The following is a 71,551-nucleotide window of genomic DNA, read 5'->3' as shown; positions in this document are numbered from 1 at the left end:
GCTGCTTGGCACAAACACCTGTGTGCCTTCAGAGACTCAACTTCCATCAAATATTTGTTTTAATGAAGGCACAAGTGCACAGGCAGCAGTCTGTGTTCACAAAACCCAAACATTTGATTCAAATGTAGAACAAAAACACCACAGTGGGGAGGCAAACAGAGAAACTGGCTTCTTTTTTCCACTATAACTGTGTTTACAGGCCGTTCCAGTCTTTATCTGTCTCACACACTCCACCAGATAACAACTACAAAATAAAAAAAGAACATCTCACATAAATAAATACAGAAATAATCCAAAAGTAGCTTTTAGTAGTGAAACAAACAAGAAAAGCATTTAAAACCAAACGTGTAAATTGAAACGCAGCGCAAATCAGTCAGTGCGTGATTACATTGCTCCGCCCATCAAAAAGTGACCTGTGTGACTCTCACCATCTCATTTATAGGACTGATGAATGTTGGTTGTTGTAGTCCAATCATACTTCCCAGACATCTTTAATCCTTCACTGAGTCAGGCTGTTGTTCTCACAAGCCTCAAACTCTCCACCATCATTCCTGTACTGAAGTAGTCGTGTCCTCCTGCATGAAGGACTACTGTCCGCTCCCACTCACCTCCATCATTATGAAGAGCTGTGAACAGGTAGTCATGCATCAAATCAAAACTTCCTCCAACCTGGATCCATGTCAGTCACATACCGGTCAAACCGCTCGACCGATGATGCCATTTCAACTGGCCTCTTATTCAGCCCTCACACATCTGGACACTCATACGTTAGAATGATGTTCACAGACTTCAGCGTTCAACACCATCTTTCCCGAGCGACTCATTCACAAACTGGATCCGCTGGGCATCAGCACCTCGCTGTGTAACTGGCTGCTGGATGTCCTGAGAGGAAGACAGCAGACAGGTCGGCAGCAACACGTCCAGCACAAGAACACTGAACATAGGCTCCCCAAGGATGTGTGTCAAGCCCCGTCTCTTCACTCTGCCTCTCATTTCTTATCATTTTCAGTGTTTTAAAAGCTGAAGTGTTCAAAAGAACAACAGCACCTGATCTCTGCTGAGGTGTTAAAGAGCTCTTATTTTAGGATGTGATGATAAGACAGCATACACACTTACAATTACATGATAATAACACATTTGTAATACACAACATTTGGCTTGTAATTGGTGACGTCTGTAACACCACATGTTTTTCCATCAGGGGAGAAGAATGATGTGATTGAGACCTTTTGAGGTCAACATGGTGACTGAGGACAGCAGGTCCTGCAGAGTCAGTAGTTTCTATTCAGCTGTTTTGTTTTTCATGTCTTCTCCTCCATCATCAGTTATCAGGAGAGCAGACAGTCAAAGTACAAGAACTCAAACAAACACAGAGATTCTACTTACAGAGCAGACACAGCACAGATGTTTCCTTCATCGTCCTTCTCACTCATTTCAGCTTCTTTTCATTTCTGTCACTGACACCAAGTAAAGCCCGCCCTCTTCCTCTGAGCACCAGCTTTTCTATTAATACAAAGAAGAAGAAACCATTAAAACACTAAAGCACAAACACACTGTAGAGCCTTTTTGTTTTCTTAACACACTTTTACAGACACTGAAAGCACAAAGCTGCTCCACAAACACAGGATTAAGAAAAGAAGAAGATTTCTGTCAGGAAGGATATCTGGAAGAAATTCAGGCTCAATCAAAAACACAGATCATGATGATAAAAGTGGAGAATGATCAGAATCATTTCAAATCAATCAAGATTCAGTTTTGGCAGCAGAGCACAGGGATGCACATGAGACTGAAAAGCAAGTCTCCTGTATCTTTGTAAGTCCTGTGACTGTCTGGCAGTCGGTGACCTTCACCTCTGATGAAAAACTGAAATTAGATCTTTTCTCAGCTGATTTTAAAAAGAAACGTGAGTAATGATTATCCAATCAATCATTGTTATTGTTGGCCAATACTGTGAAGCCCAAACTAGGACTCACGTAAACACTGAGATTCAAAGTATAATTAAATGATTATTGTCATAAATGACAGATATAGTATTTTTCTATTTTGTATCGTATGTTATTCTCTTTATCTTATTCTATTGTTTCCCCTTGAAATCACCTCCAGTTTGCGGTGATCCAGGACGTCACAGGTCTTGGATTCAGTTGTGGAGACGATGGTCTGGTAGCGAACACAGATCTTCTCCGCGCCTCCACCTGAAACACACCTGAGCTCAGTTTGAATCCGTCTCATTTCTGTCACACTGAAATGGAAGAACTGGAAAATAGACTTTGACACAATTAATAAATAATAAAAGGAGGAAATACATTTATACAAAATCATTACAAATGTCCATTCATCACTGTAGCTTTGCATTTACTTTAATTCGACCATTTTTATATTATAAATGTCTTATTCTAATTATTATTGTGCATTGATGAATATTTGATGGAGTCCTTGTTTCTAATCTGACAATCATCCACCTTCATGCTCTGCAGAGCAGCCAGGCTCTCCAGCGTGGACGCCATGTCGGCCATCTTCTCCAGACGGCGGCAGAAAGAGTCAAACTTCCCGAAGATGTAGTTCTCACTGAAAACACGCACACACGTTTGTAAAGGTTAGCGTGACGCTGCTGACACGCTCTGACTCAGAGTCAGTTACTGATCACCTGAAGTCAAACTGTCTGTTCTCAGGGTTTCCTCTCAGTTTGTCTCTGACGCTGTGGAAGCTTCGCTGATACGCCGCATTCAGATTACAGCAGTCAGAGATTCACTGCAGCAGCACCGGCCTGACACACACACACACACACACACACACACACACACACACACACACACGTTGCTGAGTCCATTTGTTAGTCTGAGTCTAAACTCTATGACGATCTGAACAAAAGTTTAAGTCTAATGTAAGTTTCAGGTGTGCTGCGGTACCTGCTGTGCTCCCAGACACGCCTCACGCCCTGCAGCAGGTAGCTCCTGCAGGTGCTGATCATCTGGTTGGTGACCTTGAGCAGCAGTGAGCTCATCCTCTCTGAGGTGCTGTAGTACTGGGACACCACATGGATCATCTTGATGCCGTTCATCAGACTGGGAATGTGCTCCAGCATCCTGGTCTGTGGGGCCGGGAGAAAAGGAAGACGGAGGATGAGAGACGGTTTGTCCGGTGACTGATACGAGCTTCAGTGTGAGAAACAAAGCTGCTGACACAGCAGGAACAGACAGCAGCCTCATTACTGACATGTAGAGATCAAATAAATGCACATTCAGGCTGAGCTGGAGAATCCTGTATCCACCATATCTGATCCAGTAACAAGAAAATGGTTTGTCATCAGACCCGATGCAAAAGAAGAAATAATAAAAAAAACATTAAAAAAGAAGCTGGTGGAGGTGAAACGCCCGACTCATCAGCACAAACTGACAAATTCACCATCACAGAAAATACAAACTAATAAAAAACATCGATCAGAGAAATCCTGCTGATAAATCAGAGCTGAAACATCTCAGACTGAGCTGTGATCTCTGTCCTGATGAAACCTGTTTGTCTCTTTGATCTTTTTAAACATTTTTAAAAGTCTGAAACTGAGAAAAGAAAAGAAATCTTTAGTTTTTAAACAGTCACTTTAATTCCTCCTTCTTTTTCTTAAGTTACAGACAGGCCTTTGTCTCAGCTGTGATTTGTGACTACAGCCTCTCTGTGAATGATGTGTGACGATGTCTTCACTGTTTTCTGTTCCTCACAATCATGAAGGACTCAAACAGCTGCAGACGGTTTGATACAGAAAGACATGAAGACTGTTTTTCTCACAGGAGTGGATTTTTCCACAGATGCAAAGAACTTGTTGAGGGTGTAAAGATACTTGACGTTGTCCTTTGCCTCGTTGGCCACCACAGTGATGTCTCTGTCCTGATAAATCAATAAATCGATCAGTGATGACGTCAGCATCGTCGAGACGACAGTTGTGAACTGAACAGGAAATAAACTGCTGACCAGATCTCTCCAGGCACGCAGGCACCGAGACTCAGTGGCGTGTCTAGAAAATCTTTGTTGGGGGGGCCACTTAGGGGCACAGATTTGGAGAAGGGTGGCAGATGTAATTGGCAGATAATGTTAAAAAAAAAATCTACCAACCGTTAACCATAATTCAATAACCCTATAAACCTAATAACCGAATGCGCTTTTAAATCTTATTAGAATGAGGTTTTAACCACTACAGTGCAAAGTTTTTAGATACTGCGTTGATGAAGTACAAGAGATACAATCAGTGCTTTGTCAGTGTTTATTCAGCATTCAAGGACAGCAATATTTGCATAGTATTTTTACTGACATATAGTGCACAACATCTCCCACCCCATGCAAGAGACTCTGACAGCACTGAGCAGCTCCTTCAGTGGCTGTGGCACCCACGGTGTGGGACGGAGAGATTTCGCAGGTCTTTCCTCCCCACTGCTGTCAGACTCCACAACAAAGACTTTTGCTATGGCGTTATGTTTGTGCCACTATTCTGAGCGCACGTAAAAAAAAGTTTGCAGGTGCAAGTGTTGCATTTTGAGGAGAAATTCATTTTGAGTGAAGAAAAGCTAAATTTGAGTGAACAAAATTCATTGCTGCGTGCAAAAAAATTTATTTCAGTGTTTGTTATTATCCACACACACACACACAATAGCAGCCCCTCTCGCTCAGTTTTTGCATTTGCACTCGCTCGCAATGTGTTGCTTGCACTCTCAATATTTCTGCCTGTGCGCGCTCAACTCTTTCTGTACACCGTTATATTTGTGCCACAAAACCAGCCAATCACAGACTTGGATGCAAAAAAAATCTGATTGGCTGTTTTGGTCTCCAATCAGCTCGAAATGAAGAAATGCAATATCCCAGAATCCATTTCGTCCAAAGCTCAAACGAGGCAGTGGCGGAGAAACACAGAGTGGCGGAGTTTGAAATATTAGTCTTTCTGGGTCTCAGAGTGATGCTGAAAAACTAGTTCATGCATTTATTACTTCCAGGCTGGACGACTGTAATTCATTATTATCAGGAAGTCCTAAAAACTCCCTGAAAAGCCTTCAGCTGATCCAAAATGCTGCAGCAAGAGTACTGACAGGGACTAGAAACAGCAGATTTCTCCTACACTGGCTTCTCTTCACAGGATTGACCCCTCATGGCTGCCCCTCCCTGCCCCTTTCTTTGCTTTCCGTCTCTTCCTGTTTAAAGAGCGTTCTTCCTTCCCACCATCAACAAAGTCTTCATATATGGCGTCATGTGATCACTGGAAGCTTAAAAGATCTCCCTTTTTATGCTCAGTGAAAGCCTGAATGGATGGAGGTGTTTTACCTGCTGCGACCTGAGAGCAGGTAACATGATGTGAGTCAGCAGAGTTTCCAGACTGTTCAGGACACCGCCGCTGCAGTCCAACACGCCAAAGTTCACTTCCTGGAAACATCAGGTTGCACGAGAAGATCAGAATGATTGGCTGCATCCATGTCACAGTCAACCAATGAGGTCTGTGCAGTTTGTTAAATTTGCAGGTGAGGAGGTGACCCAGACCAGTTACTGACCTGCTGCACGTTAGCGGTGGTTATGGCCTTCTCAGTGGTTCTCAGGAAGAACAGACATTTCCCCAGTAAAGGCTGAAAATACAGAACGTGATGGAGTTCAGATTCCTTTAACGTGACGCAGACAGAGCACTTCCTCTGCACTCTGTCACCAAAGTTCACCATGGAAAGGAAAACCTTTCATGGACTTTAAAGACGGGGCGGTTGGAGAGCTCTGCTGGCTGGTCATTACCAGTGATGGGAGTAACGGCGCTACTTTTTCAGTAACGAGTAATCTAATTACTATTCCTATCGTTACAACGCCATTACAGTTACTAACAAGAAAATGCGGGTCGGTCGTGTTACTATGTTTCAACAAACAGACGGTTGAAACTGTGTTCAGCTTACAGCATCTTATATCAGCTGCAGGAAGTAGCTGTAAGTCACAGGTGTCGAACTCCAGGCCTCGAGGGCCGGTGTCCTGCAGGTTTTAGATGTGTCCTTGATCCAACACAGCTGATTCAAATGGCTAAATGACCTCCTCAGCATGTCTTGAAGTTCTCCAGAGGCCTGGTAACGAACTAATCATTTGATTAAGGTGTGTTGACCCAGGGTGAGATCTAAACCCTGCAGGACACCGGCCCTCGAGGCCTGGAGTTCAACAACCCTGCTGTAAATAATCTGATTACTTAAAATGAAAACATAACCGTAAATTCAGACACGTGAGGTTGTGCTGAAAACAATGATACCAAACAAGGCAAATAAATAGTTTTTAAAGGTGAAATGTAGAGGAAACATCAAAAGGAGTTCACAATGGCCAATTATACCCTGGAGCCCAGAGGGTATTTTTAAAGTAACACAATAGTTACTTTTCAAGTAATTAATTACATTTAGAATCTTGTAACTCAGTTACTAAGTTACTTTTTTGAAGAAGTAATTAGTAACTATAATTAATGACTATTTGAAAGTAACTTGCCCAACACTGGATATGACAGAGTTTCCCAGCTGATGCAAAGTGGAAAACTTCTCCTGTTTGAAGTGGATCTATTCAGCTTTTATTTCCTGATCATTTTGAGCATCAACAAAGTTTCTAAAAACAAGACAAACAGTTTGTCATCATTCATAAACTCTGATGTCACAGGCATGTTTTTATTCCTGTCCCATGTTTGAAAGTTCCTGCATATCAGAGCTGCCAACACGGCACCGACTCAGGCTGGAACTGACTTTAAATACTTCATCATTCATGTTCCTGTTAAAATCACATCCAGGGGAAATGTTATTACCATGTAGCCTTTAGCTCATGTTCGGATTGCTGCTCCTCCATTTTTGTAGTCCTTTTTTTCTGTGAATAAGTGTTTGTGGAGCTTTGAGCTCCTCAGACTTCGGCCTCTCTGCTGTGGACTTCCTCATGCACTGTTCAGCCTGCAGCTGTCAGTCATCCAGTGTTTGCTCAAAGACCTTTAATCACCTCGTTAACCAAACAAAGCAGCACAGTTTGATCCATGGAAACACAAACACGCTCAGGCTCATCATCTCTGAACAGGACAATGATGAATCGTAGGCTCGGTATTGTTTGGAGCTTAAAGAGAAATCAGAGACATCAGAACACAAAAACCCCGAGAGGTGGATGAATGTGACGTCACACACCTGAGCTCTGAGTCCTCAAGTCTGATCCAGGCTCGTGCTTTAAGACATGTTTCTGTTTAACACTCAGCTCAGGTGTATTTGGTACATTTGCTTGGAAGAAGCCGTCTCTGGATAAATCCTGCTCTCCACCTCAGCTGTCAGGTTTATCCAGAGAACGGCCGTCCTGACTTCCAGCAGCCCCACACTCCTCGTTTCTAATAAACTGGCATTACTGAAATGAACTATTTGCCTCGGTGTTCAATAATCTGCTCATTGCCAATTTACCAGCAGAACCTTCCACTCATATCAACATTTTTCTGTGATTCTCACATTAACTAAACATAAAAAAGCTGAAGCCAACCTCAGAGTTCCCCGTAGTGAGGAAGAGTTTCCTCTGAGCCACAGCTGAGTTTGATGCGTCCACAAAGGAAGACTGACGGGAGGACAGATTCTGGGAGAAAGTCAGATATTAAAATATATGAATACAAAGTACGGTGCAACAAACAGGACAGCAGATTATGAAGAGCGGTTAGAACTTCATGTGTCAGTCATTTAAATGTGATCAAAGTTACCTGTTTGACATCCTGATAGAAGAAAATCAGCTTCTTGGATCCGTTTGCAGCAAAGAATTCATGGATCAGACTGAACTGGAAGAATCAGACATTAATGACTCAAAGGTTAAAGACTGAGGAAGGATCACGTGTCTGAACTTACTCTGTCATCAGAGACGATGGCGTCTTCCACCGCTGCCTCATCCAGGCTGCCGGTGTCTGCCAGCCTGCTCATCAGGTATTTATGTTGGGCACCCAGAGCTGCCCACCGTTCCTCCTTCACGGCTCTCGCCTGTTTGGCTACTTCTCTCCTCGCCTCATTGGACAGCAGCATCGTCCTTTTACCAGACACCTGGAGAAACATCAGCTCAGTCTACAGACGCAGAGACCAGTGAGAGCTTGCCCCAAACATCTGCAGATTTCTGAGGACCACGTTTGACCCTGACAGGAGGCATCGATTCTGAGTGTGACTGCCTAAACTGAGCTACTGTCCCCCTTCACTGAGATGCCACGTTCTCCTGTGATGTGTCGTGGGGGGAAGTGTTCCTCACGGTTGGACTCGTGAGAAGTTTAGTCAGTTTATTCAAACTTTAAAAAGACGCATTTTCAGTCTCTCAATTTCAGCAGAAACAAATGTGAACACAGCACTTTTTTTATTGAGTATCTAAAGGATGAAACACTCAGTGATTAGTAACATTGTTGCTGACTGATGCTTTTGTAGAGCTGTCTATGGATCCTCACGTTCCTGGAAGCCTTCCCTGGATTGCTTGTATATTATTAATTTGTTTGTGTTCAGTAGAATCAGGTGTTCTGAATGCAGGTCGTAGCTGTGTGAGGCCTGTACAGTCAGCGCTGTGTGAGCGGTGTGTAACGTTAGCTTAGATTTATTTCTGTTGTTATCATCTTTCAGGTTAATGTTGTTTTCATTATGCATCACAGGAAGTGTGGGTGTGGGTGGCTGTTAGCCTCACAGCTCATGGAGAGTTGCTGCTGCTCTGCCTCCTTTTTGATGTTTCTGCTCTTTGTGGCTTTTACAGTTACTTTGTGTCGTGTCTGAAACAAAGTGTGTCCATTTTACTAACTGTAGTCGGCTCTCTGTCTCAAATCACCTCCTCCCATCATTTTTTACCACCTCAGTCACACTGGACTGAAACAAGAGTGAAACTAGGAAGTATCAGAGTTTGTCCAGTGACTGCACTGATTTTCTTCACATTCACAAACTGATTCTAAGTAGTTGCATCAGCCAACTGGTCGCCCGGACACTGAGCATCCAACACGCTCCCTGAAGGGAAACGATTACATTCTCCAAACAATCACAATCTGACTCTGAATGATTGTAATTATTCTCTGATTTGTGAATAACTGGAATATATCAATGCTCACACGTTGCCAACATGATGAAGTCAGTCTGAGTCGCATCTCTTTGCAATGGGTAACTTAACTCACGCGGTTGCTGACTATTCTTGTTATATTCCCATATAACAGCAAGGTTGCTGAGCACCTCTGTCACTCTGCAGTTATGTTCCCAGTTGTCATTGTGTTCTCCCTCCTGGATTTCTGGATCCAGGGAAGGATCAAAGTCTCTCAGCCCAGCGTCAGAGCTTCTGGCTGGGGGAGGACTGGAAGTTTCAGCTGGAGGCTGAGAGCCTGGATCTGCCAGCAATTTCATTTTTAAAATATGCAGCTCATTCATTTTCACTGAATGTAGGACAGGAGCACATCTGTTTGTATCAGCTGGACCTCTAACAGCACTTTGTAAATGTTGGACTGTTTGATCTTTCAGCTGCTTCATAAAGCTGCAGATCTTTTCATTGGGTAACAGTTCTGACTGCAGCATGCGCTGCTCTTAAACCTGCAGCTATAGTTGTTCATTAATAAACCTTCACAGATGTTCAGGTTACCCCTGTTGCGTGCTCTGATGCACATGTGCTGAACTCCTTTATTCACACAGCCACGTGTTTCTCACCTGCTTCCAATGAAAGCTGGTAGCAGGTGAGAAACACGTGGTCTTGTAGGGTGTCTTGCATTGAAATCTGCAGCAATGACCCGGTTACTGCGTTCACCAGATATCAACACAATTTCGATCCGCTCCTCACGTGTTAACCTCTTTGACATGTCAATGGCTGTGAACAAAGAGAAACTTGTAAATAACTCATGAAAGAATAAAGTTACGTTGAAACCAAGCACACCATTGTTTTTCTTGTGACATTACCAATAAGTTTGATGTGTCACATGGTCCTCTTCCTATTGAAAAAACAAAAGTTGTATCCAAGATGGCCGACTTCTAAATGGCCACCATGGTCACCACCAGTGATGGGAATAACGCCGTTACTAACGACGTTACTTTTTTCAGTAACGAGTAATCTAATTACTATTCCTATCGTTACAACGCCATTACAGTTACTAACAAGGAAACGCGGTCCGTTACTATTTTTCAACAAACAGACGGTTGAAGCTGTGTTCAGCTTACCGCAGCTTATATCAGTTGCACGGAAGTAGCTGTAAGTAATCTGGACACTACAGCTTTAAGCAGCTGCGCGCTCCCGCGGACGGTAATCACGATCGCTGTCTAGCACAACACCTGGAGCTCAGGGGGCAAAACAATGGCATGAGTGCTGCTGTTTGACTGAGGAAGAATAAAGTAGTCATGGTAAGTCAATCACATGACCACTTAAAGACAAAGCAACAAGGTGCCAGTTTTTAAATTGTGTTGATAGGCCACGTAAAACCAGAGTCATGATAAACAATATATACGCGGCGTTTTTTCCTCAATAGTTTTGTCACGTTAGCGCTAGCAAGCACTCTCTGCTTATGAGCAAAAAAACAAAACAAAACAGGGGAAGTTTTAGGAGTGACGGCGAGAGAGAGAGAGAGAGAGAGAGAGAGGGAGAGCGAGATTTGAGATGTGAGAGATTTGTGACGTTTAGCGTGTTTGGAGTGTGTAGTTAATGTGTTGTCTTGCGTAGTTAGTGTGTAGTGTTGTGGATAGTTTTGTGTTGTGTGTCAGAACAATGAGGCGACTGCTGTCTCCAGGTAGAAAACAGGAGTGATACACCTGCTGCTGTCAGACCTGCAGGTATCAGGCTGTGATGTTCTCCTTTATAGTGGACAGAAATTATTTTTTTGGAGTGGCACAAATAATTTGTGGCATCTTATTGAAGAACAGCTGATTGTTCTGTAAATAGTTTGAAATGGTTATTTTAAAAAGGGTAAAAGGTAAATGGATGCAAATAACTTTGTTGTTTGCAGAACTTGTGCATAGGATTTTAAAATTGACAATTTATATTTGCATTTGAAGTTATGAAATATGATTCATTAAAGATGTTTATGGTTGTTACAGTAAAAATATAAGTTTTTCTACTCTGATTTTATGGTTTTTGTCTGATTTTAGATGAATTGTGTTAATACAGTATGTCAAAATGAAAACATAACTATAAATTCAGGCACGTGAGGTTGTGCTGAAAAGAATGATACCAAACAAGGCAAAGTAAATAGTTTTTAAAGGTAAAATGTGGAGGGAAAATCAAAAGTAGTAAAACGTGGCCAATTATACCCTGGACCCCAGAAGGTTAAACTTTTTTTTTTTTAAAGTAACGCAATAGTTACTTTTCAAGTAATTAATTAGTTTTAGAATACTGTAACTCAGTTACTAACTCAGTTACTTTTTTGAAGAAGTAACTAGTATCTATAATTGAATTACTTTTTCAAAGTAACTTGCCCAACACTGGTCACCACCCATCTTGAGGAGTTTGCCCCCTCACATATATTCAGTTCAATTCAATTCAATTCAGTTTTATTTATATAGCGCCAAACAATCTTCCCTCTAAGCTGCGCACGTGCGCAATTGCGCATTGCTGGCACGGTCTCTGTGCACGGAAAATCTGCGTTGCGCACAAAAAAAAAACTAACCTGAATTGAAATTAAAATTAATACTTTAACAATTCTTTTTTTCAGTGTTAGTCAGTAAGTGACTGGATGCTCCCGTATGGGATTAGAACGATGCCACCTTATCCCATAGTCCAGCCAATAATGCGATTCACATTCGTATATACGCAGCTAATCACCGTCGTTGACAGGCTATGACAGCGTCCTTATGTGCCGACACCGGAGTTTTAGCTAGCAAAGCGGCATGGCTGATGTGAAGTGAAGCCACGTTAATGACAACGTGTACAACCATTGGAGATGTGAGCAGGACAGACGGAACAATTGACGGAAAAAGTGTGGACTTTATACCAGTTTTTAAAGTGTGTTGATAGGCCACGTAAAACCAGAGTTGTGATTAAAAAAAAAATGCAATGTTTGGTTTCCTTCCTGAATACTATCGTTGTTTATATTTACTGCGGGAAGAAACGGTAAAAACAGCGTTTTATAAGAAAAAAGGCTCGAAAGCGCTCTCCGCCTGTGAGCAAAAACAACCCCCCGCTCCCCCTTTCCTATTCGTCCAAAAAAGTACCATGTCGACCAATCAAAAAATGATAGGGCAACGTGGCATCTAGTTGTTAAGAAACGGAGGGAAGTTTTAGGAGTGACGGCGGTGTTTTGAGATGTGAGAGATTTGAAACGTTTAGCGCAAATGTTGTGTAGTTAGTGTGTAGTGTAGTCAATAGTTTTGTTGTGTATGTCAGAACAATGAGGCGACTGCTGAATGTTACAGGTGTTACAGCAGTGATACATCTCCTGTTGTCAGGCCTGCAGGTATCAGGCTGTTGTTCTCCTTTATCTCATAGTGGACAGAAACTATTTTTTTGGAGTGGCACAAATAATTTGTGTGGCATCAGATTTGATACAGAACACGTGATTGTTCTGTAAATAGTTTGAAATGTTTATTTAAAAACGCATTAGCTGCATTAAAAAAATAGCTGCAAAAAACTTTGTTGTTTGCTAAACTGAGTTACTTTTTTGAAGAAGTAACTATATAATTAATTGCCCATCATTGGTCATTATATACTATATTTTGCAGACAGAGTTACAGGACTCTCTCCCAGACCACAGACTCATAATACAAGTCAGAGCTTTATAACAAAAAAAAAAAAGAAAGAAAGACAGAAAGTTGTGTTTTCAAAATTGGAGTTCAAGTTATTTTTACTTCCAATAGTCTTAACATACTACACAGGTCAATGACTAGATTTTTTTTTTTACTTTTTCAGTGTAAATGGGTTAAAGTAGTTAATTAAAGGTAGTCTAACATAAATGTAACTGCTGTAATTTGATTTGATTTTAATAAACCATGTAACTTGGATGGATTAGATGCCGGCGTGACCACAGTGCACACGTCTGATGTCGCTCACAGTGGTCCAAGGGATCGCTCAGGGAGTTTGTGTGTTCGCTCAGACACATGAAAAATTAGAGGGAACATTGGCACCAAATCACAACTACAGTCGCCTCAAGGCGCTTTATATTGTACAGTAGATTGCACAATAATAAATACAGAGAAAAACCCAACAATCATATGACCCCCTATGAGCAAGCACTTTGGCGACAGTGGGAAGGAAAAACTCCCTTTTAACGGGAAGAAACCTCCGGCAGAACCAGGCTCATGGAGGGGCGGGGCCATCTGCTGCGACCGGTTGGGGTGAGAGAAGGAAAACAGGATGAAAGACATGCTGTGGAAGAGAGACAGAGGTTAATAACAGATATGATTCGATGCAGAGAGGTCTATTAACACATAGTGAGTGAGAAAAGTGACTGGAAAGGAAAAACTCAATGCATCATGGGAATCCCCGGCAGCCTACGTCTATTGCAGCATAACTAAGGGAGGATTCAGGGTCACCTGGTCCAGCCCTAACTATATGCTTTAGCAAAAAGGAAAGTTTTAAGCCTAATCTTGAAAGTAGAGATAGTGTCTGTCTCCCGAATCCAAACTGGAAGCTGGTTCCACAGAAGAGGGGCCTGAAAACTGAAGGTTCTCCCTCCCATTCTACTTTTAAATACTCTAGGAACAACAAGTAGGCCTGCAGAGTGAGAGCGAAGTGCTCTAATAGGGTGATATGGTACTACAAGGTCATTAAGATAAGATGGGGCCTGATTATTTAAGACCTTGTATGTGAGGAGCAGGATTTTGATTTCAATTCTGGATTTAACAGGAAGCCAATGAAGGGAAGCCAAAACAGGAGAAATATGTTCTCTCTTTCTAGTCCCTGTCAGGACTCTTGCAGCATTTTGGATCAGCTGAAGGCTTTTCAGCAAGTTTTTAGGACATCCTGATAATAATGAATTACAGTAGTCCAGCCTGGAAGTAATAAATGCATGAACTAGTTTTTCAGCGTCACTCTGAGACAGGATATTTCTAACTTTAGAGATGTTGCGCAAATGGAAGAAAGCAGTCTTACATATTTGTTTAATATGTGCGTTGAAGGACATGTCCTGGTCAAAAATGACTCCAAGGTTCCTCACAGTGTTACTGGAGGCCGAGGTAATGCCATCCAGAGTAAGAATCTGCTTAGATACCATATTTCTAAGATTTTCAGGGCCGAGTACAATAACCTCAGTTTTATCTGAATTAAGAAGCAGAAAGTTAGCAGCCATCCAGGTCTTTATGTCTTTAAGACATTCCTGCAGTTTAAGTAATTGGTGTGTGTTACCTGGCTTCATGGATAGATAGAGCTGTGTGTCATCTGCATAGCAGTGAAAATTTATGTTATGTCTTCTAATGATGCTGCCTAAGGGAAGCATGTATAATATAAATAGAATTGGTCCTAGCACCGAACCCTGAGGAACACCATAATTGACCTTAGTGGGTGAAGAGGACTCTCGATTTACATGTACAAATTGGAGTCGATTAGATAGATATGAACAACCCAAAGTTGATCAAATCCATAATTCTTTAGGTTTTAGAGAACAAGACTGAGAAACTCTTTGAGGGTTAGAGAATAAGCGAGACTATACAGAAGACATGAGAAGCGAAGCAGGAAAGATAAGGGAGAGGGAGAGGGAGAAAAGTGCGACCGCCTCCGTCAAGAGCCAAGAGGAGAATTGATATACAATATACAGCTCAGCTGCCCCGATGTGTCCTGACTTTCTCGTGTTTATTTAAAGAGTCTCTTTGAATCCAGGTTTTAGACGGTTTCATGTATATTTGGTTTGTTACTAGTTCGCCGCTACTTCAGAGTTTATTCCTCTCTCAGTGTTTCTCCCTCTCGGGTCAAGTCTCTCGTATTAACTTTATTCATGTGTCTGTTTCAGTTTTCACATTTCCTGCTTTATTTTGGTGAGTTGTCGTCCTCATGCTTTGCTTTTGTTTCCCCCGTCTTGTTTGCTGTGATTTAGTTCACCTGTGTCTTGTTCTCCCACCTGTCTCCACTTCCCCTTATTGCCCTGCTGTGCAACAGTTATCAGTTTTCTAAGTTCCTGATCTCTGAATTTAAATTCCAGCATAAGAAAGCAAGAAGCAAAACTTTATTTATACAGGCAGAAGCACAACGTGCTGCTCAAAGCAGAAGCTAGCACAGAGGAGAGTTTAAACCTCAGTAAACAGATTGTAAACACTGATCATGTGATTCAATAGGTTATTCCAGCATTACAGGTAAAAACAGCTTCAGTTATATTGTTGGAAACAGACGCTGGTCCCAGATAACCTGAGGTGTTGCTCTTCAACCTGTAGATGTGGTTCAGCATTAATGGAGCTTCACATATTTCCTGGTTTGTGCACTAATAATGAGCAGCGCAGAGACTTACTGAGGTCCCAGACTCTGCTTCAGTCCATCCAATGTCCTGCTCAGCATCTAATCAGAGTCCAGGTTTTAATGAGAGGCACTTTCAGAACTAAAGTCCAGTTAAAAACACGTCACATGAAGATCACAATGACACTGGCAGTGGTCTTTGAGATTCATGGTCACACCTCCACAGACTCTTTACAAGTCTGTCTTCATTCAGGTTCAGCTCTGTGGAAAGGCATCGATCCTCCTCACAGAGAGCAGCGATCAGCAGTGAGCTGGCTTCACTTCCTCGTGTCGATCACGTCTCGTGCTTTATCTGCTCTGCTGTGATCTGACTGATTCCATCTCCTGATCATTGATAACACGCTGCTGCAGGAGTTTACCCAGACGTTTGTTTAAAACAGATTCAGACACTCTTTCAATAAACTGTGAGCGGACAGTGAACAGCCTCTCAGGACTCGGGCCTCAGCTGGGACATTCCTCATTAAGGTTTCTGTTCTTGGTGCTGAAGGAACAAAGATAGATAACAGATATTTAACATGACACTGAACTTCATATGAAAAGACACCTAAGTATGATTTCATTTGAACCTTTAATGAAATAACCAGATATTTGCAGGGTAATTTCTGCTCTGCCAACCTTACCTGGCAGGTAAACAGATGATTCCCAGGTTTCTGCCCCCTCTTGGTCTTTGACCATCAGAGTCACAATCTCTGGATTTGTAGTCAGGAAAACTTGAAATGCTGGATGGTAATTTGGTCCAAACTTTAAGCCAAATTGTGTTTGCTAAAAAACAACAGAAAGGTGCCATTTTCATGACCAGTGGGTTATCCAGCAGTTTGAATTCATGTCAGCAGCATTTAGTTTGTAACTGCTGACTCACCTCTGGCTGTATCCTGCTCTCAGGTTCACAGTGGACACTGTACCTTTGACCGAAGCTGAAAAGACAGTCAGCAGGGGTTTGGATGCATTCAGCACCACGTCCTTGTTGGGCAGACACCTTCAGTGACAGGACAGTTTATTATGCTGGTAACGTTAATAAGTCTGTTCACCTGTAGAGCTCATTTAAACACATCAGGTGTAGAACATCATGTGTCACGGTGTGTCCAAATTCATGGGCTGTATAATCCTGAGGACCCGGCCTTCGCGGTCTACGTGGGAGCACTTTTGCAAATATGTGATATCTTGACAAACCAAGCAGATATTTGAAGTTTACACTCCTACATTCTCAAACAGGACCCCTGGCTGAGGCAGCTGAAGCTGTGGGTGGCTGTCAGCCAGCTCAGGATGCCTTTTGGGCTGCAGCAGCATAAAACCCACAGCAGGCTGGGTGTCAATGGAAAATTGTACTGTATTTAGTAGTCAGCATAACCTTTTAATAATATAAGTTTGCATATGGTAGAATGCTGCATGTAATCATTTGTGTTTAGAAGTATATAGTTGTTGGCATATTGAAAGAATGTCCCATCCTAGGAAGTCTGTAACAACGTTGTGTGCATTCCAGAGTGTTCTGATATCCACACCCACATCCTGGGAGCATGGGAAAGGACATACCTTGTCTTATTGTTTTACAGTAGGATTAACGTAGCTATATCTGTTTTACTCTGAGTGCATTTTGTTTAGATGAACTGCTGGACTTCCAGGCCAGTAGGTTTAGGAAGTCATTTTATGGGTTCACATACACACACATACACACACCTAAACATCCACATTCCAATGTAAAGAACAAACACCCACTGATGTATAAATAAAGACCAGGGCAGTGGCACGGCGCGAGTCTCAGAGCTCTCACTCTCAGTGCGAGTACTCTGTGCTGCCCTTGCTGCAAGTAAAACTGTGTGTTTCTCCTCTCTGATTCTCAACTGAAGAAGTGTTTAAGAATACGTCTCTTAACACTGGGTAAGCTTGCATGAGCTCTCTGTGGAGGCTGTTGCAGCTGACATGGCTCACCCGAGCTCTGCAAACTTAGTTACCTTCAAGGGTCCAGAGTCAGCTGAGGTCAGCAGCTCAGCCTCTGGGGAAGCTACAATCCCTCGAACAGCCAGGTCTCTACAACCAGAAACAGTCTTTGTATGTGCAGCTTCAGAACCAGACTTGAAGTTCGAGTTAGTATCCGATGTCCCAGAAACAAACACTCAGGTGCTCACTGAGCAATTTCTTGAGGCAAACACTCAGAAAATAAAACAGTCTTTGGCTGAGCCTTTGTGGGAACATTTATTGTCTCTGCTGGAAAGGTGGAAACATCTGGGAGATGCAGCCTTAACACACTGGGTTTCACAAGTCCTTGGAGGCAGCTCACTAAACTCAGGGATGCAGACAAAATCAGCACTTGCAGGAACACAATATGCCCTCTCACAATGAGCTTGGAAGCATAAATTGAGTTTTCCTCACTGACTGTTTTAGACAGTATTGTGGGAGGAACACAAAAAGCAGCTTCAGAGAGCTGGGAAACACACAGTTTAGTGTCTTTGCCTACTCGCTGTAAGTCACAATAAACAGACAACTCATTGTCATGTCAGAATCAAATCACTCATATACAGGAAAGGAAGAGGCAGAGCTTATTTCCTGCAGGGAGAGGTTAGCAGTCTCTGTCTTTATCATTTCTGACTCCTACAGAGCTGAAAAACACAGGCTGTTATTGGCTGGCTGACACTGGGCTTAATGTCCTTGAGGTGAGCAGTCTTTAATGTCCAGGTTCAGAACGGGCAGGTGCTTTAGTCCTTTATGTTCTCTGATTTTCAATAAACTGTCCTGATTACTGAGGGAGCAGAGAAAGTGTCTCCATCACTCACCACAGCTGGATGCTCTGAAATCCTGGAATCCAGCTGAGGAGCGCCGGTGGCGTGGACGCAGTTTAGTAATCAGGGAACAGGAGACAGGAGGGAAACACACCTGGGACCAATTACGCACATGAGACAGGAAACAGTAACACAGGACTGTCAAAGTAAAACAGGAAATATAACACAGAGTCCAAAGTAACGAGACGTGGGACACAGTGAAGACACAGAAACAGAAACCAGAACTATAATCACAAAACAAACTGAAGTCAAAAACATAAAGAGTGAATCAGCTGACCCAGGACTGTGACAAAAACGTTGGATCCTGGTTAATAACTTGTATTTGTTTGATTGTTAGTGTATTATTTTGTATATTGTTCTTATGAACTGTTGTTGATGATTTGTCAGTGATATATTATTTGTTTTGTTTTAAGCTTTTTATTGACTTTGAAGTGTTTAAGTTGATATTTTAGAACATTGCATTTAATTTGTTATATTATTGTAGAGTCGATAAAACTGTAAAACGCACAGCTCCTTCCAGCATGGCTGGAGGAGAGGTGGCCGAGGAGATGCACAACACACACAGCTCACAGTTTTGGATTTGTATATATTGCAGATGTTGCAGAAATTGACAGTAAAGAACGCAGAGATCCAGCGCTGTCTCCTGCCTCTTATTTATCCACCAGAACACAATGCACTGACAGGCGTAACTCACACAAACGGGTAACATGAGGCTCAGATGCTTTGGACATGTTCAGATATACTGGACAAAGAATGATGAATATGGAGCTGCAGGAAGGAGGAAAAGAGGAAAACACAGAAAGATTCATAGATGTGGTGAAAAAGGACACGACAGGTTCTGTTTGTTAGTTTGTTTTTTCTTTATTTGGTAAAGATTCAGAAATAAAGATAAAATCACATGTTTGAATATAATATTAATGTTCTGTAATTACAACAAGTTGTAAAATATTTACAGAGTCAGACAGAGACTGTGCAGAGACTGCAGAAGGACAGCGCAGCAGCAGAGCAGTCCAGATACACTGATGATCCTCTGTCAGATCCAGAGGGACACACAGGGATGATGCTGGACTCTACATTGTGTCTGACAGTGGAGCTGTTCTCTGATGAAGCTCTCCTCTCCACTCCACCTCCCAGTCACGGCGTCTCTACACACAAGCTGCTGCTGCTTCAACCTCTCTGGATCATCAGGACACAGCTCCTCCTTTCTCAGCACACACACCGTCCTGTTTACCATCAGTCCCTCCACCTGCAGAGAGAAGGAGGAAGAGCAGAGGAGATAAACGAGTGTTTCCAGAGACTCTTCATCAGCTGTCAGTCAGTGATGCAGCACATCCAGTATAAAGAGCAGCAGGGACTTCAGTGCTGGGACTGTACTAGGACTCATTGTTGCTTCACTTTTTCTAATCTTTGGATTTTTATTGAAGTTGATGAAGATGTTTTTCCCTCCTAGTTTGAGTTTGGACTTTCATTCATTAGAAGAACCTCGGTCTGTCCACTCTGAGCTCTGTAGGAACCCCAACAACTACCCCAACAATCCAGATGGACGGTTCCAGCTGTTCCATCCAAACATCTGCTCTCACTAAATTCTTCCTCACCTACAGACTGTGTTCTTCACTGCTTTAAACTTGGAAATGAATGCAGTCATTGGTCTGCGTGCTGCTTTGTTCAGAGAGCTGATTGGCTGTTGACAGTGTTTGATCACAGCGTGTCAGCCGTTACTATGGTGACCATAAAGGTGACAAAAAGGCAGAAACAGGAAGTGTTTGTGTCCAATCCTGAAGCCTGTCACCATTCTCCTCTCACAGCTTCACTGAGAAGCTGCAGCTTTACAGGAAACACTGGATCTTTGTTTCATACTGACTGTGTTTAGTACAATACTGCTGACAGCACCACCCACTCACTCCATCACTCTACTGACCCCAGAGTCTCCAGTCTGTAGTCTGGACTCTCCTTAAGATCAGACAGCTGCTTCACATCTTTATCCTTCAGGTAGTTCCTGCTCAGGTCCAGCTCTCTCAGATGGGAGGGGTTGGACTTCAGTGCTGCTGCCAGATAATCACAGCTGATCTCTGACAAACGACAGTCCTTCAATCTGTATAAAGAATGAAAGATGTAAGTTTATTAGACAAAGTGTGAGCTTGAAATCATTCAGTGTTTCATCATCTGTTCAGAGCTGAAGAAGGTTCAGAATGTAGAAGTTTAGAAAATGGAAACTCCAAACAGCTGAAGCCAACAGGAAGCAGCTTCAAACAGGAAACTGTGCAGAGTTTCAGACTATATGTCCTGATGCAGCCAGTTGGATTTTGGAGATTTGAATCTCTGTTCTGTGACTAAGTCCTTGAATCATTTCTTCCAGTTGGTCCAACAAGACAGACTAAGTATTGGACATGTGTTGTGGCTCCATTAGGGGAGCTTCTAAATGTGATGTGATGGCCCCTCTGGGTCTGTCAGGTCACAGCACTGAAGACAGCTCAAACTGGGCACACAGTTGGTCCAGTCTGGACCAAAGACTCTATACTGGAACTGAGGGACTGCTTTGACTGCACCCACTGGGATTTTTTTAAAGGCTCATGTTCTCACTTAGATCATCGATTTCTACTTACATTTCTTTCTGGGAAAAATGGGGATTACTTTGGAAGCAGGAAGTATTTTCCCCAATAAGCAGCCCTGGATTAGTAAATCACTCCAACATGTTCTCAGGCAGAAGAAGCTGTCTTGTTATGAGGGAGAGAAGAAAAAGATTGAGGCACAGTCACTTGTTCAAAGAGAGATAAAGCAGCTAAAATCAGGTGTAAAAGTAAAGCAGAGGATGAGCTGAATAAAGGACACTCAAGGCTGGCTTGGAAAGGAATGAAGTCCATGGTGGGGATGCAGAACAAGGAGCAAAGATGAACGTGATGCTGAATCAGCAGAAGACTTGGACTCATTGGATTCCAGCTTTGATATCATTGATTTCAATGAAGAGCTTTGTGATTGTAGCAAAGGGCTGGTAGCTCTGAGAGTCCCACTGATGAGGTGTTTGTGTGGAAATCTCTTAGTGGGACCAAAGAGAGAAAAAGCCCTGGTCCTGATGCTGTGGGAGGGAAATGATTGAAGTGTGCTGTGAGGAACTGACTGGGTGATTTTCACACATTTTCCAGTCCTCCTTGGAACAACAGGAAGTTCCCAGCATATGGAAACAAAGGTTAAGTGTCCTATGGCACTCAGTGATGATGGTGCTGTGGCCCCACCACCTCCACCTCTTTGTAAAGGAACTAACTGTAATCTGAAGCTTCAAATGGAACTAAGACTTCCTCAACTAGGTGGCAGTGTCTGATGAGAAAGTGTTAGTGGAGCTGGCCTGGAGTCAGAAACAGGAAGATGCAGGATTTGGGCTGAAATGGGGAAAAGTGGTTAGCACTAGTTCCTTAAAGCAAGAAGATTGTAGGTTGAAGCTTGTTGGTCAGCTGGGCCTTTCTGTGGAGGTTGGATGTTCTCCCACAGTCCAATGAAATGCTGCTTAGGTTCATTGGTGCTTCTAAATTGGCTGTAGGTGTGGATGTGAGAGCTTGCTCCTCTGTCTCTCTCTGTTGGCCCTGTGATGGACTGCTCACCTGTGCCCTATGACAGCTAGGGCACAGGCTCCAGCCCTATGAGCCCAAGCTGAATAAACAGTTAGCAAAAATGATTCATAGATGGCCTGAAATTCCCCAGTTAGCAGTTTGGTAGATAGCTATGACATGCTAATCCCATCCAGCAGCTGTATTCTACCTGTAAGCTGATCCCTGCTGAGCCAAAGCACCGGCACCTTTTAATATACAAATTACAACCTTTAATAGAAACCAATTGGTCAGCATCTTATTAGCCTGCTGTTAGCTTCATTCCACAGAAAACTGAGAGAAACTAACAGAGTTTATAAAGAATAAAGAGAAATGTGCTGATTTAAAGCCTTTGAAGTGCTTCAGATGATCTCTGTCCACTTCTGTCCACTCATTCATTCATGTAAGCTTCTAATGCAGATTTGATCTTCACAGTCTGCTTCATGAAACTCATTCTAACCCTGAATGTCAGAGTGTTCCTCCTTCTCTTTCCCATCATTCATGCTGGCAGTGGAGGAGATTTGGATGTTGGACTGTGTTTTGGATGATGTGTGTATGTTTGTGTTGCACTGCTGTCTGTAAAGCAAACGGCTATTTTTTGGGATTTCAGTGTCACACAGACTTTAAGGTGGAATGAAGAGTTTGAGAGTTTCACAGTGAATTATCCAGTGGAGGATTTTTCTTCTTCTTTGAAGGTTTGAAATGTGAACATTGTTCTGCTGCAGTCAATGGACTAAACCAGAGAAGAAGAAAACAGACTTTACCATGAAGATCCTCAGTGTGGATCAGTATAATATCAGCCTGATGTCTGCAGTTTAGTGTCAGCACAACTTTCACATCATATTCATCTCAGCACAACTAAAACATGCTGACTGACCTCAGAGTTTCAAGTTTACATCCTGGACTCTCCAGGAAACCACACAGATGCTTCACTCCTGAATCCTGCAGCTTGTTGTTGTTAGTCGAAGAATAGTGGGAGTCACTACTCAGGTCCAGCTCTCTCAGATGGGAGGGGTTGGACTTCAGTGCTGCTGCCAGATACTCACAGCTGATCTCTGACAAACCACATTCCTTCAATCTGTATAAAGAATGAAAGATGTAAGTTTATTAGACAAAGTGTGAGCTTGGAATCATTCAGTGTTTCATCATCTGTTCAGAGCTGAAGAAGGTTCAGAATGTAGAAGTTTAGCTGATCGCCCTGATGCCGGCTGGCGCATTGGTCACACCCACAGATGTACCAGCTGAAATCTGGAGGAAAACACATCCTGGACGCAGATGCAGAGGTGGGGGACAGAAGAGGAGAAGGAAGGAGACAGTGAGACAGCAGAGGCTCGAAGTGAGGAGGATTTACAAACCCTGTCTGCCGTCTATCGTAATGGGAAATGTGCGATCGTTATCAAATAAAATCGACGAGCTCTCAGCACTGGTACGGAGTCAGAGGGAATACCGGGAGTTTAGCTTGATGTGTTTCACCGAATCATGGATGTACCGGGACATTCCCAACGCTAACGCGTCCGTGGAAGACTTCCACACTGTTCGGGTGGACAGGGACACCATCACTAGCGGTAAGCGGAAAAGAGGTGGGCTTGCTGTTTTTGTTAACAACCGGTGGTGTCACCCTGCCAACATAACAATCAAAGAAAGAATTTGTTGCTCGGACACTGAACTGTGTGCTGTAGCACTCAGGACTCATTATTTACCCAGGGAATTTACTCATGTCATCTTGGTGGCTGTTTATGTTCCTCCCTCTGCTAACCTCACAGCTGCATGTGACAGTATCCACTCTGCCATAGCCCGGTTACAGACTCAGCACCCGAGTGCCTTTATTGTGATCTCGGGTGACTTCAACCATGTATCACTGGACAATACACTACCAACATTCAGACAATGTGGACCGTCCCACCAGGGGAGACAAAATTTTAGACCTACTGTATGCTAATGTCAAGGATGCATACAGCTCCTCCTCCCTCCCGCCACCTGTAGCGGAACTACAGGGCTGTTTCAAGGTGACCGACTGGGAAACACTCTGTGAGCCTCACGCTGAAGACATCAATGGGCTTACTGAGTGTATCACAGACTACATAACTTTCTGCACCGACTCCATTGTTCCAGCTCAGACTGTTCATTGTTACCCAAATAACAAGCCGTGGGTGACTAAGGACATCAAAGCCCTCCTCAACGACAAGAAGAGGGCTTTCAGAGGGGGCAATAAAGAGGAGGTGAGGAAGGTTCAGGTGTTACTAAAGGACAAGATCAGAGAGGCTAAGGACAATTACAGGAGGAAGCTGGAGTGGAAACTACAGCAGAACAGCATGAGAGAGGTGTGGAGGGGCATGAAGACCATCGCTGGATTCATTGATAAGTTAACAGCGATGCAGGTGGATGCTTCTCTGGTGTCCTGGATTGTTGATTACCTGACAGGAAGACCACAATATGTGCATCTTCCACATTGTGTGTCTGACAAGGTAATCGGCAACACAGGGGCACCACAAGGGACCGTCCTCTCCTCCTTCCTTTTCACCCTCTACACCACAGACTTCAGCCACTGCACAGAGACCTCCATCTTCAGAAATTTTCTGATGACTCTGCGGTGGTTGGATGCATCAGCAGGGGTGATGAGTCAGAGTACCGGGCTGTGGTCGACTCCTTTGCCATGTGGTGTGAGCAGAATCATCTGCAGCTCAACGTGGCAAAGACTGTTAAAGCGCAATAATGACAACATTTAACAATTCACTCCAAGTTGTGGACCTTGTTTAAATTGCATGAACAGAGACATTCTTCTGTTTCTATTCTCCTCCCCTACACGTAGAATGGTGGAGGAGGTTATAGTGTTTAACTGCAGACATTCTATGTAAGGTTCTGGTTTCCTTATTTGGTAAGGAATGTTTGCTTCCTGCCATTTATGGGCTCACCTGTGTTTGTATATGGTGGACTGTTAAAGGGGTTAAACCGTATACAGGGGTGGGGTGAGATGACCCTTTTTATGACCAGGGATGTTGTTAAAATGGTTGTAACCAGGAAGTCACACACACACACACACACACACACACACACACACACACACACACGCTCGCACGTGCATGCACACACGCACAGTGCCTTTAACTTCTATGACCATATGGGTGTTACAATGGGTGGTGCTTGTGTTCACAGAATAAAAAGGCTTCAAAGGGTTCTTTGAAGTGTCTGGGATAAGGTGAGGAGGTTTCAGGTCCAAGAGTCGACCAGGCTTCCCTTGCAAATTGAAATGGATCGATCGCCGCTGTTTGTCTTGCTTTCTTCATGGTGATGAGTCTCTGAACCAGCGGGGCCTGCAAGCACAGACCTAACAAAGACCAAGGAGTTGATTCTGTATTTTAGGAAGAGGAAACCCTTAATCCTTGTTTCAGTCCACGGGGTCAATGTGGACATCGTGGATGACTATAAATACCTTGGAGTAAACATAGACAATAAACTGGACTGGGTTAAAAACACCACAGCGTTTTACAGGAAGGGCCAGAGTTGTCTCTATTGTTTGAGGTTACTCACAGGAGCACGTTCAGTGAGAGACTGAGATTACCAAAAAGCAGCTCAGAGCGACACAGGAAATAATTGCTGCCTGTGGTCATCTCCCTGTACAACTCCTCCATCTAACACACTGTAAACACTGCAATAGTTACACACTTTTTGCACACACTCTGTTTTACTCTGTAATATTGCAGTCAATACACTTGATATTTATTTATAATCACATCTGAATATTTATTACTTGGTGAGTTGTATATATTGTGCTATTCCTCATATCTTAACATTTTATTGATAAATAGTCTAGTTTGTTTTTGAAAATGTTACTGTACTGGAGCAACTGTAACCCACATAATTTCCCAAAGGATTAATAAGGTATGCTGATTTAGAAAATGGAAACTCCAAACAGCTGAAGCCAACAGGAAGCAGCTTCAAACAAACACAACAAGAGAAAAAACTCTGAATGTTTCACATTAAAGTCGTACATTTCTCATAAAAACAGGACAAAGACTTGAAAAAGTCGTGTTTTTCCTTCCAGGAACCACATGGCTTCACTTTTAAAGGTGAAGTGTGAAAGAAACGGACATATTTGAAGTCCAACACCTTTTTCCAGTCACATTATTAAAGCAGACAAACTACAAGCTCATTTTCATTCCAACAAGTCATTTTCTGACCTGGACTAACAACTATGTGCAGACCAGTGCTCAGGGAGCGTCTACAAAGTGCAACACTGAAAGAACATCACTCACTAATTTGCTTCCAGCACTCACACAAACATCTACTGTCATTATTGTCACCAAACTCTGTGGATCCTTTATTGGAAATTCCAATCAAACTCCAGAATCTCAGGTTAAAGCTCACAAACTATTTCAACCAGCAGCAAACAGCTAAAACAGTAAATGAGAGCAGCTAAACACACAAAGATGGAAACACAGAGCGTGGATCGTTCACTCGACGGCACGGACACGGACACGCCGTCGGGGCTGAAAGTGGACAGCTCACAGATCCTGAAGCTGCAGGTTTCATCTGTCTCCAACCAAAACTGACTGAACCAGCAGCAAAAGAAGATCCAAACTCTGCTTCACGTTTGATAAATAAATTAATTCTCTCTGACTTTGGCTGTTCCTGCCTGCACAGCTCGCTCGCTCTCAGTGTCCTCCAAGAATAGGTTCACATCTCAAATCTCTGTTTTCTGCATTATTCTCTTGAATATTACGCACCTCATTTTTTCAAAAATGACCTCTGACAGGAAAATCTAATGTCTGCTGTTCAACACTGAAGAAATGTAAACTTTTTAAAATTATACCAAATTGGAAAACACTGAGCTGTGTCTGTAATAAACAGGGTTCGTACGCTTTTTTCAGGGTCAAATTCAAGCACTTTTTAAGCACTTTCAAGATCCGTTTTTAAGCTTTTCCAGCACCCCCCCCCCCAAAAAAGAATGCATGTTTCAATTTGCATCACCTCAGTAAGACCATGTGAAAAGACACCTTAGCTCCCCTTTTGTTAAGACATAGAAAACGCACCACAACAAAAATACTGCAAAAGGAACGGTCACCTTATATACTTAGTGTATAAACTCAAAATGCACATTTCACTTAAAAATTAAGATGTGCAAATGTGAACAAATCAACTTGTTAGAGATATTCTTCTCCTGTTGAAAAAAAGAAAAGAAAAAATAAAGTAGTAAGTCTTCTGATCAGATATTGATGCTTCTTTCCTGTGTGACAAAAAAAATAGGAGACAGATGTTTGTTTGTTTTTTAAGTTAATTCCCAATAAAACGGTTTATTGCCAACTACATTGCTGTCTGTATTAATGCTGAAGTCCTAAATGATCACCTTTAAAGTGTTTGTGCTAATAACATCATGTCAGACAGGCATGGAGAACAGCACTGACTGTTTAAGTAGTTTAATATGTAGGTGACGATAAACACATTTTGAATCAAAGCCGGGGAACTTTGGTAGCACAGAAACAAGTGGTTATTCTTTGTGACTATATGGATCACTCATATTACCATTATTTTACCCAAAGGCACCAAATTAATACTCAAAAAAGCTGCAGCAATACACACAAATATAAACAGTACTTGGTGACAACTTTGCTTTTAGCCGTTAACCCTCTGGTGTCCAGGGTATAATTGGCCGTTTTCGACTACTTTTGATTTGGCCTCTAAAAACTGTTTATCTTGCCAATCTATTATTTACTCATTTTGACATAATGTGACAGCACAATTTATCTAAATTCAGACAAAATTTAAAATACAAGTAGAAAGTGATATTTTTGACTGTAAAAACCACAAACATGTTTAATGAATTATTTTCATAACTTGAAATGCAAATAGAAATTGGACATTTTTAAAAAAATATGAACAAGTTTTGCAAACAACAAAGTTATATGGTACTATTTACCTAAAAATGCAGCCAAGGCTCAGACGTTTTTTATATAACCATTAAAAACTATTTACAGAACAATCAGCTGTGCTGCATCAAATAAGAAGGCACACAAATTATTTATACAACTCCAAAAAACAGTTTGTGTCCACTATAACACAGATGAGAACAGCACAGGGATAAACCTGCAGGTCTGACAGCAGGTGTGTCACTCAGCGTTTACACAGCAATCTGCCTTTGGTGGCTTTTTTGCAGCAACTGTGACGTTCACTAGTAGAACTGACACACAAAACAAAACGAGTACACTACACACTAACTACTCAAGACAACACACTAACTTGAGACTCCAAACAAAAAAACAAAACAAAAAAACCCCAAAACAAACATCGGTTTTACGTGACCTATCAACACAATTTAAAAACTGGTATATAGTTTGAAGTCCGCACATTCGACCCAAGTTGAAATGGTGACTCTGGGTCCGTCGACCCCAGAGGGTTAATCAGAAAGCCTTAAGCTAGCTAGTTATGTATCGGGCTAATGTTTAAAGCTTTCACTTGAGTAAATTAACTCATATTACTGCTAAGTAATGTTAGCTAAGTTCACAGCATATTCCGTAATAGCGCTGCCATACTGCATCACACTCAGTGCATTTCAATCATTTCTCCAGCGAGTTTGATAGCTAGCAAAATAATAATCATAATTTTAAAAAAAATAGCATGTGTAACGTACGCGTACTGGAAAATTATTTACTAGCACTCACCTATCATGCAACCAGAGAGCGCAAACTCCGCCATTGTTGTTTTCCATCATTAAAAACATTAAAAGCATTAAAACAGCAACCTACAGGTATGTTAGCGCACTCATCCCCGACTGTCCGAGGGAGGGGCGGGGTCACATATTGAAACAGACGCAAGGCAGCCCAGGCGGGGAAATTTTGCTTTTGCTTTTTGCAACTCATTTTATTTCTCTATCTGATAAGAAAACTATTCAATCAGATAGCTATTTATTCTGAATGAAATACAGTTACATTTTCAAGCACTTTTAAGCACCACATCTGAAATTCAAGCACTTTTCAAACCTTGAAAAGAGGACATTAGAATTCAAGCAGGATTTCAAGCACCCGTACGAACCCTGAATAAAAGCAGAGATGGAACGATGCCACTTTTTATGTCCGACATCGATATGAATCTCATATACTCGATTTTATAATCAAACTTTTTTTTAATATCTTGCTGCATTTTGTATAAGTTCATACTCAAGTTTTAAAAATCTAAACACTAAAGCTGTTCTGTTATACCCGTTTGCAAAAACACACTGCCCCAAAACATCAGACTTTACTGAACTTTGTATTTAAAGTAATATTCAAAAAGTCATTTAAATGCAGTTTTATCCAGCTTTCAAAAACTCTTTGGTTGTGAGTAAAAGTGCAACATCAGCACAAAATAATGTTTCTATTGAACAACTAAAACAAACAGGTTGTAGAATGGAGCGTTTTATACTCACAGCTGAACAGAAAGAACATCCAGAGTGGAAAGCAGTGCAAATAAATGCAAACAGGCTTCATGACACTCATGTTTAAACAGGATGGATGTCAGTGTGAGCTGTTTCTATCACATTTAACCTCACAATCAATTTGTTTCATTTCTATACAAACGTCAGTGTTTCTCATTGTTTTGCTTTGAACCATGAAACTGTTTAACAACACAGTTTGTTTCAAAGTCAAACTTGAGTCTGTCCATCGTTCGGTCAGACTTAGCAATGACAGCACACAGAGTCTGAGCTCCATATATCGGCTGTTAAGCTTAACGTAGGAATGCTTTACCAAGATTCACAGATGAACTTACACACTAGCTTTACTTCTCTGGGATAGCTTGCTCGGAGAGGCCGCTTTGGCAGCACGTAGCGAGGCTCCAGATGCTTTCAGTGTGAAGTAACTCCACACTGCCAACATCTGGCACACCACAGCCGCTCTGTCATGTGACACGTACTGCTCCCACGTGCTGAGGTCACTACCCTGGTTACACCATGTCGCAGGTTTGTGAGGTGCTTTGGTGATATTTAATGGATCAGATTACAGTTTTTATTTCTCCCTGATATCCGATCCAGTAATTTAGGTCAGGATCAGACCGATACTGTACATCTGATCGGTCCATCCCTAAATCAAACCTCTGTAACTTTGCTTCACTTCAGCAGCATCAGCTCATGTTCACATGTTGATTCATGGTTTTCTTCAGTTTTTGATCGACTGCAGAAGATTTTGAAGGTTATCTGCTATAAAAAGCCAGAAGAGGAAAATCTGCTTCATGTGTTTCTGTTTGATCCTCAGTGACTTTGACACAAAGGCCTCTGCTGTGATGATCACACCTCTGATCAAGTCTCACAGTGTCACAACTGATAAATGATCAGAGTTAGAAGATTTCTGACTGTCTGCTGTGTGCCGTGACCTTTGACCTGCTAAAGACAGTCAGCTGTGGATTATTCATTGTTGTGTCTGATACTTAGAACCATGAGGAAGAAGCTACACAGTTAATCAGGGTCCACTCTCTCTGAATCAGGAAAGGTGGGCAGGCCACGTGTGGGCCGTGGGCCATACGTTGAGTATCACTGTTTGAAATGTGAACATTGTTCTGCTGCAGTCAATGGACTAAACCAGAGAAGAAGAAAACAGACTTTACCATGAAGATCCTCAGTGTGGATCAGTATAATATCAGCCTGATGTCTGCAGTTTAGTGTCAGCACAACTTTCACATCATATTCATCTCAGCACAACTAAAACATGTGACTGACCTCAGAGTTTCAAGTTCACATCCTGGACTCTCCAGGAAACCACACAGATGCTTCACTCCTGAATCCTGCAGCTTGTTGTTAGTCGACCACCGGCAGGAGTCACTACTCAGGTTCAGCTGTCTCAGATGGGAGGGGTTGGACTTCAGCGCTGCTGCCAGATAATCACAGCTGATCTCTGACAAACCACAGTTCACTAATCTGTATAAAGAATGAAAGATGTAAGTTTATTAGACAAAGTGTGAGCTTGAAATCATTCAGTGTTTCATCATCTGTTCAGAGCTGAAGAAGGTTCAGAATGTAGAAGTTTAGAAAATGGAAACTCCAAACAGCTGAAGCCAACAGGAAGCAGCTTCAAACAAACACAACAAGAGAAAAAACTCTGAATGTTTCACATTAAAGTCGTACATTTCAAACAAGAGTATTTTAAAGACAGCGTCACTGATGATCATCTTCTGCTCCGTAAAAATAAATGGAAGCTCTAAAGGGCTCAGTCTTTATCTCCAATAAACAAAGCTGATCATGGAGACCCACCAGGTCAGCTGATTTATGGACAGCACGAGCATCTTTAACTAAGTGTGAGAGGTGAGCAGTCTTTGGAAGCCTTTACTGCCTGATAGTGATGTTTAAACTCAGAGCAGGATTTGGATCATTATTTTCCTTTTCTTCTATTATTATGTTTAGCTTCTGCTTCACAGATAATCACTGAGATGTTTCCCACTGTTGGACAAACTTTCACAGTTTCTTCATAAAGGAGATCTCCTGTGGAGTCCATCTGTGCACACACAGTACTACCAAACTCATCTCATACTGAACACACTTTGTAGGAATCATCAGTACTTTGACTGTTTCTCAGGTTAGCTTCAGGTTAGCCATTTAGCATTTCTCCAGTCTGAGTCACAGAGTGTCACATGACGTGACAGAAGCTGATTGGTCAGCTGCAGTGATGGTGGTGGAGCAGCATTAACGATGATGCTGTAGAACAACAGGAACACAGGATATCAGACTGTTAGTGGGTTTCATCATTCCTGCTGCACTGTTTGTCCTTCTTATTGAAGTGACCTGCTGAGAGCTCACACTGTTCTCTGCAGAAATGATGTCAGTCTGACTCGTCACATGTTTGGAGGCATGTTTGATGTTTGCTCTTCTGGAAACTCTCAGTATCAAATATGGAAGATGCAAAGGAGACACGCTTCAGTCTGTATGGACCTGTTTCTGTACCTGCCACCATCATTCTACATGTTTCTACATCAGCTTATCAAATCCTGTCGGCTGTTAAAGTCTTTATTTATTACTCTTCACCTGCTTCACTGTCACTGTGTGGGCGGAGCTCAGCTCCACCCACACAGTGACAGCTCCTCTCTGGAGCTAAACTTCTGCTTCATCTCCGCCTCTTTTCTCTTCTTCAGTGTTCTGCAGCCACGGAGCCTCACAGCCGTTAGCACACCCATACCTGACCAGCTAGCATTACCCAGCATGCCGTGCAGCAGTGTCAGTTTGTAAATGTGCAATAATTCCTGCTCCAAACTGTTTCACAGATTGCTGTGTGCCGTGACCTTTGACCTGCTAAAGAGAGTCAGCTGTGGATTATTCATTGTTGTGTCTGATACTTAGAACCATGAGGAAGAAGCTACACAGTTCATCAGGGTCCACTCTCTCTGAATTAGGAAAGGTGGGCAGGCCACGTGTGGGCCGCGGGCCATACGTTGAGTATCACTGTTTGAAATGTGAACATTGTTCTGCTGCAGTCAATGGACTAAACCAGAGAAGAAGAAAACAGACTTTACCATGAAGATCCTCAGTGTGGATCAGTATAATATCAGCCTGATGTCTGCAGTTTAGTGTCAGCACAACTTTCACATCATATTCATCTCAGCACAACTAAAACATGCTGACTGACCTCAGAGTTTCAAGTCCACATCCTGGACTCTCCAGGAAACCACACAGATGCTTCACTCCTGAATCCTGCAGGTTGTTCTTAATCCAATAATAGTAGGAGTCACTACTCAAGTCCAGCTCTCTCAGATGGGAGGGGTTGGACTTCAGCGCTGCTGCCAGATAATCACAGCTGATCTCTGACAAACGACAGTCCTTCAATCTGTATAAAGAATGAAAGATGTAAGTTTATTAGACAAAGTGTGAGCTTGAAATCATTCAGTGTTTCATCATCTGTTCAGAGCTGAAGAAGGTTCAGAATGTAGAAGTTTAGAAAATGGAAACTCCAAACAGCTGAAGCCAACAGGAAGCAGCTTCAAACAAACACAACAAGAGAAAAAACTCTGAATGTTTCACATTAAAGTCGTACATTTCAAACAAGAGTATTTTAAAGACAGCGTCACTGATGATCATCTTCTGCTCAGTAAAACTTTGGTCATTTCCTGTTTAGATGAGTTATGTTTGCTTGGGTAGTTGTTTGGTCCTGCTCCTCACATACAAGGTCTTAAATAATCAGGCCCCATCTTATCTTAATGACCTTGTAGTACCATATCACCCTATTAGAGCACTTCGCTGTCGCTCTGCAGGCCTACTTGCTGTTCCTAGAGTGTTTAAAAGTAGAATGGGAGGCAGAGCCTTCAGTTTTCAGGCCCCTCTTCTGTGGAACCAGCTTCCAGTTTGGATTCAGGAGACAGACACTATCTCTACTTTCAAGATTAGGCTTAAAACTTTCCTTTTTGCTAAAGCATATAGTTAGGGCTGGACCAGGTGACCCTGAGTCCTCCCTTAGTTATGCTGCAATAGACGTAGGCTGCCGGGGATTCCCATGATGCATTGAGTTTTTCCTTTCTGGTCACCTTTCTCACTCACTATGTGTTAATAGACCTCTCTGCATTGAATCATATCTGTTATTAATCTCTGTCTCTCTTCCACAGCATGTCTTTTATCCTGTCTTCCTTCTCTCACCCCAACCGGTCGCAGCAGATGGCCCCGCCCCTCCCTGAGCCTGGTTCTGCCGGAGGTTTCTTCCTGTTAAAAGGGAGTTTTTCCTTCCCACTGTCGCCAAAGTGCTTGCTCATAGGGGGTCATATGATATGATTGTTGGGCTTTTCTCTGTATTTATTATTGTAGGGTCTGCCTATAAAGTGCCTTGAGGCGACTGTTGTTGTGATTTAACACTGTATAAATCAAATTGAATTGAATTCTGTTAAATTATTGCAGAATGTCCATATTATATCCAAACAAAATAAAAGTGAACTATTTGGCACTGTCTCCAGCTTTCAGATCCACATAACATTAATGAACCGCCTATTCCACATCAGTGAACCGCATCCTGACAGCTGCAGCCAAGGTTCCCTACATTGCTTTGATCCCATGGTCCTCATCAGTCTCCCTTGTTAGAAATCTGTGGGGCACAGCGACTGGTGGAATGACGTCTGCAGCCATGGCATCTGAAGAGCTGACTTTTCGAATTAAGTCCTTGAATGGACCCAGAACAGATATCACCTTCTTCAGTTGTGTCCGCTGGTGAGCCATGAGCATATCAGGGAGTCCATATTCAGACATGAATATTTCCAGAGCCCGTTTCTTCCCAATCAATGACTATCCAGTGCCGTTACAGCGGGTCTGAACGTCTTGCTGGTGCCGCTTCGCAGATTGGTTGATATGTACTCGAGACGGGACCTCATGAACAACCAGCTGGAGAGTGTGAGCAGTACAAGGCAGGCTGGGCAGCTCAGCATCACTCATGGCATTAATCATATTTCTTGCGTTGTCCGGAGCACGACATCTTCAGTATATCCCAGGTCTGAAGCATGCTATCGAAAGCAGCTGCGATGGTTTGGCTTGTGTAAAGAGCCCTGAACGACTTTGCATGTAGTGTGACTTGATGACGAACAAACTCCTCATCAATCCACTGCGCCGTTAAACTGAGGAGTGACATCAGGGACACATTGCTTGTCCAAATGTCTGTACTGAAACTTAAGCCTGAAACTTCCTCCATGTGGTTATGCATGTTTTTTTTACTCTTCAAAAGGTTTTGGCATCATTATGTCCGTGATGTATGGGCGGCTGGGAATCTCATATCGCGGCTCGAGTATGCTGAGAAGACGGCGAAATCCTACGTTTTCCACGACCGACAGGGGCTGGTCATCCAGAGCGATAAGATGAGTCAGAGCCTCTGTTATTTTAACTGCTCGTGGATTTTCTCTTGACATTTTTCGTCACTTTTCCCAAACCTGAGTTAAAGTTGGCTGCTCTGGTTTTGCGTTAGCCTTAGTAAACTTGGTGTATTCCAGCACATGATGTGTTCTCAGATGTTTTATTAAATCGCTTGTATTGAACGATGTACTCTCCTATCTACCTGTCCCCTGTACAGGAGGGCATCCTCCACTCTGACATCCGCCCTGTATGCAAACTGTAGTGGGTACAACATGCCCAGGACCCACTACAGTTTGCATACAAGGCGGATGTCGAAGTGGAGGATGCCATCCTGTATCTCCTACAAAGAGCCCACTCACACCTGGACAAGGGAAAAGGCACAGTCAGGATCCTGTTTCTCGACTTTTCAAGTGACTTTAATACCATCCGGCCCTGTCTGCTTCAGGAAAAACTGAACAGGATGCAGGTGGACCCCTGACTGGTCGCTTGGATCTCCGACTACCTCACTGACAGACCACAGTATGTCAGGCTGAAGGACATCATGTCTGACACTGTGGTCAGCAGCACAGGAGCACCACAGGGAACTGTGCTGTCCCCTCTTCTCTTCACCCTGTACACCTCTGACTTCTGCTACAACTCTGAATTATGCCATATTCAGAAGTTTGCAGATGACACAGCCATCATGGGGTGTATCTGGGATGATCAGGAAGAGGAGTACAGAAGTCTGGTGAGGAACTTTGTCACATGGAGTCACACAATCCACCTGCAACTCAACACCTCAAAGACTAAGGAACTGGTTGTTGACTTCGGGAGGTCCAGAGCAGGTCCACTGCCGGTTCAGATAGAGGGAGAGGAGGTGGAGGTGGTCAACAAGTACAAGTACCTCGGGCTGTGGGTGGACAACAAACTGGACTGGTCATGCAACACAGAGCACCTGTATAAAAAAGCCCAAAGCCGACTGTACTTCCTCAGGAGGCTGAGGTCTTGTAACATCTGCAGGAAGCTCCTGAGGATGTTTTACCAGTCAGTGGTTGCTGGAGTACTTTTCTATGCTGTAGTGTGCTGGGGGAGCAGCACAGCAAAGAAGGACTCATCCAGGCTGGAGAAACTGATCAGGAAGGCTGGCTCTGTGGTCGGCATGAAGCTGGACACTCTGGTGTCAGTGGCAGAGAGAAGGACACTAAAAAAAACTGCTGGACATTATGGACAATGCTGGGCATCCTCTGCACACGGCCATAAACAACCAGAGGAGTCTATTCAGTGACAGGTTGATTCTCCCAAAGTCAAGAACCAGCAGACTTAAAAACTCCTTTGTCCCACACGCCAGCAAACTGTTTAACTCCTCTCTGGAGGGGAGAGGGAGGAGAAACAGGGGGACAGAGGGGGGAACAACTGAGCTGTAGTGCCTTTTCACTGTGCAATACTTTTTGTTAATATCCAACAGTGCAATAGACTTCAATACTTGAAATGTGCAATTCCCTTGTATTCTTATTCCTATTTATTCTATTTATCCCTTTTGTATACTCTGTATTTATATATGTCTCTGTATTTATATATGTGTGTATTTGGTATATTTCTGCTCACATTCTGTAACTTCTATCAGTGCTGTGCTATTGGAAACCGAATTTCCCAGAGGAACCCACCTGAGGGATTAATAAAGTTTTATCTAATCTAATCTAAAACCTTACCAGTACACAATTTGCACTCGGCCTTGCTTCTGTCATCTTCACATATTATGAAGTAAGTCCACACTGCCGACATTTTGCTTAGCGTAGCTACAGCAGCCTCCAGTTTGTTTGTTTTTTATCTGGAGCCGCCAGTCTCACTTGCCTAACCCTGTTCCTGTTCAGCGTGACATGTGCCCCCAGCGGCCAATCTAAAAAATTACAACTGAAATGACAAGCCACCCTCTGACTCATGAAATAAGTTGGTATCGGTTAACTTTTACAATTATGAGTACACACACATTTTACAGTATTGGCCCTGATAACTGATACCAGTATCGGTACATCCCTATTTATTAGCTTTGACATTCATGTCTTTCTTTTCTCTCTCTCTGTTTCTAAACAAGCTCAAAGTCTCTGCAGCCTGGTTTTATTTGCTATCATCAGATCTTCAACAGCCTCATTCACATTTCTCACACACTCTACAGCCTATTCAGTACTGACTTCATCTTCACTGACTGATGAAGCACAATATGAACCTGTGGAGGCTAAAAACTGTCCTGTCAAACATCTCCCCATCACCACTCCACTTCTGTCAGCCTTTAAACAAACCCTGCTCAAGTCTGTCACTTCTATTTGGAGCCAAGAGGAAAAACTGTTGTTTAGTCGTTTGGAAAGACACAACATTTCTGAAAGCACTCAAACTTCTTCACATTTGTCTTCAGACACATCCTGAACTATTAGGAACTAAAGAAAGTTTCAAAGATCAATCAAAGATCTGAAATATAGAAAAACAACAACAGCTGCAGTCAGTGAACTCACCTCAGAGTCTCCAGTCGACAGTTTGGACTCTCCAGTCCAGCACACAGAAGCTTCACACCTGAAACCTGCAGGTTGTTCTTACTCATGTCCAGCTCTGTCAGATGGGAGGGGTTGGACTTCAGGGCTGAGGCCACAACTTCATAGTGAGTCTCTGAGAGTCCACAGTTATACAATCTGTGATTATGGAAAATATAAAATGTGTTATTATAAAAGAAGAAAATCTGCATTATAAACACAGACTGAATGTACATGAAGACAAAACAGAGTGACGTCATAATCTGATGAACATCTGCTCTTCACATCTGTGCTTCAGCTCCTCTTACTGTGTTCAACATGACACAATGATTCAGTCTCTCTCAGACCTTCAGACTTTTAATGAGAATCTTTGTTTGGCTTTAATCTGCAGATGAGGGAGGAAGATGGCGTCACATTTAGGCTTCCATAATATCCACAGTCTGTCAGTGAGATCTGATCTAGAGTCAGAGTGAAGAAACACATTCGGACTGTTTCCTGTTTTGAATCCAGAACATTTTGAATGAGTTCAGCTCAGTGAAGAGTTCCAGCTGGAAAGATGATCTCTGTTTGCTACCTGCTGCTGTCAGGTACGACTGTTCACGTCCACACGCAGGAAAAACCTGCTGACTGTTACCAAACGCAGCAGAAATCTCACCACTGGACAATAATGATGAATGAACTCAGAGCTGCTGATATCAGATCTGATTTCAACTAAACACAGAAATGATTGGCTCATTTTAGCTTTCTGAGCCATTAGTCTGCAGGTTTATCACTAGTTGGCAGAAAAAGATTTGTTTTCCTGTTCTGGGCTTCAGTGTTTATGACTCCAGATCCAGGTGACAGCAAGTCAAAATGATGTTACCTGTCTGTGTCCAGCAGCAACCTGTGTTCACTTTGAATATTGTTATAAACAGACATGGATCAGTTTGTCTTTGGCAAAAAACACAGCAGTGAATTCCATCAGCAGAAAATAGGGACGACATTTCAGCAGCAACAACTAAACATTGAACAATCAGCTCTGTGATTAATGAGGACATGAAGTCAGACATTTGTCATTAGGAGCAGCAGCAGGAATGAGAGTGAATCCATGTGCTGCTGTGACATCAGCGTTAGCTCACATATTTGACACATGTTCAGTCCAGATGTCAGCAGTGTCTTCTCACTCAGTTTGTCCCACTGTTGGCAGTAAGAGGGCACAGCTGGTTCACCTCTGAGCCCTCACTCTGAACCACAGCACTGTCACTCAGGGACGTCAGTGCATCACACTAAACCAGAGTCTTCCTCAGCACCTTCATCCTCACTCACCATGTTTATGCCACTAAACTCTGTCTGTAGTTTGGTCTGTAGTCAGAGGAGAAGCTCAGACGGTGACTGCTCTGGATATTTGTCACTGTTTTTAACATTAGAGTTCACTTCACTACAAAGAAGCTCTTCACAGATTCTTATTTCTGTCTTCTCTCTAACAGGAGCATCTGAATGACCAACAACAGCAGCAGCAGATTTAAAATACTGCCCCCTAATGACACAACACAGGTACTACATGTAGATGTGAGTAAATGCCTGTATTTGTATAGCGCTTTACACGTTCAGTCATCCATCCATTCACACACTGGTGATGGCAGCTACATTGTAGCCACAGCCGCCCTGGGGCGCACTGACAGAGGCGAGGCTGCCGGACACTGGTGCCACCGGGCCCTCTGACCACCACCAGTAGGCAACGAGTGAAGTGTCTTGCCCAAGGACACAATGACCGAGACTGTCGGAGCCGGGGCTCGAACCGGCAACCTTCCAATTACAAGACGAACTGCCAACTCTTGAGCCATGATCGCCCCTGTTGTGAGTCTACAACACACAGCGTACGACTACCAATGCAGGATCACACACACTTCCTGATCAACAGAAAATATCATTTTATTTGAGAATCTCAAAATAATGAGAGTCGTTTAATACTGTGTATATCTGAAGAACTAAACTACTAATCTACACTAATTAATGATGTTAATGATCACATCTGGACTCACCGAGCCTTTCTGCAGTTCCTCACAGCTGCAGTCAGTCGACGTCGTCCCTCTGGTGATGTGTTGTACTTCTGCAGGTCAAACTCATCCAGAACCTCCTCTGACATCTGCAGCATGAAGGCCAGAGCTGAGCAGTGGATCTCAGAGAGTTTCTCTGATCTGTTCTCTGACTTCAGGAACTCTTGGATCTCCTGAAATAATGAGAGGTCGTTCATCTCCATCAGACAGTGGAAGATGTTGATGCTTCTCTCAGGAGAGATTTTATCACTGTTGATCTCCTTCAGGTTGTTGATGACTCTCTGGATGGTTTCTGGACTGTTCTCTGTCTGACCCAGCAGACTTCCTAAGAGTCTCTGGTTGGACTCCAGACAGAGGCCATGAAGGAAGCGAACAAACAGGTCCAGGAGGCCATTTTTACTCTGGATGGATTTCTTTATGATTAGCTTGAGAAAATCATCCAGAGACGACTTCTTGCATGTTGTTCCCAGGAAGTCCTTCAGCACCTTTGACTTCCTGTTGGTGAAACAGTGGAACATGTAGACTGCAGCCAGAAACTCCTGAATGCTCAGATGAACAAAGCAGTAAACTGGTTTCTGGAAGATCACACACTCTCTTTTGAAGATCTCTGTACAAACACCTGAGTACACTGAGGCCTCTGTGACATCCAGACCACACTGCTCCAAGTCTTCTTGGTAGAACAGGATGTTTCCTTTCTCCAGATGTTCAAACGCCAGCCTCCCCAGCTTCAGAAGAACTTCCCTGACAGCCTCCATCAGCTCCTGTGGACTCGTCTCATGTCCCTCATGGTACTTGTTCTTCTTCCTCTTTGTCTGAACCAGCAGGAAGTGTGAGTACATGTCAGTCAGGGTCTTGGGCAGCTCTGCTTTCTCCTCTGTAGTCAACATGTGCTCCAGAACTGTAGCAGTGATCCAGCAGAAGACTGGGATACTACACATGATGTGGAGGCTCCTGGATGTCTTCATGTGGGAGAGGATTCTGCTGGACAGCTCTTCATCACTGAATCTCCTCCTGAAGTACTCCTCCTTCTGGGCGTCAGTGAAGCCTCGTACTTCTGTTAGCCTGTCAACACATGTAGGAGGGATTCGACTGGCTGCTGCAGGTCGGGAAGTTATCCAGACGAGAGCCGAGGGAAGCAGATTCCCCTGGATGAGATTTGTCAGCAGCTCACTGACTGATGACTTCTGTGTGACATCAGACAAAAGCTTCATGTTGGTGAAATCCAATGAAAGTCTGCTTTCATCCAGGCCGTCAAAGATGAACAAAAGATTACACACAGTGAGCTGCTCTGCTGTGACGCTCTGTAATGTTGGATAGAAAACATGGATCAGCTCCAGGAGACTGTACTGCTCATCTCTGACCAAGTTCAGCTCCCTGAATGAAAGCAGAACCACCACACTGATGTGTTGGTTCTCCAAGCCCTCTGCCCAGTCCAGAGTGAACTTCTGCACTGAGAAGGTTTTTCCAACACCAGCCACGCCGTTGGTCAGAACCACTCTGATGGGTCTATGTTGGTCAGGGAAGGCTTTAAAGATGTCCTGACACCTGATTGGAGTGTCATGGAGGGCGTCCATCTTGGAAGCTGTCTCCAGCTGCCTCACCTCGTGTTGGATATGAACCTCTTCACTCTGTCCCTCTGTGATGTAGAGCTCAGTGTAGATCCTGTTGAGGAGGGTTCTACTTCCTGTTTCATCACTTCCTTCAGTCACACTTTCACATGTCCTCCTCAGACTGATCTTATGTTCATCTAAAACCTCCTGCAGACCAACATCTGCTGAAAGAAAGAAAAACAATGAGACTAAAGAGAAAGAAAACTCTTCAATGTCTGAACAACACAAGTTTTCAGAAATGAGTCCATCAGCAGACAGATGTTCAGCCTTACTTTGTACACAGCTGCTCTGACTGGCTGTCTGCAGTCCAACTCTGGTTCTGGATCTTTCTCCACACTGGGGACAGGAGGAGTCTGCTGATGAAGCAGACTGGTCCCAGTATGAGGAGATGCACTGTCTGCAGAACCAGTGTCCACAACTGGTAGGGACTGGATCCTTCAGGACGTCCTGACACAAAGCACAGCAGGACGGCTGCTCCTCCTCACAAACACCACTCCTCTTCCTCTTCCTCCCTCTGTGAACACATTTCTTTATCACTAAAATTATTGACTGTCAGTGACAAACATCCAGATTTGATGACACTGTGCAGAAGCTCTGATGGTCACAGAGAAAAGTCAAAGTGGAGAAACTTCTGTTTGAATTCAGAATCAGTGTTTCCTTTGCTGTTCCTGTCTTATTAAACACAGAGTGATCAGCCTACAAACTCCACAGTAAAAGCCTTCATCACAGAGCTGATTATGTCCTTCACTGGATGTACTGGAAGTTTGGGATCCATCACTTTGAACTGACCTTTGAACTCCTGTAAAAACTGTGGTGGAGCAGTGGTGTCACATTCAGAGCTTTCAGCTTTATTTTGAAAGAGTTCAGTCATCAGGAAGTGACCTTCTGGGTTCAGATTTTCTTTCTATTGTTTTACAGAAGTGAAGAAGAAGAACTAAAAGCTTTGAAATGATCTGAGTGATATTTTTTAACATTGCCACCAAATTGAGTTCAGCCTCCAGCAGTAACTTTGTTTCATGATGCCTCCCTGATGATGTGATGTTTGATTACAAACCTGTTTATGTGTCAGACATTAATCAAATGAACACAGGCAGAAAAAAGAAGCCAATGAAACAAATGACAGAAACGTGTTCATTCACTGCCATAATCCATATTGTATATGTACTGATCTTTATAAAGAACAACTCTGCAGCGCTTTGTTCTGAGTATCTGCTGTCAGCACACAGTGCAGCAGTAACTACAACCACACGTTTCTGTAGATCCTGAACATCAGCCTGGAGGAATCTGACCTCAGGTCTGCACACAGTGGAGCTTCACCTCTGGGATGATGCTTGCTTCAGCTCCTTCTACAATCAGGCAGAAGGTTCTGCACCATCAGGACACAAACAGAGAGGAGCTTCTATCCTCAGACCATCCAAGTCCTAAATCAGAACATGCTCTCCTCATAGCATCACCATCAGGGTTTAAAACAGGATCTTACATTATGTTCTTGTCACACTGTCATATGTCAGATCATATCTGATTTATTGTCAAAGGAGTTTGCAAAGAAAAGCGTCTGGACTTCTTTAAGTTGCTTGAAGACGTTTCACCTCTCATCCGAGAAGCTTCTTCAGTTCTAAGGTCAAATGGCCGAGAGTCCCAGATTTAAACCCAGTGGGAGTATCCCCCCAAGGAGGGACAAAGGACCCCCTGGTGATCCTCTAATCACATGCGCCAAGGTGTGAAAGCGGGTGTGGGACCTAATCAGCCAGGGTTTCGGGTGAGCTCATTGTGAAACCTGGCCCCACCCTATCATGTGAATTCCTGAGGTCAGATGGCCCAGGATGTGAGTGGGCGTTAAGGCGTCTGGGGAGGGAACTCAAAACTGGATTATAGATGGCAGACAGTTGGTGTCGTAAACCACCGCCTCTGTTCAAAGATGGTCGCTCACAGTGGACATAGATGGCCTCTTTCACTCCTCTTTCAAACCATCTGTCCTCTCTGTCCAATATGTGAACACTGGCATCCTCGAAAGAGCGACCTTTATCCTTAAGATGCAGGTGGACTGCTGAGTCTTGTCCTGTGGAGGTGGCTCTTCTATGTTGTGCCATGCGCTTGTGAAGTGGCTGTTTGAAGAAGCTTCTCGGATGAGAGGTGAAACGTCTTCAAGCAACTCAAAGAAGTCCAGACGCTTTTCTTTGCAAACTCCTTTGACTACGATGACCTGGATGACTGAGAACCTTCACAGACATCTGATTTATTATGACATCACACACTGCTACACTGATCCTGCTGCTTCATTACTGCTGATATTACTCTGCTCACTCCGTTTACATCACTTTGGTCATTTGGGTTGTTCTGCTTGCACAAAGCACTTTAGTGTAAAATCCCCATGTCACACACAGTGCTGTTCTGTCCCCGTCACTAAATTCAAAGCTTATGTTGCTCGTATCTGTTCTTGGCTGTCAGAGACAGTAAAATGATTCTCATAGACTGATGCTACAGATTTCTGTCACAGACTCATTTCCAACAGTCTTGTAAACAGTGATGTCACCGTCTCCTCCTGCTGACACACAACGTCACACAGCTCCTCCAACCAGCTGAACTAACTGACTTTCACAGCACTGAATTTTAACTCTGGCTTTAATCATCTTATATTTTCTCCTCTCATCAATAATCCATCTGTGAAAACTCTGCAGAGGGAAAACAACCTCACAGGTTGTCAGACCTGTTAACACCTGTTTCTTTCACAGCCTCACAAATCTGTTTGATTCATGTATAGACACACTTACACACACATGTTCTCATAAAAATACAAACAACTAAAAATAAAAACAAAACTTTTTAAAATATTTAAAGTAGATTTTATATCATATCATTTACCAGAGTCCAATATTCTTCTCTCATTTGTCTAACTGGGTCATTTTTGTCTAATTTAAGTTTAAAATCACATTTATGCACAAATATAAACTAAAATTACAAAGTGATCACAACATTTCAAACACCCATAAATTATTTAGCAGATCTCTTACATGGTCAGCTGAGCTCCATGATTGAAGACCATTGTTGCTGCAGGTTCATGACTGAAGTGTGGAGGCATGTTTTTGGACCAGTCACTCCTCACAGACACACAGCTGGATACTGGAGACTGTGACCTCTGACCCCTGCAAACACAAACACATGATATTCATATCACATGAATTACTGATTAATTGTGTGGATGCCCTCAAAGGCATCCACACTATTGAGTTCCTGTTTCTCTTTAAACTTTATTCTTCAAGTTGCTCCCCCGTTTTTCAGCACTTAACTACTCCCTCAGTTTTCAGCCGATTTTCTCCGTTCAAACTCTAAACTGTTCTGCTATTTCTGCTAATTCCAGCTATATCTTTTGGTGTTTATTACTATTATACTTTTTAAAATATTCCACTTTTTTCCCTTTTTTTGTCCCATTGAAATGAATGGAAAACTTCCACAATTCTGCTAAAACTTGCTTGTTTTTCAAACTTAACTACTTTCTCATACTTTCACCTAGAAACTCCATTCAAACTTTAAAATGTTCTCAACTTATTGGGCTATTTCTGTATGATTCAGCTTTTTCAGACCTTCTACCGTTTTAATCTTATCCCTCTTTAAGTTTTCAGTTGCAAAATTGTGATTTTTCAGAAAATACATGCGTTGCTATGGTTGCTATGCAATTAACTCAGAGTGAGTGCTGGTCCGTTCTGAATTTTCTCTTCATGTCTAAACAACTTCTTGCTACTCGCTCAATTTCCACTCAACCCCCACAAATTATACATCAAAACGTAGGTATTTTTGCTGGCTTTCAGAAAATGTCACTATCACTGTTGTGGAAGTTACAGATTTTTATCAAACCGCCTCAGAGCAACACAAGGTCTGAAAACTCTCCATAGAAAGTCAATGGAGAGTCTGTTCAAAATCAGCGCTGGGACTCTCTAATGAGAGGCATTTTCAAATCGTCATATCTCCTTAACAAAGCAAAGTTAAGACATGAGGCTTATGCCAGTTCATCTTCAGACTCTGCTGACACTCACGGTCGAAGCAGTTTTTACAGTCATCTTACCGTTGAGCCATGAATTATGTTTGTTTGAGGGGTGGAAATCTGTCCTTCTCTCAGTTTTCAAGCTCTGAAAATGAAGCCGTTTCTTCTCTCGTCGTATCTCTGCGACGGAGGTACAAAGAGCTATGAAAATTGCAGTGAAAGTTCACCAAAGTCCGCTGATTCGCCCAGTACAAGAATTATGCTTCTATCCCACCTAGTTTTTGAGTTACACGACGTTTTGTAACACCAAAAAACGGCGTTTTTCGCCTCTCACCGCGATCTAATTCTGACTGCTCATGTCTCTGTTTTTCAGATGCCCGCCCCCTTTCCAGGTGGCGCAATCGGTAATGACATGGGTCTGCAGCTCAAAGGTCGTGGGTTCAATCCCACCTTGTTCAAAAAATTTTTTTCACTACAAATTGATACACTATCACAGACCTGTAATTTATATTGCTAATTTATTACAATTCTGCAAAGTTTTATGATTTTAGCAGCTTTTCTAATATGGACCTCAGATTCTTGTTAACGCTCCATGGCAGAAATACATACAAGTACACAGCCTGATGAAGCAGACAGAAGCAGTACCTCTGATTGGTGGATTGAAATTGAGCAGAACCAGGTTGTTCTGTGCTGATAACATTTCTTCCAGCTAACAGTTAAACTTTTTTAACTCTTTCCAACACAAATTTCAGTTTTTTCACCCCTTTTAGCAAAATCTTCTGTTTTTTCTGCTGTTTTCAGAAAAAAAAACTCTTTTCAGCAGAAATTCTGCTCATTCACCTCTTTTCAGCAGAATTTTCACCTCTATTCAGCCCAAATTCTGCTCTGTACACAGCCTGATGAAGCAGACAGAAGCAGTACCTCTAATTGGTGAATTTGAGGAGAACCAGGTTGTTCTGCCTCTTTTCAGCAGAAATTCTGCTGAATCACCTCAGACTTTTTAGCCTTTTCACCTCTTACCAGCGCAATTCTCAGCAGCTTCTGCTCATTTCAGCAAAATGAAACGGGAGAATGAGTTTGGCTCAGTGAGATGAGTAGCTACCTTGAGACCAGGAGGGCCGGGTTCGAATCCTGCCCAGGGCAACATTATTTTCTTTCACCACTTTTTTAGCAAAATTTTGCCGTCTTTACCCCTTTTCAGTAGAATTTTTTGCTTTTCACCACTTTTAAGCAAAAATCTCTCCTTCTTCAGCTGTTTTCAGTTTCTTCACCACCATACAACTTTTCATCTTTTTCAATTTTTCAGCAGACAGCTTCAGCGTTAAGGCATCCACACAGCATTTTCGCAGGAAATGCAAATTTTTCTAGTCTCTGTTTAAAATCTTTTAAGCAGCTCTGAACACACAAACTGGATAATGTGATGGTTTCTATCAGCAACAGTTATCACAGATTAGATTACAGACAGCTGCAGAAACGTTCACAGCAAAACAGGAGAAATCATCACCTGGGATTGCTCCATACTAGCATTATCGTACACGGACTACCATAAAGAATCATTTATGATGTCACTGGCAGAATGCATGTATATAAACAACCTTTGAACTCTAACTTAACAGATCTCTTACATGGTCAGCTGAGCTCCATGATTGAAGACCATTGTTGCTGCAGGTCCATGACTGAATTTTGGAGGTCTGTTTTTGAACCAGTCACTCCTCACAGACACAAAGCTGGATGCTGCAGATGCTGCTCCGTCCTCTTCCTCCATCTTCTCAATGTCAGGGTGGAGTTAGTCTGAGAGGTAAACACACACACTCAGAGGTGCTGTTGTACTGGAAGCATCACACTGACGGGTTTCTAATGTTGGAGCTTTGGCCCTAAAGTCCAAACCAGTTATTTTAGAGCAGGGGTCTCAAACTCAAATGAGCCGTGGGCCGCTTCTGGCACCGTCATCTCATTGGAGGGCCACTTTAGTGTTCAAGTAGTACAAGAAAACAAACAAGAAAACACCCACTATAATAAAGTCATATATATAAAATGATATATATAGCCATATATAAAGTCAAAAACTGCCTGCAGCTTCTACTCTGTGACAGGAAACTACTGTCAGGCTCAAAATGACTTCAGATTATTCATCACAGAGTGTTTATAGATTACAGGACACATTACAGTTTTACTGTCGCCATTTTAGTTTAAAAAAAGCGTGATAAGGTCTTACTGTGAATCTGTGCGCTCATTGGCTAATAACTTGAGACTGACAGGTCGTCATCCAATCAGCGTGCGGCTTCACAAACATAAAACTCTTAAAGTTTGTTTCTGAAGTTTATTTTCAGATCAGACCTGATGTTTATGCCTACAGCCTGTTTACCGATATAATCAATATCAGATATCAGAGCAACAGAAACCTCGGTGATCAGGACGCCAGGACTGAGAACAGGAAGTGGCTCAAACATCACAGTTTCATAAAGTCAGCCTGAACTCCACTGACGGAGACTCTTTTTAGCGTACACGGCTTGATGCGTATTTTGAATTGGAACAGATTTGGTCTGTGACTGATGCCGTATCACAAGTCCACGAGAACGCAAGTACGCACATTAAGAAACCGCCTGACTTTTCCACTGTCGTCATTTTAGGTTTTAAAATGTCGTGAAAAGGGCGGGTCTTTCTGTGAATCTGCACGCTGATTGGCTAATAACTTGAGATTGACAAGTCGTTATCCAATGAGTGCGCGGCCTCTTCCGACATAAAGTAGTTTCCTTTGAAAAACCAAAGTCTGATTATTTTTGCCTCCACTGACGGAGACTCTTGTTCCCGCCACAGAGACGATAATGTCAGAGCGGTGTTAACACTCACCCTGCCTCAGCACAGCTCTCACTCTCCTCCTGCTCTCTCACACTAAATGGAGGCTCATAGCTAACTAAAATCTACTTACAGAAAATCAACGGAGTGAACGTAAAGTTCTGAGAGAAGCCGACCGGCCTCACATTTCACCCACAGACAGGAACAGCGTGGATTATTTTATGCGATAAGAAGAAACGTTTTAGCACTCACCTGCCTCAGCTCCACCTTCCTCTTCCTGCTGCTCTGAACAGAGGATCAACACTTTGGCCGTTTATCAATGCCCAAGTACGCGAGTACGTACTCGCGTTCTCGGTGAGTACGTACTCGCCGAGAACGCACGGGAGTACGTACCCGCCGAGAACGCGAGCACGGACTCGCGATTTGTACAATTGGAACACCTGCGTACGTGATGATGTCACAGCTCCTAAGTTTTTACTGCGTCCCCTCCTAATTTAACTGTGAGTAACATGTTATGAAGCTTAACTTTAATCACAGCCAAACCGGTTTACTCAGGAACAAATAAAACACTGAAATAAACCAAACATTAACATTTCGAAGTGATCTAAGTGACTTATATATCATTTTTAACCTCAGTAGTGAAACCTCTATTAATAAAAATAGTGTACATGTACATACGTGTACATACCTTAATAAAAACAAGCAGGTGAGATGTTAGAACGCTTTTATTTTTATTTTAGTGGACACTCAATACTATAGACAGCTGCTGGAGTTTCTTTAACCTGAGTAGTGAGAAGTCGCGAGAGGGGGGTTGAAAACGATGTGCCGGGAGTCCGCTGTTGAGTTTTGGACGAAATGCATTCTGGGATATATAGCTGTCCCAAGTCCACACCGATGCATGCTCGATAAAACGGGCGGATCGAGAACACATCCGGGACTTTTTCGCGTTCTCGGTTTGATGCGTACTTCGAATTGGAACAGTACTTGGTCTCCGACTGATGACGTATCACGAGTACACGAGAACGCAAGTACGCACAAGTACGCATATTGATAAACGCCCTTTCACTTTCACTGCTAAACACAGAGGATGCTGGGACTTGTAGTTTTTACCTTATGACTTCGAGTTTTTGTCTTCCGGTGTATTAATTAATTACAAATGAAATTATACATTTAACCCATTCACTCAGTGAAGCAGTGGGCAGCCACCAATGCCCTATACACCCAGGGAGCAGTGTGTAGGGACCGTACCTTGCTACCCCAGATCATGGGGCGAACGCTCCACCTACTGAGCTATCTTCTTTTTGTGTATGTCTTCAAGTTATTTCAATCATGTAAACTTTTAGGGTAACCATATTTTGATATCCAAATAAGAGGACACTTGGCTCAGTCATGAAGAACTTGCTTAAAGAAACATATTTAATAACATATTTAAACGATGCCTTCTCTGTGCGGTTAATGAATTGTTAAATAAAATATGTCATATAGGCTTTTACAAGTCAACAAGTGCAAAACAAATAACTTAAAAGCCTCTGAAATTAAATAATGGTACGGAAATAATGCCTCATCTGCATAAGAAAAATTACCAGTACTGGGTCGGTACGAGGGAAATTTCTTTTGCAGTTCTTCTGAAAAGATGCACTTGCGCTTTGCGATCTTTTAAACATCAGTAGGTGCGTTGCTGCGCGCTGTCTGTCCCGTCTGTGAGCGCAGAACAAGCACTCACAAAGCAGCAGTTCGGGGATGAATGACGTCACACACATGGGTCCTCTGTCGGACCTGGACATTTTTATCAATCTCGAAAATCCCCCCGGACCATGGGGTGGCAAGTGCCACCCTAAAATAATCCCTTGCCACCCCAGGTGCCACCCTAGTTTTGCATATGACAGTGTTGTTTATTAAAAAAGGATAGCATTAACACTTGACCATAGTTACAGCTAACACTGAATATAAATGCTAAAACTGAATATATTGCATATTGTTACCCCCCTCCACCATTAACAAATGGTTCAGCCCATAGCCCGACCGGGTTTTTTCTTGTCTTATAGCTGCTTGTGATTGTGCCAGAGCACATTTTGAACAATACCATGGGAATTTCGGATTTCACACTGGAAATGGAAGGAAGGTGAGTGTTATTAACCCTCTGTGGTCCACGGACACGCTGCACCTCCAAATCACATGACTGATTTAAGCTGACACAGCATCAAGCTGCAGCCACGCTGAGTCTTTCAGCCCGTGTTGAAAGTTCGGACTTCAAAGTTTTTAAATTGTATTTACAGGCCAGCAGGGCTGGACTGGGGCAAAAAATCTGCCCGGGCATTTTGACTAGAGACCGGCCCACCAGGTATTATAGGAAAAGCCATAAAGCCTTTGAATGAAAACAAACGCTGTTGTGACAGTGATGTACACTGTTTTGTTGCTATATGTATGATTTCTATACATTTTACATCAGATAAAAACTTTGGTTGTAAGATTCAGATAATTATTTATTAAAAGTGAAACATTTTAAATGAGAATAAGAAAGAAAAGTATTTCTTTGTGCCCCCCTTTCCCTGTTAATGCCCTACCTGGCCCCCTGGCAAAGCTTTGCTAGATCCGCCCCTGCACAGTTACCAGCTGTCAGCTACATAGAAAAGGATGCTGGTGTTATTTGTCTCTCAGAAACAGTTCATAACTTCCCTTCAACTCATTCATGTCACCTAAAAGGTAAACCTGTTTCTCCATCACCTGTTCAGCTCTGATGATTCAGTAAGGACATCTCCTGGTTTCATCTTCATGTTTCCCTCTCACCACATATCCAAACTGACATCATGACCAGCAGCTTTACAGCTGTGGCTCCAGCAAACATCAGCTGATACTAGAAATTAATATTAAATAAATTCTAACAACAGCTGATAAAGCTTAAACGTGCTGCTGTTGTTTAGCGCAACACCCGCTGGTTTCCTCTTTCTGTCGCAAAGTGGGCGATAAACAAACAAGAGAGAAAAGCCAATCAGCTGATCATTGATCAGTTTCAAGAGGAGGCAGCTGACAGCATAAAGACGCAGAATGTGTTTTTCATTCTAGCTGAAGTCCGGGACAAACTGTGTTCCTTTTCAGCTCAATACGAAACGCGTAATATTTTCTCTGAATACGGAACGATTCCATCTTAGCACCCGCCCAGCTGTATAGAGATTAAAAATGTGACGTCATTCCGGGGTAAAACCGCAAAGGATTCTGGGAACGCGTGGCAAGCGGTACTAGCACACGCAGGCTTTCACATTAAAAGTCACACAGAAATAAAAAGAAACACAAAAAATGGCAAGAAGCTGTTGTATTATTAACTGCAATAGCCGGTCGCATGACAGCCACGGGAAGCCGACGGGCAAAGAGATTGTTTTTTATTGGATTCCGGTGTGGAAGAGAAATTGTTCAAGCCATGTTTCCGAAGTAACAAAGAGCCGACGGATGGCCTGGATTGCAGACCAAATATAACGTCCCAGAACACTCCAGCTCACATGTTAGTCTGTTCCAAGCATTTCCACAAAGGTAAGTCTTCTGTTGTAGTTATTACATAATTTATCATAACATAATTGTTGATGTAGGTTACAAATAAGTCTTATATTGATTTGAATTGAATTCGTTGCGCTATGTTGCTTTGTACACTGTGGCTTTGCGGGCTAATGTTTGTTGTGTTTTGTAGGAAAACCAGCCTACAAAATGCTGGAATGTGATCCAGACTGGGCACCCTCTATCAACCTGGGTCATACCGAGTTTAAAGCTGCTACCACAGCGAGATTTGATCAGTTAAGAGAGAGAGAGAGCGATATCAAAACAGCCACGAAATGTCCCGCATATATGTGCCCAAGGGTTGTATTGAAGCAATCAAGTCATGAATAACTGTTTTCCACTTTTCCATTTCCAGTGTTGTTTTGCTATGTTGTTTTTTTGGGGGGTTTTTGCATTGTTGATTTGTTTTTCACTGAAGCAGCTAATAAAGCATAATGAAATACAATTTTGCCTCTTTCTTGTAAGATTCTATAATAGAATGAAACAATAATGCCAGTTATAAATGAAGACAATAAATTGAATGAATTATGAAACACTCATTTGCTTTCTATTAGATCTGAAAATGTTGTGTAATACTACAACCTGAAACGACAAATAGATTGCGTTGGCCTGTACAGGAGATAAAGCAAAAAATGTAACTACAGCTGTGAAATGGAATAGTCCAAATCCCCAAAGTAAACTGGACCTGGGCTTGTTGCAGGGATCTGAAGTTAATAAACATTTTGTGAGTGTATGTACTCACACTTAGGACCATATAATAATAAATATGTCCGTGATGAAAGTTGGGCAGCACGCTAACGTCGTTACTCCACTCTGTATGCTCGTATGGGTCTGACACTTTCACTCCTTTGATTTTTTACTTTTTTTTTTTTGCCTTTTCGTCAAGTCTGTCTTTGTACAGACCTGTCGTGTTCTCCGTCGTTTTGTACACAACTGTTTTTGGGGCAAATAAAATGCAAGTAGGGATTAAAACCGCAGAATTAATGATTACCGGTGCTGGAAATACTAGCGCTTATTGCAGTGTTTTGATTTTGTTGCCACGGGTACCCACAAAGCAATGCGCGAAAGTCACATGGTCTGTCAATCTCTATAGAAACTCCAGCATGCTAGCTAGTACCCAGTACGAAAATACGAACGAAAATAAACTCCACCTAAACTTGGTTTATATCTGACCAAGACAGACTGCAGGTCATAACTTCTTACCTGTTCAGTTCACCTGACACTTGGACCGGGTGCCGCCTCGGGTCTCTCCTTCTCCTGCCTCCCCTTTCCCTCATCCACCTGCTGGCCTCTGTGGAGGCTCCGCCATAGCCACCACCAAACAACTGAGTTATTTTTACACATCTGCCAGCATCTGGACAATCCACCACCTTTCATTGTTTATACCGTTACTGAAGCCAGGCACCGGTATGCCCGATGGCCAGTCCAGCTATGCAGGCCAGTAAACCCAGAGTTATGATATAAAAATATATAAGCCATGCTTTTTAAAAAAGTACTGTCGTCGTTGTAATGTTTTTTTGTGGTTTTTTTTCTTCTTTTTTTAAGCCTTTTCTAAGGACAGCGCGAAAACAGTAAAGAAAGAAAAAAAGCCACACGTGGGATTTGGATTTTAGGAAGAGGGGAAAGTTTGAGGAGTGACGGTAACGGCAACGAGACAGAGCGAGCGAGTGAGAGAGAGAGCGTTTTTAGATGTGGGAGATTTGTGACGTTTAGCATGGATGTGTAGTTAGTCTGTTCTGTTGTCTTGCATAGTTAGTCTGTTGTGTAGTCGTTGTTTTGTTTTGTGTGTCAGTGAGGGCACTAATGAATGTCACAAAGGCGTATTGCAATGTAAACACTCTCACTAAGTAGAAAACCGGCGAAGTGATACACCTCCTGTTGTCAGGCCTGCAGGTTTATCCCTTTGCTGGTTTATAATCAATTTGATTATTTTCTAACAAAAAACAGTGTGAAACTCACATAAGACTTGTAAATAGGTTGTAAATGAACCGCCCCATGTTGGGCATCTGTGTGATGCACTAACCTCATGTCAGTAAAGAGAAACTTCAATTCAATTCAACTGAATTCAATTTTATTTATATAGCGCCAAATCACAACTACAGTCGCCTCAAGGCGCTTTATATTGTACAGTATATGCTACAATAATAGATACAGAGAAAAACCCAACAATCATATGACCCCCTGGGAAGGAAAAACTCCCTTTTAACAGGAAGGAACCTCCGGCAGAACCAGGCTCAGGGAGGGGCGGGGCCATCTGCTGCAACCGGTTGGGGTGAAAGAAGGAAAACAGGATAAAGACATGCTGTGGAAGAGAGACAGAGGTTAATAACAGATATAATTCAGTGCAGAGAGGTCTATTAACACATACTGAGTGAGAAAGGTGACTGGAAAGGAAAAGCTCAATGCATCATGGGAATCCCCGGCAGCCTACGTCTATTGCAGCATAACTAAGGGAGGATTCAGGGTCACCTGGTCTAGCCCTAACTATATGCTTTAGCAAATCCAAACTGGAAGCTGGTTCCACAGAAGAGGGGCCTGAAAACTGAAGGCTCTGCCTCCCATTCTACTTTTAAATACTCTAGGAACAACAAGTAGGCCTGCAGAGCGAGAGCGAAGTGCTCTAATAGGGTGATATGGTACTACAACGTCATTAAGATAAGATGGGGCCTGATTATTTAAGACCTTGTATGTGAGGAGCAGGATTTTGAATTCGATTCTGGATTTAACAGGAAGCCAATGAAGGGAAGCTAAAACAGGAGAAATATGCTCTCTCTTTCTAGTCCCTGTCAGTACTCTTGCTGCAGCATTTTGGATTAACTGAAGGCTTTTCAGCGAGTTTTTAGGACATCCTGATAATAATGAATTACAGTAGTCCAGCCTGGAAGTAATGAATGCATGAACTAGTTTTTCAGCATCACTCTGAGACAGGATATTTCTCATTTTAGAGATGTTGCGCAAATGGAAGAAAGCAGTCTCACATGTTTGTTTAATATGTGCGTTGAAGGACATGTCCTGGTCAAAAATGACTCCAAGGTTCCTCACAGCATTACTGGAGGCCAAGGTAATGCCATCCAGAGTAAGAATCTGGTTAGATACCATATTTCTGAAATTTTCAGGGCCGAGTAAAATAACCTCAGTTTTATCTGAATTAAGAAGCAGAAAGTTAGCGGCCATCCAGGTCTTTATGTCTGTAAGGTTTATATTGTTGGATTGTCATACCTGAGTGAAGTTGGCCCCCCCACCTTCTTCAAATCCAACAAAAGTGGTATCAAACGTTTGTGCTACGTTTGTGCTCGTTTGTGCTGCAAAAATTTTCGTTTGTGCCGCTATCATTTTAAAGATATTAATAAAAATTTCTAGAGGTCATCAGAGGTCAACCAGCCCCCCCACATTAATGGAATCAAACAAAACTGGTGTCAATCAACTGTGCTACGTTTGTGCTGGTTTGTGCTGCTAAAATTGTCGTTTGTGCTGCTTCTGTTTTAAAGATATTAATGAAAATGTAAAGGTCAAAAGGTCAACCAGCCCCCCCACCTTCTTCAAATCCAACAAAAGTGGTATCAAACGTTTGTGCTACGTTTGTGCTGGTTTGTGCTGCAAAGATTTTCGTTTGTGCCGCTATCATTTTAAAGATATTCAAGAAAACTTCTAGAGGTCATCAGAGGTCAACCAGCCCCCCCACATTAATGGAATCAAACAAAACTGACAGTGATCCAGCTGGATGGAGACTCTCCATGACCGCTGATGTCACACTTGTAGAGGCCTTCATCAGACCTGGAAACATGCTGGATGGTCATGTGACCTGTAGGCTGCTTCCTGATGAGGGAGCCATCTTTATAGAAAGCAGCTGGGAGGTTGGAGGGAGTGGTCTTATTAGACAATAATTCTGATAAAAAAAAAAAAAGAAAAAAAAAAGAAAAAGAAATGTATAACAATTTAGAAGAACATCCCACACACACACACACACACACACATGCCTACACATACACACAGACGGTACTCTTTGGTTACATGTATATCTATGTAAGACGTCATATGTTAATGAACTTATGCATATTCATGTAACCTCAATAAAGAGCAGTGTTATGAGGGAGCAGACGAGAGCGACTGAGGTCAAGCGAAGGAACGGCGCTTGTCATAGTTTTCTCCCTCGTGCACGAGATCAAAGGGCTCTGCTTGGTGTCCAATGCTTTTTGCTGTTGTAGTAGAACTGTCTCGTTCCAGCGAGGGGTTGTGCTAGACAAACCCATCATTAATTGGTCCTTCTCGAGCTGGATCCTTGGGATCGACATTCACTGAGGGGAACAATGCGACATGCCGGAGTCTTACAGGACCTGTGACGTAAAATTCACACCAGGCCGGTGGGATGGTGTTTTTTCCTCCTCGATGAGTGACGATTAATGGGATCCGAGACTGATGCTGCGCGCAAAAAGCAAACAAGAAAAAAACAACAACAACACCAAGTAAGTTGCAAGTCTTTGGCACTAAGTGCGGCAAAGCACGCAGCCACTGGGTGAGACTGTGTTGAGACAATAGGCCTAATTTGTGTTGTTTGTGTGCGTTTGTGTGAATGAGTGCAGGCGTGGTCTGTGGCACTGGTTGTTGTTGTTATTATGGGTTCCCGAGTAAGCAAGACTGCCTCACAGGGAGACGACACATTTATTAAAAAAATCGCTCCCGGCAGCGTGAATTTTTTCGGATATTGTCATAACCAATGTGATTTTGAGGGTAAACTGGCTGCTGGAAAATGTCAAATGTTAGAAGTTTTCAGAAAACACAGCGGCCCTGAAGAGCATTCAGAGAAGGCCAGCCCACATCAGCAGCGGTTCAGATATGCTCTGGTGAATGGCTTTCCCCCACCCCTTGCTGATTTCATAAGGAAACAAAATGTTTAGATGATTCTTTAGATTGCCCTGATCAAAAACAGCCTGTGCTCCAGACCATAGATTTAACAATATCCATATAGATGGTTTATATACCATTTTTAGGCATGTGTTGTACATGGCCACTAGAGGGAGTTGTTTTACTTTGAAAACTAAGACTAATAATAATTGTCAGGTTTATATTGTTGGATTGTCATTTATGCTTAAAAATATTTAATCATATATTCTTAGAGATACATAATCGATTGCATATTGATAGGATGTCTGTGTCACGGCTGCGGGGGCAGACGTGTGATGAGTGGTAGACAGGATCCAGACGCAGGCACTGGCTTGGAAGTGAGCGAGTTTTTATTAACACAGGTGGCACAAACAGAAATACGGCGAGCAAAGCAAAACCTAAAGGTGACCTAAACTGGGAATGACTAACAAAACAAACCTGAATGGATGACTCTGGGAGAAACACGCAGGGAAGAAACACAGACGGACTAGCAACTAACATGAGTGAACACACACCATAAATACACAGAAGGGAACGAGGAAACTACACACAGGAGGGAGGCACAGCTGATTGTGATCGACAAGACGAGACAGGGGAAACGCAAAGTGAACACACTGGCATAAGACACAGACTTTCACAATAAAGCAGGAAACTCAAAACACACGTGAAGACACAGACTCAGAGATGCGGGCTTTACACAGAGACCTGACTACACTAGAGGGTATACACAGGTAGGGATGACACAGAACAGAGGGAGCACAGAATTAACACTGGGACAAATAACAAAACCTAAAAATCAGAACTCAGGAAGTACCACGAAACTAGGGAGCTAACACTAGGACAAAAACCCAAAACACAAACAGTCACAAACCTTTATGAAATCAAAAGTAAAAGTACAAAAACCAAAAACACTGGGTCACCGACCCAGGACCATAACAGTCTGATCCTTAGCAGTCTGCAAAGACTCTGTGTGCCTTCCAGATGTCATGTTGCTGCCGGTTAATTTCTGTGTGACGTATACTGAGGTAAAAACTCAACTATTAAAAAGTCACAGCTTCTGCAATTTTATGGTTATTCTAATTTGAGTTTAGCCATGTTAGCATTAATCAAACCGAGACAAGTCAAAGTTTCTATCTGACATATTTCTACAATCCAAAGAACCATGTGAGAAAAAAAAAAGTGAGAGTAAGAGTTTATTAAAAGAACCGGAGAGACTAAAGTGGTGCCAGTGGAAAAAAAGCAAGGTGCCAAACTCATATATTAAATTAAAATTAAAATCCCATCAACATATTTCTATTATTATTGCTGATTTTGTGGATAAATACACTTTTAAAATAGCACATTATTTTTTAATTATTTTATTCTAATAAATAATAACATATGGATGTCCTCTGGTCTGAGGTGCTGGGGGCAGCAGTGGACTACTTCAGTGAAGAGTAGACGACGTCTGGCTCTGGTTTAAAGTCTGAACACAAACACACACAATTCAAACAACAGGAAACATGATTACAAGATTTGTAGTTCAATCAAGACCTCCAATCTCCACCTCTCTGCATCACATAGTTCATACGTTACTGTGAGCCAGCTCAGATACAAATTAGAGAGCTTCTATAATGGCCACACTTTAGTTGCTTCTTTAAATTCAAACAATTAACTCATGTTCTACATTAAATGACATTTTAAAAACTCAAATATTTGCTCCTTCCAGCTTCCCTCTCTCTGTTTTTGCAACTCAGAAAGAAGATTTGTCGGACTGGCCAAACATTCAGAATTTAAAACAGGAACCATGAAGTTTCCATTCTATAGATTACTGGATGAAAGTAGACCTTCACCCAAATGCTCAACAGAATATGTGTTTTTTGGGTCAGTTTTCACTATTTACTGTCTTGTCTGACATCCTGCTTACTCGAAGATGAGTTATCTTTGGTGACAAAAAAGTTATTTCTAAAATAATATGAATGCAACCAATTATCAGTTAAAACATTGCTGTGATCTGTGATCTGCTGAGTCAAAAGCTGTTATATGTAAAAGTTTTATCATAATAAAATATGCTAAAAAGTAAAGATCACCGTTTGTTTTAAATGACAGATTTTTCACTGTGTGGAGCTCTAATGCAGCTAAAATGTAGCTGCAATCGCGCCGCTGTCTTTGCTATTGTAGTGGTTAAAAAAAAAATCTTTGCTGCATAGAAAAAAAAGAGCAACAACCAACCAGCTTAAGGAGGATATGCTGTTAGCACCGATGGCGATGTTAGCTAAGAGCAGATGTGCTATCTCTGTAAAGTTATGCGCTTCTACTTATTTACTCAGCAGGGCAGCTTTCACTCCTTAATTATGTAAAAAGACGCCTTGATGCAGTCTCTGTTCATATTCCGCCTTAAGCAAATTTATTTTGCTCCTCGCTTTAAGGCAATTTCTTCTGATTGGTTTTCCATCATAAACAAAAGGTCTGAATTTGAGCTTGAGTATTTGCACATACGATAAACGTATGGGAAGTTCCTTTTCTGTGAGATCTATGGTTGATACAATCACACACAAGTGGAGATAGGTTTACCCAAGGTTTGCCCAAAAATCATAACAGCTTTGAACTCTGTTTACACTGTGCAGGATGTTTCGTAAGCACGATTTATAATCAGCCTGTTTTGTTCTCTTCTGTTCTTCTGCTCTTACTTTAAAGGAATAATTCAACTTTTTATGAAACACTAATTGGTCTCTCTGAAAGAAAGATGAGAAGTTTGACTAAGAACGTGGTTAGCTTAGCTCAACGTGAACACTGAAAGCAGCTAGCTTGACTGTGTCCAAAGCTAAAGCTAAAGAGCAGCTGTACCTCTGGCCATCTTTGGGCTGATGGTGATATCTTCATAAGTGATGTCTTCGGTTCTCACTGCTGAGCGAACAGTCAGAGCTGGATCATACTCTGCAAAACAGAACACATTTAAATTACTGCAGGTATAACAATATTATATTGCAGCCATGGTCATGCTATTTTATATTTTTTATGCAGAGATTGTGTGATAACTTTTATAACAGAAGCACTTTTTTTCACTTGTTAACCTCCTGTGTGTGAGGTATCTTGTGAAAAGGAAGGCGTATGATCACAAAGCTATCGTCTTCTTTCTGTGCAAACTGAGACAGGTCACCACAGAACACAAAGCAAACACTTTCTCACGACATGAACACTGTCGTTAGCTAAACCAGGACAAACTGCGGTGGCAAGTGTCATTTGCCTTACAGTACAATTAACTAGAATCATCAACAGGAAATAGATGCTGTGGTTTTGCATGCAGGTCATTTGGCCTTTTCAGTCTGTCTCTTTGTGTCTTTGATTTTAACAACACATTCGTCCTGCTAACAACTCCTTTGCATATCAAAACCAGACCAATACATTATTTCTCATTTGTTTGAGAAAACCTAAAATCATCTGCTTTAGAATAAAATAGAAATTTGACTTTATTGATTGATTTTCTGAACTTCTCCTAAATCAACACAAAAATACACAAGTGCCCAGTCAGCCCCTTAAAGCAGCAGTCAAGACAAGAACAAGAAGAGGGAGCTTAACATGGAACCAAACAACAGAGAAACAGAGATAATGGATGGCCACAAATTCTAACCTCCTAAGACCCGAACTTTTTTAATGTCATGCATTTTTATTTTCTTTTTGCTATTTGGGCTGATTGGGACCTGATGAATTTAAAAAACAAAATATATAAGTACAAAAAGTAAAAGATTTCTGAACATTGCATGAAACACCAAACATTTCACTCCAAAACTGCTACTACAAACTTTTTTGAAGTCTGCATTTAAACCACCGTTGAAGCATTTTGAATTTCTAGTAATGCCAGTCAGACTGACTAACACTTCAACAATCTTTCAGGTAGTTGTGAATGATTTCCTCCAAGACTGCCTTTGCAAACCAAAGACATCTTTCTCCTCACAACATTTCCAAACAAGCCACACTCATTCAGTCTTTTTCTCATTGTACTGTCATGAACTTTAACATTTAACAAGCTAACCGATGCCTGTAGAGTTAGAGATTTTATATTTCCTATGAAAGCAGCAAAGATGGGCTGTATAGGGCCTTTCTGCATGGAGATTACACATCCTCATGATCCTCATTCTCTCCAGATACTCTGGCTTCCTCGCATAGTCCATAAACATGCATGAGCTTAGGTTAATTGTGGCAGTGAATGCCTGTCTTTTCTGTGGTAACCCTGCAATAGACTGACCAACTGTCCAGGTTTTCCCCAGCCTTTCATACAAAGAGGACGAAATCTGAACACTGAATTAAATAAGCAGAAGAAAATGGATAGACTGTGGGATCCTCTAATTAAAAAATTTCCAATATGTTCTCTCTAGGAACAAATTAAACAAAATACCATGACTTTAGTGGGCATGTTTGTTATTGTCCACCAAGCATGCAGCCAAAAATTCCCGTATTATAAGGGCATGCAAAGTTATTCTGTGGAAAGTTGTAGCCAAACAAGGTTCTGCTGCTTTACAGGGAACTATAACTTTTTGGTCTGGGTTTTAAAAACTGCACTGCACCGAAAATGCTTTCCTCCAAATCTCAAATGAACTTTTAATGAACTTGAGCTCCTGGCTATAGACGTGAGCTATGACAGAGACAAAGAAGAGCAGCTGTACCTCCGTAACTGACATCTTCTGTTGTCACTGCTGAGCAGACTGCAGCTGCATAACAAAATAAAACACAGTACATCACTGATGTTATGGAATTTAAAATGTTGGTGTCACATAAAGTCAGCTAAAAGCTAAAAGTCACATCATACAAGTTCTGTTGATGTCCTTATGAATAAGTTATGTTTTTAATCTACAACCGTTGTGGTTCAACACATGCAACTTAATTTTTTATTTATTCATTTTATATTTTTGTGAAAAAAGACTTCTGTTTTACATAGATATGAGTCAAGCCACTGCAGTGCAGTACCTTATTCTATATTAATCACATTTCATTTTGCATGAGCAAACCGTCTCTAGTAAAAAAGGGAATATATACGCACTTAACAAGTTTACTGAACATCTTGCACATTCATGTTAACAAAAAATCTGTAAACTTTTATCCACTCTCTCTCTGTCACTCTTGGGGAGGAACTTCAAGTCCTTGAAACGAGGAACCATAGCTATGTAAAGTGTGTTTACTCAACGATATTAATAAGTCTGCAGGTTGTTGCAATCCACTGGGCAATTGTGTCAGTCAATATGTCCTAGGTAGATTTACTGAGTCCCCGATGCTCCGTGAGTGGTTTGTGGCAAGCTGGGTGACGCGTTAGCCAAAGTGCTAGCAGCATCCCCGACTAACATATGCTTCGCGTCAATGTGATATTTTAAGCTGGAAGGACTTCGGCAAAAAGAAATTCCTTCTTGCATAATACGTTGTCAGTTGTGTGCTCCGTCCTGTTATTTTTTTAATACTCAAATTTCCCATCGAGAGGGCTGATGTGAGTTTATCATCTTCCACATTGAGTTGATTGGTTCAGCTTCTCGTCACTACCAGATCAACTGCCCATTTCCGCATGTGGCTTCGACAGTCTCGGTCATTGTGTCCTTGGGCAAGACACTTCACCCGTTGCCTACTGGTGGTGGTCAGAGGGCCCGGTGGCACCAGTGTCCGGCAGCCTCGCCTCCGTCAGTGCACCCCAGGGTGGCTGTGGCTACAATGTAGCTGCCATCACCAGTGTGTGAATGTGTTTGTGAATGGGTGGATGACTGGATGTGTAAAGCGCTTTGGGGTCCTTAGGGACTAGTAAAAGCGCTATATAAATAAAGACCATTTACCATGCGCGACGGTAACTCTACTTGGACAAAGTTCCAGAAATGTGTTGACAGAAACATTTCAGGGCTTTTGAGTCATTCTGCACTCCAGATGCGTTAATTGCGTTAAAAATTTTAATCTCGTTGACTGTGATGGCGGATTAATTTGCGTTAATGCATTTTTTTTGACAGCACTTGAAATATTACAAATGTTGTTAAATGTTTTGATGACTTTTCTCCAAAATAGCTTTTAAAAAAGATTTACACTTTGAGTCACAATGATCTTTCTGAGGTTCCTGCTCAAAAATGACATTTACAAACTCTTTGTAAACAATCTTGGTATAAAAATAAAAATAAAACTTGTGAGATTTCATCAGAGGCATAAATATTACAACAGATATTACTGTGTCAAAGTTAATTTTCTGTGCAAAGATTTATGGTTTTGAGGTGAAATAGTAAAAATTACACACGTTAATGAATAGATAACCTGATATTTTGCCATTTGGCACATTTTGGCACCATCTGTCAGTTGAAATTTCTTAAAAATTGAACAGCAGATATTCTTTATTTACATTGCATATTACTAATTGTTTTTTTTTTAATATATTTTTTTTAAGAATTACACACATACTCAGGTACATTGGGCCTTTTGTTCTGTGTGTAATCAAGTTTTGGAAATGTCCCTTTTCAACTTTACCTTCTATTTGCTGATTTACATGACAGACACCTCTTCTTAAGCATTCGAGCCAATGGAATTCCAATACCATCGTCATGTCAATTCCACCATTTTAGCAACATGGGATGCTAAATTTACAACACTTGCCCTCATCTAATCACATGTTTGTAACTGGCCAAAAAATTGTGATTTTTTAAAACAAAAATAGCTCTAAGTTATTATGGGAGATCGAGTTAGTCAGAAAACAAGTCATAGTCTCAAATACATATTTATGCTTTGCAAACAGGTTATTGGGTTATTGTTTATCAAGTGTCAGACATTGTGGTTTTCTTTGGTGGCTAGTTTGGTAAATTTTGGTTTTAGCGTGATGAAACTTGTTTTCTTGATTAGCCGCGGTTTGATGCTAACGAGGCTCTGCTGTGTTTGTTTACAGAAATAACTGACTACGTGTTACAACTGATTAAACTGAATCTTCCCTTTTTGCCTCCCGGTACATGGGTCAGAGGTTAACATTTCAGTGCACAGCATCTTGTAAAAAAATATCCATCGAAAAGTCCAGATTATTAAGTATAACAAACTCAAAGATCAGGAAGTCTGAGTCTCACCTTCAGGTTTCCTGTGAACACATCGTCGTGCCAGTAGAACCAGTAACACCAGTAGAACCACAACACACAAGGAGCCAACACATGACAACACAGAGAGAACAGGAGGAAAGAGTGATGGAGGAATAGTGATGGAGGTGGAACAAGGAGGAGAGGTGGATGTAGGTGGAGGTGTGGATGTAGGTGGAGGTGTGGTGGTGGGTTTGTCTAAAATAAAGCAAACACAGTCATTAAGTTGTCGTCACATTGTGAATGTTGAAAGCTGCAGAAACACAGACAGGTGAGTGTGTCACCTGTGACAGTGATCCAGCTGGATGGAGACTCTCCATGACCGCTGATGTCACACTTGTAGAGGCCTTCATCAGACCTGGAAACATGCTGGATGGTCATGTGACCTGTAGGCTGCTTCCTGATGAGGGAGCCATCTTTATAGAAAGCAGCTGGGAGGTTGGAGGGAGTGGTCTTTGTTTTACAGAGCAGAGTGACGTCATCTCCCTCCATCACAGGGAGGACAGGACTCTGCAGGATCACTGATCCACCTCAACACAGAGACAAACTACAGCATTTCATCCATTTACACACAGCTTCATCAACACTAACTCCACACACTCAGCTTACCAGTGACTGTCAGGTTAACCATGTTACTGATGGGACCCTCTCTGGACTCACACCAGTAAACCCCACTATCCAGTGGGAATGCAACAATGTCACAAGTGGAACCAGCTGGTTTTCCCCACCCATCTCCACACTGTGTCCTCTGTTGTTTGCTTGTGTTTCTCCTCAGAGTCCATCCAGCAGAGCTGTCGTCCTCCTCACAGCTCAGAAACACAAAGTCTCCTTCAAAGAACTGAGAGCTGCTGGGACTCACAGTCAGACGAGCTGTGAGGGTTAAAATGAAAAACTGATGATCTGTTTAATTTTGCATTGTGAAACATGAACCCAATCAGGTCATATCAGTGAGCATTTATCAGGTTTAAACTGTGACAGAAGAAGGTTACTGACCTTGGTTTGTTGTGCAGCTCAGCAGTGAGATCAGAACTAAAGAGAAATGACACTCAGGTTGATTTGAGGTGAACATAAAGAACAACTCCACAAAAATAGCACAGACTCATCTCTTTATTGTATCTCCTCATTTTTTTTTATATCTTTCCTTTTTATTCGTTCCATGTACACATATTTTCTGGCAGGTTTTGAGTGATTACTGATACAGTCATTGGTAAGTTCAAAACAAGTCTTTCATGCCAAAAATGTAAAAAATTTCTCGAAGTGTTTTTTGTTACTTGTACTGCACAATTTTTGCACACCTCATCCGTCCTAGTTTTGTGTTGATCTGTAATATAAAAAACCTGCAGCCAGTCAAAGTACAAGAATTCAAACAAACACAGAGATTCTACTTACAGAGCAGACACAGCACAGATGTTTCCTTCATCGTCCTTCTCACTCATTTGAGCTTTTTTTCATTTCTGTCACTAACAGCAAGTAAAGCCCGCCCTCTTCCTCTGAGCACCAGCTTTTAAATCAGTATAACGACAGAGGTGAGAACTGCTTCCTTTCCATGTAGTTACGTCCCCCTCAGTGAGAGAGGCAGATATGAGCTGAAACACAGGAATCAAACCAGGGACGCTGCTGTTATGGAGCTGAACTGGAACCAATCAGACACTGAGGCCCTCTGAACACATTTTAATTACAGCTGTGCAGAGACACACTGATGACTGACTGGAACACTATGATTCACATTTTACATTAACACCATCCTCACACATGGTTTATATATGACCACTAGAGGGAGATGTTGGACTTTAAATACTAACATGGATACAAGCAGATCATCAGTGATGCTTCAAAGGTTTGTTTTTAACACTTGGTTGCTGAACATGTGCTGTTTGTAATAAAATTCATCCAGATTCTCAAAACCAGAATTTTCAAGTACAAAAAAGAAAATATGTGAGTACTGTGTACTTTTTGACCAAGTAAGATTCCCAATGCAAAACCTTACTAGTGCATTGCATCGACTGCTTGATCACTAAGCATTTTGATGTTTCTACAAATATCCATTAAACATGATTTCTAAAGGTTAAAAAAAATTGAAGTAAAATTATTTTGTTTCGCCTGCCGTCTGCTCGATGCACTGCATGAATCCCAGATTAAAACTAGACGAGAAACTGAGTGATTTCACAGGTCATAAAATTGTTGAACAAAAGAAGAGTGAATTAAGAAAAACATGCAACAAAACTGTGTGTAAGTCTTTATTAAACCTTAACAAGTGAACAACAAAAACTAGAAAAACTACATCACCAACATTAGTAAAACAGACTGAAGCATCTTCAAGGTCAGAAAATAAAGATTCACAGATCACAGGGAGAGAACATCTGACTCTGCAGGCAGATGGAACTTATTCCACTCCTCTGTTTCATAATACTGTCACATCATTCATTTTTAGCTGATCAATAGCCCAGAACACCATCAGGCAGATTAATGATTGTCTATAACTCAGAGTTTCATCTACACTCTGTGTTTACAGTGTTTGTTTTATCTAAACTGTAACTGTAGATCTCTACATAAGGATCAGTTTTTGTGGTTCAAACCTTAAAGAACATGTTTGAACTTACAAACAGCTTCTGAACCTGAAGATAAAACAAAGAGTCATTCTGCTGCTGTAACAAACATGACACTGCATCCATGTGTAATCAGAATAAACAACCAATAAAGGTATTTACTGCTCATATCAGTGGGATATGTTTAGCTTGAAAAGGTTTAATTCAGAAATTGAATATTTTTTTAACTGTCTGTTTGCAACATGAATCCTGGATGTCCCACATACATTAGGATAGAAATGTAAAAAAATGAACCTCTCCCACTGACATGAAACGCTAAGCTAGCAGCTAAAAAAATTAAAACACACATTGATCCCAATACTGTACTTACTGTACAGTCAATTCACAACCTGATATCAAGCAGTGTTTTCCCCCCTTTAAACAAAACCAATGAAAGCACAAGATGAGCAAACACAGTAGTTACACAGTCTCTGACGGACACAGTCTGAACATGTCTGATGATAAGAATACATAATGAAGCTACATTCTGTCTTGAGGTCTGTCTGTTGGATGATCTGGATCATTAACTTCATTCATTGTCTTTGCTGGTGATTGAAACTGTGAGGTATGCCTGTTCCGCGCTTACCACAAATTATTTTTGACAGGTTGTAGGAGCCAATCCTCACCTCAAATCTGGCTCAATGTGATTGAGAGCTGCCGTGACTTAGCAAATGAAGTGTGACAAAGTCAGGTGAGTTAGTCACTGCCGAAATTCAGGCCATTCAAGATTTACCTGTGCCTCACATCAGATGTGAGCTTATCCATTTCCTTAGAATGGCTGGTTACTATCGTGGCTCCTGTAAAAGCATATTGCAGACACAGTTGATTCTCTTATTACTCTGACTAATGTATCAAGTGTGTCAAAGTGCATTTCAGTCTGTAACAATCAGTTAAAGCACAGCACCACTGTGCTCGGAGGCCCTGGTGCAGCACTTTGAAGCGAATGCTGGCTCTTGATCATTATTCACACACTATAACCTTCTTTTTCTAAACCCAAATCCATAACTTCTCTTCATCCAAATAGCTGATAGTGCCATGGTGTTTTCAGTTACTGGAACCGATTATGACCAAGTGTGCATTAGTAAGCACGTTTAACTGAAAATTACTGATTGGAGTGGTTAGTCTGATTAACTGGGGTGGGGACTCTGTTATGTACGATTGTAGTAGATCAAAAAACCAATGAGAGCAGCAGCAACAAGCGCAGTACAAACTGACAAACTGACTATCAGTCCACGGTCTCTGAATCCTCTTGTCTGACCTGCAGGTGAGAAACAGGTGTGAGGTGTCAGCTGTCAGGTAGGTGATGAGTGAAGAACAGAACAGAATCCATTTCCTCTTCAAACTGCTGTCAGACATTATCTACTGCACTCTGATCACATCACTCAGACCAGCTGCTTTCTACAAAGTCTCATCAACAACATCTTTAGAAACAAACATCAACAACCAGGAAGCAGCTTCACCTCTGATCACACACACACTCAACTCTACTCACTCACCTGGAGGATCAACACTCAGGTAGATGTTTGTGAACGACTGCAAGGAGCGTGTTTCTTCCAGGAAGACAAGACACTCGTATGTTCCAGCATCATTAATCGTCACATCCTTCAGAATCAAAGACACGTCTCCATCCTTCATCTGTCTGTCCTGCAGATCCACCCGGTTCTTAAAAGATGGATGCTGGTCATCTGGAACAAAGTGCCCAACCCTGTACAATAGCACATATTTATCTCCCAGGTCATCTCTACTCCACTTTACAAGTCTGATTGTGTTGTTGTTTGGAGCTCGACATGGCAGAATGATGTTCTGTCCAGACTCAGTTGTGATGTTTTTCTGGTCTGAAAGAGGAAACGACACAGAGCAGAGAGGTTAAAGGTCAAAATATAACTGTTCACTTCTACAGCAGCCAATCGCTGTGAGCAGCTACAGAAACTATTAAACTCACACACATGGACACGCAAAAATTGCTAAGTGGACTGTACCAAGTGTGTAAATATTACAGAGTAACTGTGATTGGAATGATTTACTTTAAAGGTGTTGTTTGTGTATATGTTTGAGTTAGATTTCCAGTTATTTGGGATTTTAATGGTCGAATATTTTATTTCATCGTCGGTGAGAGACCAGAGAACATTTCTAAAAAGTCAAGCACACATTTTTAAAGCACAAATTTGAAACATTTTTGCTTCGCAGGTGCAGGTTTTAACTTGTTCTGGTAATTGTTGCACTTCACACTGTGGGTCTCTGCATGCTACCTTTTCTGTAGCTGGAGAAGCATAATCAGAGCATCTTTCCATTGTCTGGATTCACTTACTCTAAGAGTGGAAGTCAATAATCACACATAGCTGGTTAACAACTAAGCAAGGGTTTTCTGTATGTGTTTACGTGTTGACACTATCTTGTTAATCTAAAAGTGCCATTTCATGAATCAGATGACTTTTTTCCCACAGAAAATGATCTCTACGAGTGTCACCTACCACAGGCATCATATGAAATTGTGATTAAAAATCTATTAAGGACATATTTTATTTACAGCATATTTTAAATAAAATACAGATTCTCTGCCTCTGGTGAGGAGATGGTCATCTTCAAAGTTGTGAATGTGGGACATTAAGCTTCAATGTTTAAATGGATCCAGTATACAGTTTCAAAGCTCTAATGAGTTAAATTAGAAATAAACAGCAGCACTAAGAGCTTGCTCAGTGTTAAACTATAACTGTAGTGTTTATTGGGCTTTTTTGGTTGTTGTTTTTTCGTATTTAAATAGTCTTTTTTCACCGCTCTGTGCAGCAAATCACTACATTTTTTTCTGCAGCATTCGTCTTTAGTTATGTTACCAACATGTTGCACTTTACTGTTTCATTTCTCTTTTAGCTTTAAACACCACTTCCTCATCATCTGATGATGTCTGACTGGCCCAGGTGACACACAAAAAAAGTCTTTGTGCAGAAGGAGTCGCATAAACGTGCGGGCGCAGAGAGCTGGGAACAAAAAGCCCTGTTTACCATGGGGATAACTGCCCCCATGTCACTGCCAGCTGAGCTAAGTAACACAAACACATCCTGGCTGTGCTCAGCTTCCTTCGTACTATAACTCTGACCCGTATATATCACACACAGACAAACAGTCAAACCTCACCTGCAGAGACAAACATGAAGAACCCGACAAACAGCAAAGTCAGGCAGAGTTTCTCCGTTACAGCAGACATTTCCGTCCTTTGATCTTCTAAAGATATTAGTTATAAAAGGCTGAGTCCGTCCGTATTTTCAGGGAATAACATAACCTGAGTTTAGAGCTCAAATTTAAGGCATAACTGTGCGACCAGATTTAATTTTCAACCGCAACTTCAAACGTAAAGTCTGACAACTGACGACTTGAGGAGTAGTGATGTGTCGGTCGCGAACGAAACGGCTCTTAGAGCCGAATCTTTGAAGTGAACGACGCGAGCCGGCTCCTTCACTCCGCACGCGAGCCTTGTGCTTTGCGCTGGGCAGAGGGGGGAGGGGCGGTAGTTACACTCAGTAGCACAGGAACAGAGACAGAGGGAAAGAGGGAGAAAGAGAGCCAGGGACAGCAACGTCACATTAGAAAGGTATAGTAATCATCCACAACTATTTTCAGTTGCGGATACTTGCATACTGTCATTTATGCATTTAAACCTTCGCAATCTGTATTTCTTCTGTTGCATCTCTGTATCTGTGAATGAAAGAGTTTGTAAATAAATACAAAGAACAAAAGAGACGTAAATATAAATTAAGCCTAACCTGTCAGTCAGAAAATAACGTGTTTTTTGTGCAGATCTCAGTTTGTGCAGGCTGTGATCAGCTGATCTTCACTGGTCTTTTGAGGATTTGACCAGTAAAATATAAGCAGCTGTTTCATGAGTTGTGTGGCTGATTTCTAACTTTTGGGACTATAAAGTTAAAGGTCGAATTCACTGACCGAATCTAAATATGATGGTTGCTTCACCTGATGTGATCTATTAACATGACAAATGCAACCAGCATAGTGCATCACTGTAAAGCTCACCACAGCACTACAAACTAACCAGTTCAATCTGTGCTAATTTCTATTCAACTGTTTAACAGTCATAGAGGATGTCCATGCAAAGTTTGAGTGACACAGAATTAGTGCTTCAGGTTGTTTCAAAACATAATTCAGCAACCTGCATTAACATCTGCTTTAAACACTAAATTAAAATGTAATGTTTGTGAAATGTGCAGAACCAGTTTTGGTGTTTGCTGTCTTTTGTTGTGCTGGTTGAACAGTTACATTTGAAATTACATCTTACTGAAAAACACACAAAGAAACAAACAAAAATTTGCATGAATCGCACAAAAGTGTTCAGAGTAGTAATGAAAGAGCCTGTACATCCTGAGACTAAAAGAGTGTTTGGGTTTCCTCATCAGGCTGTAATACGTACATAAACTGCATACAATTTTTGTTCTTAAAGCACAATGACAATAAAGATTCTGATTCTGATTTGATTAATTGACTCCATAAACAGATGAAAGTAAGACATCACTGCCACCATGAGGTGAGACTGAAACATGACACTGGATAAATCTAATAGGCTGTAATAGCAATGGTGTGGCTCGGCAACCACTAAGCTGCTATTTAAAACACAAACAAACAAAAAACAGTTTTTACATAGAAATGATTAATTCTAGAATCAGTGGCAAGCTGGGAAAATGATATAGTGTGTATTAACACAGGGATGTGTGAATTAAATAATTAAAAATTATGAACTAGGAAGTATTGCTGATAATTGACCATGTGTGACCTTATCATAACCAGTTACTCCAGCTGAGGCTCTCCTTTTTTTAAAATGCTGAGCAGCTTCTGAAACGTGCTGTGGCTTGTCGGATGGATTTGCAAGCACTGTCTGCATGACTTCAAACCAGCTGGTCTTTGTCAAATGTTGTTTTGTTTTCTGTCACACGCACGCTGACACGGTTGGTTAACATGAATAAACCGGTTGGTTGTTGATCAGAATTTCACTCGAACGTTAAAAACTGTTAAACTGTGACCTGATTAAAAGAATTCTGTGTGGTGTGGGCGACAAAATATTCATGACCCCGATGTTTAGAAAAGCCTTAAAAGGTGGGTTTTAGAGTGAAGATGATAATATATATTTACATTAATGCAGAGAGACATCACTGCCACTTCCAGGTCAAATTGGTACGTTTAATTCGCAGCTACAGGGAAACACACTGAGGAGTTACATTTTATATTTATATGGGCTCTTCTCACACATGGTTTAATAAAGAAACACTACAGGCAGAAAAGCCAACCATCAATACTGCCTCCATAGGCTAACATAAATAAATAAATAGCACACTCAAAATGCACGTTTTCATTAAATGGTTGTGTTTTATTTAAAGATTTATTTATTTATTTATTTTGCCTGTCCTGTCCGTCTGTGTGGCAATAAGAATTATTGTCTGAAGGCCAAGAAAAATGCACAGCAGATTTGCTTTCCCAAGTGGAGCATTATGACTTTTGGTATACTGGTCCACTTGATTGTCATTGTTTATTAGATTTTAATTAGAATTTTTTGTTGTTATTATTTTAAGTTATTACAATCAGAACAGAAAAGACCAGGGGATGGGGAAAAAAAGAAGAAGGAAAGAGAAGTTGGGAAGAAGAACAAATTTTCAAATTCCAAAATAAGTTAATGGTTTCAAAAATCAAATATTTATTTCTGACATTTAAAATGGCAATTCCCCTCCTCATTTAAAAAATCCTGCTGCAAGGCAAATTAGCCACAGCGTGAGATGTAAGGAGCTCTCTGATTGGTTGGACAGACACAGGCTGGCTGCCTGGATTTTTCTATGCCACCATTTGTGTTCATAGCCTACTAAGAAGCATGTCTGCTTGTACAAAGGCCGTTCAGCCTCGGGATATGTGAAGAATGAAGGGACCCTGCAGTGAAACGGAGAGCTCAACCTCTGACTGAGTGCCTGTTTACTCAGTCTGACCATCTGTTGAAGGTAACGTGCTAACATGGCTAACGCTAGCATCACCACACGTAGCCCCGTTATTTTAAGGTCATCTTAGCTTATGAAAATTGTACGTTGCAGC

At 41.9% G+C, this 71,551-nt stretch overlaps 3 protein-coding genes and 1 long non-coding RNA gene across 9 annotated transcripts; all 4 read right to left on the bottom strand.

The window, feature by feature from the left end:
* Window positions 1-5,244: 5,244 nt before the first annotated feature.
* LOC116335598 (dynein heavy chain 5, axonemal-like) lies at window positions 5,245-8,837 on the bottom strand. Its single transcript, XM_039601940.1, has 5 exons — window positions 7,842-8,837; window positions 7,700-7,774; window positions 7,489-7,578; window positions 5,526-5,597; window positions 5,245-5,400 (listed from the first exon to the last, which is right to left on the bottom strand). Exons 1-5 carry the CDS (start codon window positions 8,040-8,042, stop codon window positions 5,245-5,247), a joined length of 594 nt encoding a protein of 197 aa, XP_039457874.1. The 5' UTR covers window positions 8,043-8,837.
* Window positions 8,838-15,088: 6,251 nt separating this feature from the next.
* Window positions 15,089-18,381, bottom strand: LOC120437456. The gene is made up of 4 exons (XR_005611142.1): window positions 18,126-18,381; window positions 16,217-16,333; window positions 15,978-16,119; window positions 15,089-15,838 (listed from the first exon to the last, which is right to left on the bottom strand). It is a non-coding gene; the product is annotated as an uncharacterized LOC120437456 (long non-coding RNA).
* Window positions 18,382-19,316: 935 nt separating this feature from the next.
* Window positions 19,317-47,814, bottom strand: LOC120437455 (NACHT, LRR and PYD domains-containing protein 12-like). Of its 5 annotated transcripts, none has more exons than XM_039608043.1 (11): window positions 47,659-47,814; window positions 46,236-46,401; window positions 43,643-43,774; window positions 40,904-41,145; window positions 39,007-40,795; window positions 36,971-37,144; window positions 32,290-32,487; window positions 30,393-30,590; window positions 22,587-22,787; window positions 20,050-20,223; window positions 19,317-19,377 (listed from the first exon to the last, which is right to left on the bottom strand). In XM_039608043.1, exons 2-11 carry the CDS (start codon window positions 46,373-46,375, stop codon window positions 19,365-19,367), a joined length of 3,261 nt encoding a protein of 1,086 aa, XP_039463977.1. In that variant the 5' UTR covers window positions 46,376-46,401; window positions 47,659-47,814; the 3' UTR covers window positions 19,317-19,364. The 5 variants fall into 5 exon arrangements, with proteins under 5 accessions (XP_039463977.1, XP_039463978.1, XP_039463979.1 ...); XM_039608044.1 differs by having other exon boundaries at window positions 39,007-40,792; XM_039608045.1 differs by lacking the exon at window positions 30,393-30,590.
* A 16,475-nt stretch (window positions 47,815-64,289) lies between these two features.
* On the bottom strand, window positions 64,290-68,933 carry LOC116328096 (programmed cell death 1 ligand 1-like). Of its 2 annotated transcripts, none has more exons than XM_039608042.1 (3): window positions 68,606-68,933; window positions 66,970-67,308; window positions 64,290-64,474 (listed from the first exon to the last, which is right to left on the bottom strand). In XM_039608042.1, the coding sequence occupies exons 1-3, from the start codon at window positions 68,673-68,675 to the stop codon at window positions 64,452-64,454; spliced, it is 432 nt and encodes a 143-aa protein (XP_039463976.1). In that variant the 5' UTR covers window positions 68,676-68,933; the 3' UTR covers window positions 64,290-64,451. The 2 variants fall into 2 exon arrangements, with proteins under 2 accessions (XP_039463976.1, XP_039463975.1); XM_039608041.1 differs by lacking the exon at window positions 64,290-64,474 and adding an exon at window positions 65,112-66,731.
* Window positions 68,934-71,551: the final 2,618 nt, after the last annotated feature.

Source organism: Oreochromis aureus, linkage group 3, assembly GCF_013358895.1.
Source record: "Oreochromis aureus strain Israel breed Guangdong linkage group 3, ZZ_aureus, whole genome shotgun sequence".
Classification (NCBI taxonomy): Eukaryota; Metazoa; Chordata; class Actinopteri; order Cichliformes; family Cichlidae; genus Oreochromis; species Oreochromis aureus.
Note: the sequence above shows the minus strand (reverse complement) of the source record. Positions and strands in the feature narration are given on the sequence as shown.

Excerpts from the sequence above, each read along its gene's own strand:
- LOC116335598 (XM_039601940.1), bottom strand. The coding sequence starts at position 8,042 with ATGTTTCTCCAGGTGTCTGGTAAAAGGACGATGCTGCTGTCCAATGAG. Across the intron at positions 7,775-7,841 it reads CCATCGTCTCTGATGACAGA|TTCAGTCTGATCCATGAATT; the intron begins GTAAGTTCAGAC and ends TGATTCTTCCAG. Across the intron at positions 5,598-7,488 it reads TCACTACGGGGAACTCTGAG|CCTTTACTGGGGAAATGTCT; the intron begins GTTGGCTTCAGC and ends CTGTATTTTCAG.
- LOC120437455 (XM_039608043.1), bottom strand. The coding sequence starts at position 46,375 with ATGGAGGAAGAGGACGGAGCAGCATCTGCAGCATCCAGCTTTGTGTCT. Across the intron at positions 37,145-39,006 it reads AGGAACTGCAGAAAGGCTCG|ATTGTATAACTGTGGACTCT; the intron begins GTGAGTCCAGAT and ends CCATAATCACAG. Across the intron at positions 20,224-22,586 it reads TGTAAACTTGAAACTCTGAG|ATTGAAGGACTGTCGTTTGT; the intron begins GTCAGTCAGCAT and ends TTCTTTATACAG.
- LOC116328096 (XM_039608041.1), bottom strand. The coding sequence starts at position 68,675 with ATGTCTGCTGTAACGGAGAAACTCTGCCTGACTTTGCTGTTTGTCGGG. Across the intron at positions 67,309-68,605 it reads CTTCATGTTTGTCTCTGCAG|ACCAGAAAAACATCACAACT; the intron begins GTGAGGTTTGAC and ends TTCCTCTTTCAG. Across the intron at positions 66,732-66,969 it reads CCTGAGTGTTGATCCTCCAG|GTCAGACAAGAGGATTCAGA; the intron begins GTGAGTGAGTAG and ends TCTCACCTGCAG.